At 31.7% G+C, this 71,530-nt stretch overlaps 5 protein-coding genes across 17 annotated transcripts in view; 3 read left to right on the top strand and 2 right to left on the bottom strand.

Moving 5' to 3' along the window:
• The first annotated feature begins 6,906 nt into the window (after positions 1–6,906).
• LOC114195563 (G protein alpha subunit 1) lies at positions 6,907–13,229 on the top strand. 6 transcript variants are annotated; one of them, XM_028086073.2, is made up of 15 exons: positions 6,909–7,483; positions 7,826–7,886; positions 8,504–8,690; positions 8,776–8,848; positions 9,534–9,571; positions 9,659–9,748; positions 9,913–9,990; positions 10,280–10,387; positions 10,491–10,592; positions 11,139–11,194; positions 11,739–11,873; positions 12,024–12,117; positions 12,280–12,339; positions 12,421–12,500; positions 12,752–13,229. In XM_028086073.2, the coding sequence occupies exons 3-15, from the start codon at positions 8,604–8,606 to the stop codon at positions 12,927–12,929; spliced, it is 1,179 nt and encodes a 392-aa protein (XP_027941874.2). In that variant the 5' UTR covers positions 6,909–7,483; positions 7,826–7,886; positions 8,504–8,603; the 3' UTR covers positions 12,930–13,229. The 6 variants fall into 6 exon arrangements, with proteins under 6 accessions (XP_027941879.2, XP_027941874.2, XP_027941873.2 ...); XM_028086072.2 differs by having other exon boundaries at positions 8,516–8,690; XM_028086075.2 differs by lacking the exon at positions 7,826–7,886.
• Positions 13,230–16,906: 3,677 nt separating this feature from the next.
• Positions 16,907–22,226, top strand: FAP2 (Chalcone-flavanone isomerase family protein). The gene is made up of 10 exons (XM_028085772.2): positions 16,907–17,600; positions 17,865–18,087; positions 19,676–19,751; positions 19,848–19,950; positions 20,260–20,328; positions 20,990–21,026; positions 21,106–21,180; positions 21,268–21,319; positions 21,463–21,507; positions 21,616–22,226. Exons 1-10 carry the CDS (start codon positions 17,140–17,142, stop codon positions 21,711–21,713), a joined length of 1,239 nt encoding a protein of 412 aa, XP_027941573.1. The 5' UTR covers positions 16,907–17,139; the 3' UTR covers positions 21,714–22,226.
• A 4,648-nt stretch (positions 22,227–26,874) lies between these two features.
• LOC114194664 (protein OXIDATIVE STRESS 3 LIKE 1-like) lies at positions 26,875–28,526 on the top strand. Its single transcript, XM_028085023.2, has 2 exons — positions 26,875–27,188; positions 27,861–28,526. The coding sequence occupies exons 1-2, from the start codon at positions 26,989–26,991 to the stop codon at positions 28,366–28,368; spliced, it is 708 nt and encodes a 235-aa protein (XP_027940824.1). The 5' UTR covers positions 26,875–26,988; the 3' UTR covers positions 28,369–28,526.
• A 421-nt stretch (positions 28,527–28,947) lies between these two features.
• On the bottom strand, positions 28,948–57,364 carry LOC114194662 (myosin-15-like). Of its 6 annotated transcripts, XM_028085019.2 has the most exons (39): positions 56,916–57,360; positions 56,694–56,840; positions 55,623–55,768; positions 55,361–55,517; positions 55,192–55,250; positions 51,540–51,696; positions 51,223–51,372; positions 50,968–51,104; positions 49,719–49,865; positions 49,526–49,627; positions 48,646–48,703; positions 48,422–48,523; positions 47,903–47,940; positions 47,692–47,818; positions 47,229–47,402; positions 47,000–47,131; positions 46,530–46,639; positions 45,953–46,013; positions 45,676–45,853; positions 43,350–43,555; positions 42,070–42,189; positions 41,882–41,980; positions 41,269–41,490; positions 40,038–40,177; positions 39,811–39,922; positions 39,642–39,689; positions 39,470–39,559; positions 38,511–38,681; positions 38,182–38,334; positions 35,033–35,209; positions 34,195–34,332; positions 32,204–32,274; positions 31,995–32,094; positions 31,869–31,925; positions 31,720–31,776; positions 30,392–30,472; positions 30,229–30,311; positions 29,938–30,000; positions 28,948–29,472 (listed from the first exon to the last, which is right to left on the bottom strand). In XM_028085019.2, exons 1-38 carry the CDS (start codon positions 57,033–57,035, stop codon positions 29,982–29,984), a joined length of 4,446 nt encoding a protein of 1,481 aa, XP_027940820.1. In that variant the 5' UTR covers positions 57,036–57,360; the 3' UTR covers positions 28,948–29,472; positions 29,938–29,981. The 6 variants fall into 6 exon arrangements, 5 of the variants coding, with proteins under 5 accessions (XP_027940820.1, XP_027940819.1, XP_027940821.1 ...); XM_028085018.2 differs by lacking the exon at positions 29,938–30,000 and having other exon boundaries at positions 56,916–57,358; XM_028085020.2 differs by lacking the exons at positions 29,938–30,000; positions 56,694–56,840; positions 56,916–57,360 and having other exon boundaries at positions 55,361–55,500.
• Positions 57,365–64,625: 7,261 nt separating this feature from the next.
• LOC114195362 (LRR receptor-like serine/threonine-protein kinase ERECTA) overlaps positions 64,626–71,530 on the bottom strand; it is an 8,084-nt gene continuing 1,179 nt past the window's right edge. For all 3 annotated transcript variants that reach the window (XM_028085796.2, XM_028085798.2, XM_028085797.2), the window contains exons 2-27: positions 71,221–71,359; positions 71,080–71,151; positions 70,912–70,983; positions 70,751–70,822; positions 70,584–70,655; positions 70,413–70,484; positions 70,255–70,326; positions 70,108–70,179; positions 69,955–70,023; positions 69,779–69,850; positions 69,594–69,665; positions 69,392–69,463; positions 69,143–69,214; positions 68,994–69,065; positions 68,840–68,911; positions 68,559–68,630; positions 68,411–68,482; positions 68,265–68,336; positions 68,119–68,190; positions 67,642–67,710; positions 67,474–67,545; positions 67,302–67,375; positions 67,007–67,132; positions 66,386–66,733; positions 65,864–66,234; positions 64,626–65,605 (exon numbers count right to left, since the gene is read on the bottom strand). In XM_028085796.2, coding sequence (XP_027941597.1) covers positions 65,234–65,605; positions 65,864–66,234; positions 66,386–66,733; positions 67,007–67,132; positions 67,302–67,375; positions 67,474–67,545; positions 67,642–67,710; positions 68,119–68,190; positions 68,265–68,336; positions 68,411–68,482; positions 68,559–68,630; positions 68,840–68,911; positions 68,994–69,065; positions 69,143–69,214; positions 69,392–69,463; positions 69,594–69,665; positions 69,779–69,850; positions 69,955–70,023; positions 70,108–70,179; positions 70,255–70,326; positions 70,413–70,484; positions 70,584–70,655; positions 70,751–70,822; positions 70,912–70,983; positions 71,080–71,151; positions 71,221–71,359 — 2,864 coding nt within the window. In that variant the 3' untranslated portion in view covers positions 64,626–65,233. The remainder of the gene's footprint in view (positions 65,606–65,863; positions 66,235–66,385; positions 66,734–67,006; positions 67,133–67,301; positions 67,376–67,473; positions 67,546–67,641; positions 67,711–68,118; positions 68,191–68,264; positions 68,337–68,410; positions 68,483–68,558; positions 68,631–68,839; positions 68,912–68,993; positions 69,066–69,142; positions 69,215–69,391; positions 69,464–69,593; positions 69,666–69,778; positions 69,851–69,954; positions 70,024–70,107; positions 70,180–70,254; positions 70,327–70,412; positions 70,485–70,583; positions 70,656–70,750; positions 70,823–70,911; positions 70,984–71,079; positions 71,152–71,220; positions 71,360–71,530) is intronic.

Here is a 71,530-nt window from a genome sequence, read left to right on the forward strand (position 1 = left end):
AATGAAGACAAACGACGAAACGAAATAAGGGACCAAACACACAAGCACAACCACAAAACCACCAATTATTGTGGAGAATACAAACCAGATGCCCTATTTTTTCTTTTCATTTGAATCAATTTTCTCTACCAAATAACACAAGCGTTGGCGTTCCTCCGTGAAAACGAAATATTTTGGCTCCAATTACACTCGTGTTACATTTGAAAAGAAAAAATGAAAATTGAAAGTGAGGTGACACATTTGTTGTGTCAAAATTAAGTCAAAAAAAGTGTAGAAATATCATTTTCCTAAAAAAATTCACACATTCATTTATGAAATTGGAATATACATATATGGTTCCTAGTGTTTTTATATTGTAATTATTACTCGTCCATGTCTTCATCACATTAATGCTTTTGAAGTATTTATAAGGGGTTCATATTTAGTGCTTGCATGAAGCAGGTGATTTTAATTACAAAAGTTGGATGTCATTTTATTCTACCTAGTTAATTCACATATTAAGTCCATCATTTAGTCATATAATTCCTAAGTTGGCTTAAACTGTTAAAACTGTATAAGACTTATCTTATCGTAATTGATTAAATTCTTATAAATGTGTGGGACTTTTGTGGTAACCTAATATATATTTGAGCGAATTTAGTTTCATGCACAAGAACACACAATGATATATATATATATATATATATATATATATATATATATATATATATATATATATATATATATATATATATGTTTTTTAGGTTGAATTTTCATGTATGTTCAAGGTAGTGATACTGTTGGTTTATGAAAACATAAAGAGCAATAAACCCTACAGATAATTAAAAAATTCTCAATACCCAAAGGACTAAAAGCGAAAGTGTATCTAGGAACAGTAGATAATGAATATTGGTATGTGGTCTTCCAACTGCAAAGCACCCTAAGTTTCCTTTTAGTTTTCTCTTATGATGAGGAGAAAAATAAAGGAACAAAATAATGATGTATGTGCTCTCATATGGGGACCACAACCCCTTGATGTAATGTTTGTCGGTTACTATTTTCTAAAAGTCAATATTCCTAATTTGTCCCCTTTATCAAATTATAAGAAAACAAATACAAAATGGAAATAGAAATGAGGCACGCCACTTTTAGAGGGGGCGTGATGCCATCCAACTGTAGAGATGAGTGATGAGTGTCACCATTTGAATAACAAGTTAAGGCAAGTGAAAACTCCATTCCTGGAAGGAGGAAAAGCTCACGACAATATGGTTTAACAACAAGTGTATAAACTAAAAATGATCAACCCGTTTACATGTAGTAGAACACCACTTATATAGATAGGCTTATACTAGCAAGAAAAGCTTGAAACCCTAATTTCTAAAAGCATCTCTAAAGTAGCACAAAATAGGATGGTAGTGTGCTCTCTCATGATGATTCTTGGCTAGAGTCCAAAAAGGAGACAAGGTGGTCTTCTAATAAGTCCAAAAGGAGCTTTAGGTCAAATGAGACAAAAGGTACAAAGGTGTTTTTGCTTTTTGCTTTATGCTTTTACTTTCCTCTCTCCTCCACCTAGGCTCCACCTCATCCATTCCCTCCACTCATGTTGTGCCACCTAGCCATGCTCCTTACTCCTAATTACCCTACAAAACAATTAAAGATAGATTAGCATGTTGACTTAAGTCAAGTCAACTTTAATGAACAAGTTAAACCTAGTCAAAGGTCAACTTAGGAAAATCATAATAAGGAGATAGAAAATAAAGATAGGGATGAAGGACAGGAAGTCTCCACTCTAGTCATGCTTCTTGTAATCCTTATTGGGGGAGCTTCCATGGAAACTTGTGTGGTCAAGCCTTTATCATCCTCTCCTTCTTAGAGAGAATTCAACCATAAATTCTTATACCCTACGTCAAAAGGTGAAAGATCACACACATTAAATGAATCACTTATGTTATAGCTTTAGGGTAAGTCTAACTCATAGGCATTGTTATTGATCTTCCTAATGACTTGGAAAGGGTCATCCCCTCTCGGGAGAAGCTTGGACTTCCTTTGAGTAGGGGGAACCTTTCCTTCCTCAAGTGAAGTCAAACTCAATCTCCCTCCTTGAAGATGACTTCCTTTCTCCCTTTATTTCCATCATCTTGATGTTTCTTAACCCTTTTCTCAATAGTTTCTTTAACTTGCGCATGTAAGTCTTGGATCATCTTAACTTTGGTTTCCCCATCTTGGCAAGTCCATGCCTCATGAGTGGGGAGAGGAAGAAGATCTAAGGGGGTTAAGGGATTTAACCCATAAACAACTTCAAAAGGAAAGTGGAAAGTAGTGGAGTGCACTACCCTATTGTATGCAAACTCTATGTGAGGAAGAAGTACCTCCCACTTCCTAATGTTTTGGACTATCATGCACCTCAACATTTGTCCCAAAGTTCTATTCATCACCTCGCTTTGGCCATCATCTTGGGGGTGACAAGTAGGAAAAAATAAGTTTGGTTTCAAGCTTTCCCCACAATGTCCTCCAAAAATGGCTTAAGAACTTTGTGTCTCTATCACTCACAATGGTTCCAAGAATGCTATGTAGTCTTACAACTTTCTTAAAGAAGAGATTTGCAATGTAAGTTGCATCATCAACTTTGTGACATGGTATGAAATGAGCCATTTTTGAAAACCTATCCACAACCACAAAGATGGAATCCCTACCCTTTATTGTCCTCGAGAGCCCTAAAACAAAGTCCAAGGAGATGTCAACCCAAGGCATGGAAGGGATGCGTAAAGGAGTGTAAAGACCATGAGGTTGGACTCCAAACTTTGCTTTCATTGATGCTATGTAATTTTTGCAATGTTAAACTACATGCTTCCTAAGGTGAGTTGACACATAACTCACTAACAACAACTTTTTATTACTTTTTTTACTGTTTTTAAGAAGTTTAGGTAAAATAGTAAACGCTTTGATTGTACTGCTATAAAATAATCAGTTGAGTCAGTCCACTTTAATTGTACTATAATAAAGATATAAAATAATTTGAAAGAACAAAATATCTTTAAGTTGATCAACTAACTAACCTACTAATCTGGCTCAAGTCAGGTTACAAATTTTGTTACCACAAAAATAAATGGTTAGGTTAACTCATTCTTAACTAAGTTCTTAGTGAGTCAATCGATGTGAATTTTGTCGACTCACTTTGACACTCCTAATCATAATTCATTATATTACAATCACATTTAAATAGAAATTAAAAGTAAATACAAATAGTAAGAAAATACAACTAATTAAAGATTGGGTTAAATATGTTTTTGGTTCCTTAACTTTCAATAAATTTTGGAATTAGTCTGTTTCAAAACTTTTGACCAATTTAGTCCTTCATCTTTCGAAATACATGAATTTAATCTTTACAATCAAATTTTGTTAGGTTGATTTGATGTTTCGTATGCATTTTAAGATTGTATTTGAGTTGTTTATATTGTTTGACACATTTTTGCTTTAATGTTAAGTTAAATACTATTATGAAACGCGCTTGAAATGTCAAATAAACTTAATAAAATTTGATTAAAATGACTAAATCTACGTATTTCAAAAAATAAAAGACTAAATTGGTCTAAAATTTTAAAATAGACTGATTCCATAATTCACTAAAAATTAAGAATTAAGGGACCAAAATCATATTTAACACCTAAAAATTTGATTCTTATGAACTATTTTCTATTTTGTACGGGTAGTATCTTAATTTGCTTCTTTAACTATAACCCATTTTGAATAACTTTTAAAATATGAAATCATGTTAATTATCTTTATTTGAATCGTAACATTTGAAAATTTTAAATGACCACAAAAATAGTAGATATTGTATTTAAATATTTTTTAATACACATATTTCTTTTCTAACACGCGATATAATTTTTTTAGCATAATAAAACTATTTTTTTAGAATGTAAGTTAAGATTTTTTTAATCATTTTGATAAAAGAAAAAATCTAATTAATATTATTGAGATATTTATACGTCGATGCCAAAGTTTTTTTTTTTTTTAATTTTTTACCAAGATCAATGAAATATTTTTATGGAGGTTAATAGTATCTGTTTACATGAATTTTATAGTAATAAATTTGTATCATGTTTGTAAAAGAAAAAAAATGTATTTCAATTTACCTTACAAGGAGAATTATTTGATAATAATACCTTAAGCAAATATATCAAGTTAAATTCACTATACTTAAAATATCTTATCTAAATATTTAAAAATATTTAAATCCTTTTAAAAATTAAACAACATGAAATTAAAACAATTCACATTTAATATATTTGAATTCAAGAAAATTACAAATGCATTATACAATATATTTTATAACACTCTAAATCAAAAGTTTATGTCGAATGGTGAATTAAAGTTTTTGTTTGAGTGGGGAATCTCTTTATATTAAAAAGATAAAAAAATTAATATTTTATATATTCATATATATTGGATAAATTTTTGTATAAATATTTTTAAAAAAACTAAGAAAAAATGTTTTTTTTTTCAAAAATAGTTAATGTATAAATTTAATTTGTAAAGTTTTTTATAATATAATTTTTCTTATTTATATATTTTACCATAAAAAACATTTTATAATTTTCTTATTATTTTTATTTTCAAAAATTATTTGTTAGAAATGTAGCTAAACATGTATCGAAAACTTATCAAACATGCACTAGTTACCATTTCATATTACTTTGTGACTTATTCAGTAGTTGTTAATTATCTATGTTTTACTTGAAAGTGAAGAATAAACTCATAATAGTCCTTCATTATATGTATTGGTATAGTTAATAAAAAAAAGTTGGTAGGTGTAAAATAATTTGCACAAAAACATTATGATTATGTACAAGTGATATTCAAATATGATCTAGATTGGTCAAAAGACAAATTTGGTCAACCTTTTAACAAATTGAATATAATATATCAGTCTTCAACATTGAGGAAACATTTGTAAACATGTTATTCAGAAGAGGAACAAGAAAATTTTAAAAATAGATAAAAAGAAAAGAAAATTAAAGCATAACAAGTGAATTTTTTTTTTACTGATTTCTAATTATATAAATAGTTAGTTGAAGTATACAAATTTTCCTTTAGATAAATTAATTAACGGAGTTTATATATTGTTTTTTCTTTGTTTGTGTTATATGGTTACTGTGTTTTTATAATATATCGATTTTGATGTATTAAAAAAATTATTTATTTTAAATTATCAGAATTAATGTATTTAGAAATGGAATACTAAAAATCCAATCCAGTATTTGAATTTTAATTCAGTATCTAAATTTTAATTTCTATACTTGAAAGTGTTGTGGCTATGCAGTATAGAAAAGAATAATATAGAAACAAGTTTAATAAATTTATTACCAAATAAAAAACTTGAATTAATTTCAATTTTGCCTACATGTTAGTAAGGGAATGGAATATTTGTGACAAAAAATGAGTCAAACTTTGACACAAATAATGATTTAATAATTGGCATCAAATAATTTAGAAAGAAGCATGGTCGGTTGAAAGAGTAAGTACAGAAAATATTGAAAATGAAGAAAAAGAAAGTTCAACAAACAAAGACCATTGACCTTTCACTTTGAATTTTCCTTTCCAAAACCCTCTTCAACAAGTTTTAGTCATAAAGTGCAATCAACACACAATTAATTCCAATATCATATCCTTTCACATTTATTTTGTACTTGTTTAAGATAAACTAAACTTCAACATTTTATTTAATTATTATAGTTGTCTAAACATTCTCTTTTATTTCTTGATCACATTTTATCTAAGCATCATGTTGGAAATCTTATCTATATCAAATCATTTTCATTAATTAACACGTATTGGAAACTTCTTTACCAAAAGTATATCTTTTATTTTCTTAACAATGATTAAATATATTTTTCATCTTTTAATTTTAAGTGAAAATTAGAATTAGTTTCTTTTCAAAATTTTAACCTAATTTAGTTTTAAAATTTTAAAAATATCTAGTTATTATAATAAAATTTGTTTAAGTTCATTTAACATTTCAAACATGTCTCAGGATAACATTTGAGTTATTTACACTATGTAATACATTCTCTTTTTGATAAATATGTTTGAAATGTCAAATAAACTTAATAAAATTTATTAAAATGACTAAATCCACACATTTCTAAAATTAAGAGACTACTGGACTAAAATTTTAAATAAAGACTAATTTCAATTTTAACTCTCAATATAAATAACATAACTACATACACAAAGTTCATTAATTATATTTTTCAAAACAAAATATATTTCTATTCATAATCTAATTTTATCTTTATTCATCATCCAGCTTAACTTCTACCGTTGAGTGATATAATTTTCTATTGCTTTTAGTTCATAAAATTGTAATTTTTTTCATCAAAACTTTAATATAGTTTAATCTTCAAATTTTTAAATTAAATGTATATAGTCCACATAATTTAATTACATTAAATTATTTTAACATTCTCAAATGATGTTCCTGCTTATACCGTTTGATATGTTAAAACTCATGTTATATGTAAAAAGAATCCAACATCATTATATTAAAAAAAGTATATTTATTTATTTTTAAAATTTGAAATCAAAATATATATAAAAATTTAAGAGAAACAAAATATAATTTTGGGTTTAATTATAATCGTATCTAACTCTTTAAAATATGTTAACTAATTTTTGAACATACTTGTATCATTATTCTGAAGACTTAATAAAAGAATAAAAAAAACAATCAAAAAATCAGAACTTCTCTTGACATATCTTATATCAAAATACAAAAGAAAAAAAATATTTTTCAATAAAAGGAACTTTTGAAAATCAGTTGTAATTATTTATATATTTATGTGTGTGTATAAAAAACATGTTACTAGTTTACACGGTGAAGGTTATAAGTATGCACAGTGAGGATAGTGTATTTTCCCAAGAAGACACAGAGAAAAGTGTTGTAATCGTTCTGGCCTCGCTGTTTCTGTCTTTGACCGAACTGAACCCAAAGAAGAGGAAGAAACCTTAGCAGCTTTCGGCGCTTTTTTTTTCTTTAATCTCTATGTTTCTTTCCCTTCTTCTTCATCTTCTTCGCTTCACATTTTTTTCATATCATATTCATCCCTGTCTCTCTATGACACACTAGTACTTGTTCTTTTCTGTACCCATTATTACCCACACACCCCAAATACTAATATATATATATTATAATCCACTATTTTATTATTATCACTACTATTATTGTTTTTATTACCTTAAACTAAACAAAAACCAGTTTTTCTTTATTGTTTTGTGATTGTTTTGTTTTTATATACTAGAGTGATGTATCCCTGGTTTCTACACTATGTGCAATGAACAAACCAACTGAAGTTATTGCCTTTTAGCTTCAATCTCTCAACTCAACCAACGCATCACCCAAATCTAGCGGCATATCTCAGCTTGCACTTTCACAACTCTGCGAAAGAGAAAAAGGAAAAAGTAAAAGCGAAAGAAAGAGAAGCCCTTTACTTGTTTTCAGGTAACCCTCTTGTTTTTCTCTGTTGTATTCTCAATCTCTCTCTAAAGATCGTTCCTTTTCCTGGTAAATTGAGATGAACTGGATTTTCTTTTGGCTGAGGAGATTTCTGTAATTGATTCTGCTCTTGCTTATTCAGATCGAGATGTGGGTTTGTTCCTTTTTCTGTTGTTGTTTTTGTTGTTGTGTTGATCTTGCATTTGGTTTGTGTACCATTTTGGAATGCATTTTTCTTTTGTTTGTTTAAGTTTGATGGGTTGATTGGACTTTGCATGCTAATGGTAGCATTTGAGGTGCTGAATTTTCTTGCTAAGTGGGAAGAAATTGACTTGTTTCTGTTTGTAGGTATGACACTGCCTAGCTGACCAATGATAACATTAATAGAAGCAAGGAAGGAGAAATGAGTGTATGCCCAAATGAATTGATTGCTTTCTTCTTGTGTCTATGAATTGGGGAGGCGAAGGTGTTAGCACATCAGAGATTTATGACTTGATTATTTTAGTAAACCCAAAAGGAACACTCTTAAGGCACAGTAAAACAATAGTTCGTGTAAAAGTCTGTCAAAGTCCTAGGTATCTTAGTTATCTTCATAACCCTGTCCTCAACATGGGGGTACTTGTAAAATTATCTGATTTGTGGGATGTATGGTGAAATTCTTGGTACATTGATGTTTACTACTACCTTGGACCTTTGTGTCACTCCTACTTCATTCCTCCTTGATTACTAAATTGTTCCCAATTGTGAAAAGTGGGGAATTTCCTATTGTCCATTCAAAATAGCATTTTGGCCTTTTGGGAAAATAACTTATTCATCATATTCTCATCTTCAAATATAACGTGGCAAATATTTTGGCACATATAGGTTTTAGTTCAACCTGCTATCAAGGGGTGCTTGAGTCTGTTTTACTTCATTCACCTGTCTTATTATGCTGAGTTGAATACCAACTTATGAAGTGACTTGAGATCTTCCTTTGCAGGGATGGTGATTTTTGTTTGTCTTGTTTTGGCTGCTGACACTATCTAGTTTCTTTGTTAGGTGAAACCAACCCTGCTAATGCATGTACCCATTACAGACGGGCATTGAAACTCAGTGATTTCTGGTGGAGCTTGACTAGTCATCTTCTATGCTGTCTTGTGTAACAGAAAATATGGGCTTACTCTGTAGCAGAAACCGGCATTATAATGATGCTGATGCTGAAGAAAATGCGCAGGTCAACAATAGTAAAAAAAAAGTTAAGGTCTTAATCTTAAAGTGTTACACAGCTTTCAATTTGATAAATTTGTGTGAATTTGCAGACTGCAGAGATTGAAAGGAGAATAGAGTTGGAAACAAAGGCTGAAAAGCACATTCAGAAACTTCTACTACTTGGTACAGTTTACTCAGTCAGTTTTCTTATATTTCTTTTGTATATATGCTTCGCTGATACATTTTGAAGCTAAAGTTAGTTAAATGGAGTGATTTATAGACACACTTGGAATCCAGTATTGTATAAGTGTTGATGATGCTACCAAATTTGAAGGAATCACACATATTTTGTACCTAGTATCTGCTGTTGTTCGGAGTGCTTCCAAAAACCACTTGGTTCCCAGATGTGTCACTGTTACAAATGTTATCATTTATTTGTCTCCTATATGTAGAAACCTGCAAACTCTGTGGTTTAAGGTCTTTTACTATTAAAAGAATGAAGGTTGCTTATCTTCTAATTAACATTATTCATAATTTGATATGCTTTTGAGATATAACATCATGCGGGCCTTCAACTAATATCTCAAGCTTTGGGGTAGTTGGTGATTGACATGATGATATACTCATTCTTGTAAATAAAAGTTTGTTGCAAACAGTGTTTTAGTTTCTATTGTTCTGGAAACTATTTGATAGATTTCGAATACTTATTAAACAGAATATCTTGGATGACTTCTTCTGTTAGTTTAGTGGTGTATCCCCTTCCCATTCATTTAATTGAATCATATATGCAATAAGTGCTTAATTTCTTGTTTAGTTGCTTTTTTTTCTTCTAGACTTATTTGTATGTGTCAAATTTTCTGTTGTTTAGGAGCTGGAGAGTCAGGGAAGTCTACAATATTTAAGCAGGTAAGAAAAAAACATTGCTGTCCTTGTTTTAGCTTTGTACACACTTACTTGATTGTTGATATTTATTTGTTTTCCTGTACTATGCAGATAAAACTTTTGTTTCAAACTGGCTTTGACGAGGCAGAACTAAAAAGCTACTTACCAGTCATCCATGCTAATGTGTATCAGACAATAAAAGTACGCAATACTTGAAAGGGTGTGTTAATTATTTTTCTCTTTAAAATACAGAGTTTGCAGTGTCCACTGCTTATAGTTTGAAAAAGTTTTTCTGTGAATTGAGTTTTATTGGAGGTAGTTGAGTATATTGTTTTCCTTAATATGTACTTGATGTGTTTACACAGTTATTGCATGATGGATCAAAGGAGTTTGCCCAGAATGATGCTGATTTTTCAAAGTATGTTTTATCCCATGAAAATAAGGTAGTTTACTGCCACCATCTCTATGATCCTCTTCTACAATATGGCCAAGAATTTTAGGATGTGGTCTTCAAAGTATTGCAACTGTGTAATTTTAGTTCCTCCATCAGTCTTCAATTAAGTATTTAATAGATTTAGTTCATCCATACTTCAAGCCCAAATGGGTTTTGCATGAAGAGGCATGCTAGTAATATAAAACCATTCACCTGTCTTCTTCTTCAGCTTTTGGATAGAGGTTTGTGACAGGATTTTTGTCTAAATTCATATGAAGCTTTCTTCATTTTTCTTTCAGGAAATTGGGGAAAAGTTATCAGATATCGGAAGCAGGCTGGATTACCCATATCTCACCAAGGAACTTGCACAGGAAATTGAAAATCTGTGGAAGGATCCTGCAATTCAGGTGGCTAGATGTCATACTTTGGTTTCTTTTACTTAATTCTTTCTATATAGTTGTTTTTTGGCATAAGCTAATTAGTTTATGGATCACATTTTACTTTCTGTAGGAAACATATGCCCGTGGTAGTGAGCTTCAAATTCCAGATTGTACTGATTATTTCATGGAAAATTTGCAAAGGTTGTCTGATGCAAATTATGTCCCAACAAAGGTAGCAAAAATCTATCATACTTTTACACAGATTTTAAATCTAATTCATAATTTTATTTTTATCTGCCCTTGGTACATTGCGTATCTGATCCATTTTCTTGGTTGATTTAGTATTTTTTTATTTTCTAGATGTTTAGGTTTTGATCAGCCAAATTATTTTTATTTCTTCTCTTACTTTTGTTGGTGTAAGATTAAACAGGTCCGGGTTACAACCCATGACGCATCTATTTTATTACTGATAAAAACTGTGATTAAAATGGGTCTGAAAAATCAATATTTGCTTCATATTTGTAAAAGATCAAGTAATATGGTGTCATTCTTGATCTGAAAAACAATTAGTGGTATGTAATCCTGTTCTGACCGGCCTTATCTTTCTTAACTTATTTTTGTACTTAAATCAACTTGTGTTCTACGTTGCTTCTTGTTGGTATATTATAGTTGCCATACTATTCTACAAAAATAGAGTATCTATCTCAGAAGAAGTTCACCAAAATTTTGTACATTCATAATTTTATTTGTAATTTCTCAATCTGTTTTACAACTGCAGGAGGATGTTTTGTATGCTAGAGTGCGTACCACTGGGGTTGTAGAGATCCAGTTCAGGTAAACATGCTGTTTGGTTTGATACTTCTTACTATACTTGTTGGTGGTGCTTTTTGATGAAGAATGAAGATATATCGCCTGCATTAATTTGCAGCAACATAATTTCTCTATATTTGAACACAAATCAAGATTCGGATAACAAATGCATCAGGGAAATTATGGTAGCACCTAGTAAGGATAGGATGGTAGAATCTTCTATATGATGATTTGGTCTTGTGAGAAGAAGACCAATAGAAGCAATGTAAGAAGAATTTACCAGATGATGGGGGATAATATGTAGAGGTAGAGGAAAACCAATAAAAGGTTTCAATGAAACCATTAAGACAGACTAAGATCTAAATGGTTAAAAATTATCAAAATCTGGTTGCACTATACTTTTGTTTTTGTTTTTCAAATGATCTTTGTTATGCTTGTCTTACTGTGTTTGTGACTGACATATGTATTTGATTTTCACTGTCTCTTTTTATATTTCTTTAACATAATATGGCATACAGTGTAAAAATACTCAACAACATATGTTGTTATATCTTTGCTATTTTGACAGTCCTGTTGGGGAAAATAAGAAAAGCGGTGAAGTCTATCGACTCTTTGATGTTGGTGGCCAGAGAAATGAGAGGAGAAAGTGGATCCATTTGTTTGAAGGAGTTTCAGCTGTAATATTCTGTGCTGCAATTAGCGAGTATGGTCTTCCATCTTTAATTTGACACTGTCAACTCTCAAAAACACTAACAAAAATTCTTGCATTCTTGCAATATTTCTGGCAAGAAGACACTACAATTATTAAACATATAAACTTAAAGGGTATTATTGACGTCAAACTTGCCTTCAGGTATGATCAAACACTTTTTGAGGACGAAAACAGAAACAGAATGATGGAGACTAAGGAGCTTTTTGAGTGGGTCCTGAAGCAACCGTGTTTTGAGGTTTCCTTTTTATAGTCTTTTTTACCTTTAAGTTTCTACTACAATTACAAAAGAAATTTCTTATGTCAACCTTTTTTTTTTTCTGGTTCCTTCATATTTTTTCACGAGTTGACATTTCTACCTATCTTAGAAAATAATGATGTCCTTGTGTTTTGTACACAGAAAACATCCTTCATGTTATTCTTAAACAAGTTTGACATATTTGAGAAGAAGATCTTGAAAGTAAGAATCATCTGAATATATTGCACATTCTTGCTGAAGAGGTTACCACCATTTCAGTCTCTAATGTCTTGCATTGTGCAGGTCCCACTCAGTGTATGTGAATGGTTCAAAGATTACCAACCTGTTTCAACAGGGAAACAAGAGATTGAGCATGCATACGAGTAAGCAACTTCTTTATACACTAAGGCATATAGAATAATGCAAGTTGATCAAAGCAACATGCCAAAATAGTTTATCTCTGGCATCCTAGTTCATCATTCTTTGTTGTGTAACTGCTTTCTACTGCATGATGATGAGCCAAAACAATCTTGGTTGTGCTGTGTTTCCATCAGAACCATAATATGAAAGGGAAAAGAGGAAATTCCAAGCACTTGATGCTTACTTTTTCATGTCCAACACTCTTTGTTTTCAGGTTTGTAAAGAAAAAATTTGAGGAATCATATTTCCAGAACACTGCTCCTGATCGTGTAGATCGTGTGTTCAAGATCTACCGAACCACTGCCCTAGATCAGAAGGTGGTGAAGAAGACTTTCAAGCTTGTTGATGAGACTTTGAGGCGGAGAAATCTCTTTGAGGCTGGCTTATTATGAACAAAAGGGATTACAAACACAATATTTTAACATTGAAGAGAGTTTATCAGATTTTGGGTATACTAGGGGTCAGGTATACTAAATATTAAAAATCGATTTGTTGATTTGTATTTTCAAGTTAATCTTGTTGAATGAATGAATGAATGAGTGAGTGGAGAAGAAGGGCCTTGTAGTTGATCTCCACATCCTTCTTCAAAGGGTAAAATTTGTTACTCAAGTTTCAAGATTTCATGATACCATGATTTGTGATCATGTTTTTACAGATTGAAAGATATATTTCATATATTGTGTCTGTGATCATACTTTGCCTCATACTTGTGTTGTGTTGTGTTCATGTGCATGCATGCTCCATGCACACGTGTAAATAATTTGGAGATGTTGTGCTGCTTTGTGGAGTTCTGAATTCAAACCTATGTTCATTTGTTTTTGAATACTTGTTTCCACCATTGGTCGGCATTGATGTTCTTTTCTACGATGTTAGAGACATGTTTTTAACACATGATTCACGTGTACGCGTTTTCTTTTGCTGTTGCGTATTGTGACTTCTGTTCTGTTTCCGTGCTTCACCCACATCTCTCTTAATACAAACATATTTTTTGTCAATGGCTAAGTAAGACTTTGTTTAATAATTTCATTTGTTACTATTTGTGTAACGCTTTCTAAATTTTTCACACCCTTTAAAAAATTTACTTAAATTAATTGAAAATTTGTATTGTTATTGAAGATGATTCTTATAATATTTAATGTTTTTATTGGAAAGATTTCTTACCATGTTATAAACTTATATAATAGTTTGGATTTTATTTTATTCCTGTTTTGTATTCTTACTCTTGTAATAGTTGTGTATCACACGCAAAAATCAAGGGCTAATTTTAGTTTTATTCCGACGTGGTTTTTTTTTTGTATTCCTGTTTTTCTTATTGAAATATCATTTCCGGTTGTTCCTACGTAATTAAATACAAAAATTGTTAATAAAGTATAAATATTGATATTAATATTAAATAACGCATACGTGATGAGTATATCTTTAATACTTGAAGAGCTGTCTTTCCAAGTTCAACCATTTAAATTAATTGGTTGATCTAAATAGTATCATAAAAAAATAATAAACGTGATAATATTAAAATACAAAAGCAATAAGTAATGATTTTATTAAAAATTATTGTCAACAGATCCTAATTTTTCAATACCACGTTATTTAATAAGCAATAAGTAATATTGAAAAACATTTTTTTCTAAAGTCAAAAGTTAATGAAACGTTGAACACGTAAACAATGTTTCGATACAAACTATGACATAACGTTATTATTAATTAAAACGATTTTATGTATTTTTTTTTCTCAAAGGCAAAGGAAAATAATAATGACGGAACACGAATTCATATAAAAAAAAACATAATGGTGGGAAGATTCCTTTAAGGAAAAGTAATGAAAAAGATGCACACGGACACATCAAGTCAAATAAAGACTACAATAACAATATATGATAAGATTTTTCATTTAATATATAAAAAATTGCTTTCTATTTTATCTTTAGTAATATTTTAAAACCATGGTCCAAAATTTGTCATGAAAACCATCTATCTAAAAAACATAAAATAAGAAAAAACAAAACAAAACAAAACCTCATAATATAATGTATAACAAATAATATATTTAATTATCTTAACTTATATAATAAAAACCACAATAAATATACATATTTATACCAATTTCCATCTATATTGTACAGATATTATAATTAGGATATGTAAGAATGTCAAAACATTTCCTAATTACATATTAGTAAAGGAAAAACAAATAATTATCAATATTATTAATTATTAAAAATAAAGTAAGATGAAACTTTACTAAAAACATCATTAGATCAAGTCACAATGTAAACATGTCATAGTGTGTGCATTTATATATCAAATTTATATTTGCAAAAAACTAACAACCATAGTGATAATTTAATGCAATATAATGAAAAAAAAAAATTCATTTGTATCACAGAAAATAATAAATTAAAAATGAAAAAACAAACTGATTTTAATTTTAGTTATATCAAATATATAATTTAGTGCCTATATTATGGTAAATTCCTAATTTAATTTCTACATTAAGAGCAAAATCAAGATAAAATTACATGTATAAAAATAAAATAAAAATGTAAAAAAAAAAACAATGTGAAATGGAGTAATATTAACATTTAACGTCTATTTGTTTATAATTATTTATTGTAGCATATGATGAAAATGTAGGTAAATCTTGTGTTTGTATAAACTAATTTGAGAGGATTTAAAATGATAGTTTTGGAGGGATGGAAGAGATGGTGATATTTTTTAGAGTGAAAAAATTTGAGTGTAAATTCAGCTCACTTCTAACATAATTATCATTTTGTTTTTAATATTTTTCACTTTTTCACTTTTATCATAATCTATTTTATATTTATTATAATATTTTTTTATTTGAACATCACATAGAAAATGTTATCAATTTTCAAGGTAAACAATTTTCATTTAAATTTTTTTTGTCGATATATAAATCTTTTTAACAAAATTACTCCATTTAATTTATATTAATTTTAAATGATCATGTTTCAATTTAAAATAATTTCATAAAGACAAATTATTACTTAATGTTATTTAAACCAATTCTTTAAATTCTATTTCATCTTAATTTCTAAAAATCATATTTTAATTTAATATATTTTTATCAATATTTTTTTTTCGTTTTAAATTATATTATAATATAATTTACACCATTTACAATTTAATTTAAAATACTTTTATATACAATAAAAAAATATAATATTATGTTTTATCAATTAAATATTTTTTTAATATATTATAACTATCATATTACTTATTAGTTTTCATCAACTTTCCTCCCATGTATTTTTAAATTTCACAATCTTTCATTTAATTTAAACAATCCAATTTTCATCATTTTCGTTTTCCTTCAAATTACTCGAATTTATTCTTGAAAACAAATGTTGTTTTCAATGAATTTAATATTTGTGAGAGAGTGAGTGAGAATGACATACTTTTCATTTTTTTCCCTTGAAGAAATTTGTAGGTAAAGGAGAAAAAATATTTGAGGGAGGGAAATGAAGTTATATCTCTCCTAAAATAAGATGATTTAAGAGGATGAAAAATGCAATTATCAGACTTTTTTGAAATTTACATTCCTTTATCTATAATAAATAATAATAATGGAATATAAAATATAAAAAATAATATCATTGAAGAAAATGATACACCTAAATAAAACATTAATAAAAATTATAATGACAAAAAATTTAATTAATAATAACATTAATTTTTTATAATTTAATATTTAATTAAAAATATTTTTAACCAATTGCATTTTATTTTAAATTAGTTACATCTATTATTTTTTTATTTAAAAAAATCATTCAAATTTCAATTTAAATGAATTTTAACTAATTACATTTAACTTTTTATTAATTTTAACCATAAAAACAAATATACTTAATCTATTAAATTTAATTTTATCGGTTACATTCATTAAATTATTTGTAAATTTTTACAAAATTTTACTCCTAAATATTTTCATCTAAATCTCTTGAATCTCTTGATCCATGATTCTTTCTAAAATCATATATTCAACCCCTCCTCAAATCATTCGGTCAGAGAAGAACACAACCTAAATTTCAAAGCAAATATAAATAAAAACTTATAATTAAAATTAACTCCAAGGAATTAATTACCACCAAAGAGTAACCGACCACAATCGATGCCGTTAATTGCCATTGTCATAGAAAGAGATTCTAAAGGTCATAAACGTCATTCACTCGTTCTCAAAGATCATTTTGTGTGAAAAAAGGTGGGCCATGGAAACTTCACAACCGTCAAATTCACAAAAAGTGCCTCCACAATTTCTACCTTTTCCATTTTTACCCTCAAAAGATCGCTTTTGGGTTGAATCCTCCTTGACTACTCTTCTGTCCAAAGCATATTCCCCTCTCTTATTTAGTTCCCTTTTCCTTTCTCATTCTCTCTTATTTCCTTCAAACATAACAACAACGCCAATCTTCACGTCGCCACTCGCCAAAAGCCCAATCGCTTCGCATTCGATTATTCTCCGATCCCAATCAAACAGAACCTTTTCGTCTCTCTCCCTTTCCGTTTTCTCATTCCCCTCTCAAACGCCGCCGCCAGAACGCGCTTCGCAGGTTCTTCAACTGATCGCCGTCCTGCGTCGCGATGAATAACGATTTCGTTTGGCTGCCGTCGCTGTATTCGGATCCCGAGGTGTTCACCTATTTGGAGCCATTCGTGCTCCGCAATTCTCTGAGCTTGCGCTTCATGCATTCGCTGGCAAACAATCCCGGAAGTTTCGCGATCGGAGAGGCCTTCGGACACGTGTCGCGGTTCGCCGGCGCGTTTGTGGTGTGGCTCTCACGCGCCTCGAGTTTCAATGTCGCGTCTTCCCTGCGCGGTTCTCCTCCTCCTCTTCGGTTTGGTAGTGCGCAGGTTAAGGCCGTGGCGACGAATGTGAGTCTGTTCGGGTTTCCGTTTCGATCGAAGAGGAAATCGTTTGCGTCTGTGAAGTTGGGTAAGATATCGAGTTTGGCGATGAAGATGATTTGGAGTGAAACGAAGAGGCTTCGGTCGTTACCTATTCTGTCGCTGGCTGCTGCGTTGGTTCCACCTTTTCAAAACTTGTATGGAACATTATGAAAACTGAGATATTAATTTTATTGGTTTTCTGGGATATGTTAGATGAAATATGGTTAGAATTTAATTCAAATGCATGCTAATTATATTGCACCTAAATTACACGATCTGATGATGAGTTAAGATATTGTTGGATTTTATAGTAATAATTTTAAAATGATATCTAAGATGATTTGTAATTTATTCTATTCTTCAGTTTTTGAAATGTAAGTTTATTCTTCTTTTTTTTTTTTTTTTTTTTTTTCATTTAGGTCATCGAAAGTTCTAGCCAGCCCATTGCAGAGTCCTGATATGCAAATGTATGGAACCATTGACCAAGTGCCCAAGGAGGTTGAATGCCAAGGGTGTCCGTTCCTATCGTATCTTGAGTTGAACCAAGCAAAACCTGCAGTTGAGCCTAAAACTGGCATTGAATTTCCCTTGGTTCTAGACAGTATATTTGCTGGAGAGAAGGATTTTGGCTTCAACTCTGAGGTTAAATATTTTGTTTGCAAAGTTCTCTTCTGGTTCATTTGGGCCTTCTGCTTTTTTGTATGTAGGGTTTTTTGTGTGCACCATGCAACTGCTTTAGACTTTTAGTCAAGAGTTTTTTGCTAGATTTTTTCATGATTGATGTCTAGTAGTGAAAAAATAAATGCTGGCTATCAAATACATGGGAACTGTTCAGGTAAATCTTTCCATAAAAACTTATAGGAGTAAGAAAGAAAAATAAAATAGACTTCTTTATAAGTAAAAGTTGGTTTATTAAAAATTAACTTCTGGAGAAGCTAATATGAGAAAACTTCCACAAATAAATTATAAATAAGCTAATTTTAGCTTATAGAGAAAACTTCATCATTGAACTAACTAAACTGAACCAATGAACCATGTGACAGTACATCCCAGTTGGAGGATGTGTAGCATTCTAACTTTTGGGATGAACAATGCATCTCATATTAATAAATATAAAGAACACTAATTGAAAAATGCAACTATTTATGCTGTAATCACAATTTGCTAACAAGAATGAAAATCTAAAATTCAATGCTGAATAGATGTTTTAGTAGAACTTTCTTTAGACCTATTCTTATTCCCGTATCCCAATGGTTTATGACCCAAGAAACATGAATCTTGCTAGAACTATAAGTGAAATGGAGCTGAAATTTTTTTATTTGAAATAAGTTTCACTGGATTTATTGTTAGGTCTGTTGCCAGAGTAATCCCTGGTCACTTTACATTGAGGCTATGTAGGCCACCAAACAGCATTTTATTCTGATACTAATCAATCCTTAATGTAAGTCGTGACTCAGAAATAGAACAGGATTTTATAATTTGTTGGAAGAGGCCGAGGGTAAATGAAGGAAAATTTTGGGTTTATTTTCTGTAGAAATGAAAAGATGCAGGAAGAAGAAATGAGAAGGATGAAAATGACACTGCTATGATATCGTTTCTGGACTGACAGAGTGAATTGGAAAAGGATCTGAAACCATAGGTCACCAAACATCATTACATTGTGATACTAAACAATCGCAAATGTAAATCATGAATAAAAAATATAACAAGATTTGAAATAGAATTTTGAGAATGATTGAAATTGATTGGAAAATACTGAGGGAAAATGATGGAAAATTGTGGATATATATTCTGAGGAAAAATAAAGAAAATGCAGAAAGAAGAAAAGAAAAAAGATGAAAATGACAGTGCTATACTACGGTTTATAGAGAGGGAGGGTTAGAAGAAGGATCTGAAATTTATTGAGTCACTGACTGACTTATTATTGTGGAAATAACTGATTATCCACCAACTTCCATCCTGTAAGCCGAAACTCAACCATGAGCCACATGTGGTGATTTACGGAATAGGTTCTTGGGTGTAAGAGAATACATTATCTTTCAATTCCTTGTGTTATAAGTAGTATCCGAGAATTGTTAGTGGTGTGATCTGTTAATTTGTTTTAGTTTCTACTTTCCAGTTCCTTTTGAATTAATTTATTTGCCTATTATAGTATTACCACATGCTTTGGTTGAGATTCCATTTTTACCTAATGTTTTTTAGATAAACTGATCAATTAAATCTGCTTCAGGTCCTGGTTGGAACAGGATCCAGAACCATGAAAATTGTTAAAATCAAGTCACTGAAAGTCTATGCTTTTGGAGTTTGTAAGCTTTCTTGATTACTTGAATATTTTCTACTTCCTTTTGAACAGACAAAGCTTATTATTGGTGCTTCTTGTGTAACTCTTGGTCTTTTAACAGATATTCATCCATACTCCCTCTGTAAGAAATTGGGGCCAAAATATGCATCAATTTCTGCTGATGAACTGAATAACCAGCATGACTTCTACAGGGATCTTCTCAGGTCTCAAACATCATATCTTTGATAAATCTATAACATGTTATTGAGGAAAGATTGTTCTTATCAGTGATGACAACTAGTCATGCATTGATTATTACAAAGTACATAAGAAAGTTTATGAAGGTCTTTATGAACATTGTCGGTAATTTATAAAGCTAAGTTGATTTAATGAATTGGATATCCTGAAGCTGGATTTAGATAAGTATTATCTATTTCTATGCTTTGTTAACTTCAAGAAGCAATTGGTTGGTTTCATGTTTATGGTATTTAATCTTAATTTTGACGGAACTGTTCTGTTTTCTGCTATTGCAGGGAGGATATCAACATGACTGTTAGACTTGTTGTAAATTGCAGGGGTATGAAGATTAACAGTGTGAGAGAGTAAGTAATAGTTTTATCTTCTGAAAAGTGTGATTTGAAATTATATTTTCACAATTAGATTTGGCTTTCCTTCACTTTGTTTTTGAAGAAACATTCTCTTCTGTTTGTTTTCTGTTTCTTCTGTCTCTTATAAAATTGTCCAAATCTCAGTTTTGCATATTGCTATTGTACAAATCTCAGTTTTGCATATTGCTATTGTACAAGTCTCGTCGATGCATCAATACTGAGTAATTTTTTTCCTTTTCTCAGTAAGAATTTGCTGAACCGTGTTTGAATTAGAAATGAATTAGTTAATTTAGATTTGAGTAACTTTTGGGAATACTGGATGAAGTTTATAAAAGAGTCTGGTATGATTCTCTTCTAATTACAAAATTTTCATTTCTTCATAACCCAGATTACAAAAGAACAATAACCCCACAACTAACCTAATCGGATGACGACCATACAATTGTCATTATCAAGCTTTAGGAAATAAAAAGAATATTAAATAATTAAAATAACTTAGTCCATGCGATTTGATCTTTTTGGCCACTTAATTTTGGGCCTGAAGTCCATCCTACCAGGTGCTGCCTTAGTATAGAGATCTTAGGCTATACAGTTGATTACAGAAGTACATGGTAAAGCAACATGCTACTGATTTGTTTGTTATTTTTTATTGCAGTGCTTTTGAAAAATCACTTCGAGCTCGATTAGTAAAGGTACTCTATCTATGTAGGAAAATGATTTTTTTTTTTTTAGTTCTAATTTTAACGCCCTTTGAACCCCTTTTTTTGTCAGACAAATCCTTCCACGGACTTTCATTGCCTAGAGACATTTGGTTCGTACTTCGTAGAGAATATCTCAATACCTTTGGTAAATAATTTATCAGTATGTTTCTTTTCTGCTTTACTAAATTGCTAATGATGTCAGGGTTACATTAAATATATTACAATGTTGCAGGGAACAGTAATTGAGTTCAAACAAACAGTTGATGGGCGTCTGATCACTAAAAGTGAGTTATATATGTCAACACGTATTTGACTTCTGAAAAAATGTTTATTTATGCTGCTTGCCTCTGGGCAGACGGTCATTAAACTCATCTTTTGTGTCTTTTCTCTGTGTTGTGTACTGAAAGTGTTCGTTTTACCTGTGCAGTTGGTGACAATCAGATAGGAAGTGTCCACAGCAAAGATTTGTGCCGTAAGTCATATTCAAATACCTGTGCCTGCAGTCCACCACTTTGAATTTATATTTCTTTTATCTTCAGTATGAATGAAACCGAGCTCATGATCTCATTTTAATTTATAGGGGCTTTCTTTGACATGTACATTGGAGATGTTCCTGTGAGCGAAGAAACTAAAAAAGAGATCGGCACGAACATAGCGAGTATCATTAGGAGGTGCTAAAAAGACTCGTTTTCTACCCAGTTGTTGTCCTACTTTTAGAAAGGACATTTGGACATGGGTAAATGGCATATACCCTTAACTTATAGTAGAAGCAGTGGTTTCTTGAAATTGATTTAAACCCGCTTTAAAAAGTCATTTTGCAGGCATTACTTCTCAAGCTTCGTCCTTCGAATCATAGAATAGAAGTCTTTAGGATAGCTTAAATTGGATTGTCACGGAAAATTCTCTGTTCCAATTGATTTTATCTTTATATTCATCGTCTCGATGCCCTTATCCCACGTGTTAGATGTACAGTCCTTATAGAGAATGAAAGGGAAAAAACGCTGATATAATCTTTTAGCCCCTTTGCTCAATCAAATAAGTGATGTCACCTTGCGTTCAACTAACATTTCCCGTTGATACAGATGACTTAGCACAAGGTTGATTTTATGGCTAGATAATGTCTCTTGTAATGTGTTATTGTTAAGTTATTATTACGTTGTTGAGGTGTAATATTTGGATTATTGTGTTTTACTCGTTTTCCCTATTTGTGGTGATTTGTCATTTTTAAATTAGGGTTTAGATTGGGTTGTGTTTTTTTTTTAATCGAAAGAAAAAATACATTAGAAATCAGCGAAGCCAATCTTGAAATGGAATTGTTTGGAGTGGAGGAGAAGGTCGTTGTCATTGCCAAACAAGGAAAGTATAAATTGTGTTGTCAATGAGTCACTTTATATGAGTTTACCAACATGAATGAATTGTGTTGAGTAGATGAAGAATTTGATATGCAACATGTGAGGTAAAGATGGGGTGCAGGAAGCAAGAAAGCCGATAGAGGGGTTGAGCTGAATTGGGGCTTGATGGAAGAAGAGGCGTTATTCGGCATGAGGACAATTGTGAAGACTTATGCCCAGGTAACATAACAATTTACCATTAGTTGATGAGATGAGCCACTGCTTCTAAGTGTGATTCAATTCCTTACTAATTTAGTCTCCCTTTCTCCTAAACAATGCAAAACCAAAACTTTTACATAGGTAATTTAAATTTATACTATGCCAACATTTTCTGTTAGATAAATAATTAAAATTTTAAATTTCAGTATAGTTGATTTTTGAATATTTAATAATTTAAAAATTCATGTTGGATAACATTTAACAACTAAAAAGTATATATATTTTGGCAAGAGTCTTTACTCATTTTTTGGATGACCTAATTAGAAAATCTAGCTATGCATCTGTGATCGCTTGTCTTTCGAATCATTACCATTCATATATTTAGTGTGCAATGTAATGTATGTGTTTATATTTTAAATAAATTATGTTAAAACCTATTTTAGATCTTTCACCAAACATGAAAATATTATAAATTTTCCAGTATATTTACGTTAAAACAGACACGCACTTTCAAAACATAGCCAAAAGTTGATCAAATTTACTTGCTTAATGCGGATTCAATTTCCACTAACAGCTAACTACATCTATTTATTTTATTTAAATTTTACAGTTATAAATTAAATCTAGGATTACAGATTAATTTTCCAACTTTTAAATTTCATTTCCGTCATTTATTTCAATTTAATTTGACAAGGCTTGTTATTAGTGTTTTGTTTCCTTTCTTTATTATAATTCATAAAATAATTTAAAAATGAATTTGAAAAGCATTTTGTTGACTCGAAACGAAATCCAATAGATGAAAATGCAAGGTTTAGGAATAGAAAAGTGGGTGTAGGTTAACAGCAGCAGTATGCCCTATAAATAAAAGGTGGTAGGTGTTGTGTTGTTGAAAAATACTCATGCTCACTCCACACCTCCAACACGTGTTGGAAACCAAATGAAAATGAAATCACATGAAATGAAGAAATGACGTGTATTCTCTCTCCTTCACCTTCCTAATTTCTTTTATTTTTAACAGTATTTTTTTCTCCACCATTAACTCATTTTAATAAATATATTTTATAACATTCATATTTTAAATTTACCATCTTAATCATGACGCGGCGCATGTTATAATACACAATTAACTTGTAACTCATATTTCAAACTTAATGTATCTTTTATATAAAAACTTTTTATATTATTAATCTACCTGTTTCAAAATTATACTTTAGAAGCAGTTATACCAACGTAAATTATACTAATAGGATAGTTTCAATAATTTTTTATTTACTGTTTTATAATTTGACCGTGTAATTATAATCACATTAAATTAATAGTATACAGATTAAAAGAACAACAATAACATAATAATTAATAATATATAATATATTTAAAATGCATACCCTAAAATGTAAAACTTCTATTCTCTTGAAAGTTCATTTCATTACGTGTCAAAATTTTTCTTTGTCTTAGGAATCATTTAATTTGTAGAAATGTGGACCCCACCTCACTTTTATTGCTGTGGATAAGCTTCAACTCTCACCACCTTATCTCATTCCTACGTCACTACATCCAACGTTGTACTATATTCCACAAATAATAAAAAGAATATAGAATTAAATTTCTAAAATAAATAAAAAAAATTGAAATTTTGGTACGTGCTTTTCAAACAAGAATTTCCTTGTTTTGGAAGGAATAGATTCTTGAGTTTCTTCTTGTTTTGTATATTTATTGAATCTCTGTTTCCTCGTAATGCATGGACCAGACTTGTTCCATGGAGTGAAGTTTCTTCCAACAATAATACTCAAACTATATTTTTTTATGGGTTCAGAGAAAATAAATAAGATACATGAATTTCTTTTCCTAAAAGTAAATAAATAGTTAAAATTTTCTGTTTAAAAATAATAAAAGAATATTTTGAGGTTCGTTATTTTTTAAATATATTTTATTTTCATTTTAATTTCAATTACTTTGACTTATTTCATTCTCTCTATATATACATATATTTATATCCTACCGACCAAAAACTAAATGGTATTTATTCTACACATTATTTGTAATTCCAAATTAGTATGGAGATATGTAATGTGCTTTGATAGCATTTAAGTTTATAAAAATTTCTTATAATAGTAAAAAAACTTCTGTCCCTTTTCCAAACAGTGGAATTTATTTATTTTTTTAACAAAATCCTTTTCAAGGTTTTTTCAAAGTATTTTAAAAAATTATTTCATGAAGTTATATCTTTTCACGCAAATTGCCATGTTTTGAAACTTTCTTCGTTCAAAATGGATGTTATGATACATTAAACAATACATTGTTTGTGATAAAAACACAAATAATTTATCTTCTCCTTTGTATTTTATGTCTATGCACAAAATGTAAAAAAAAAAATCATATTTATGAATATACTCTCCGTTTTCTTACTGCAATTTCTTCATGCCTACTTTTCTTTTCGATAAAGAAATGTTTTTTTTTAGATATAAGAGTTTGAAAATTCTATATTTATGTTTCTTCTAGATAATTTTCAAATTTGCAAAATGTGCTAAATAGTTTATCATGTTTGAATGATATTCTTATATTAAAAACACCCATTGACATGTCAAAATAACATCTAATGAATAATTTGAACTAAATGGCATTAGAAATAACACTAATTAAATTCAATTAGCACTATTATGCATAAGTTACGTACAATTAATAGTATTAATTTTTAGAAAACGTATCAAAAACAGTAATTGACATTTTATTACTACCTTAAATTGTAAGTAAAAGTTACCCAAAATCTTAAACTACAATTTCATAAAATTTATAATTTATTTTATGTTAAGAACACAATTAGTGTACAAGAAAATATTTTATTGATAATAAATCCTAGTGATTAAAAATTATTAGCCATTGTGGTATCAAATTTAGTTACCGATTAAAAAATAAGAAAAAATTATTAGTTATTATCATAAATAAAAAACTATAATCGGTCTCTAGTCAGTAATTAAATAAAGGTTAATTTAGAAAAAAATTCATTTTACAGCAAAAATCAAGTTGATAATATTTAGTGACTAATTTTCTTTAGTATTTAAAATCTTGGTAGGTAAATTTAGTAATCAACTATAATTTTTATTCATAATAATAATTATTTAAGTAATCCATAATTTTTTATTTTGTAATTTGATATCTAAATTAGTCATTATAATAACTAATAATTTTTAGTCACTAAAATTAGTTGTTAATAAAACATTTGTTGCAATAGTATAATACAAATTTCAATAATATATATATATATATATATATATATATATATATATATATATATATATATATTATCCTTATATCGTAGTTAGAGTGAATGGTAAGCATAATTAAACTTTAACTTTGAAATTATTTCACACACTTATTTATCATATATAATCACGCGTTCGAACAATAATAATATCACAAAGTACTTTAAAATCAGTGATATATTTGATTTAAAATTTTAATTTGGTTTTCATGAAGTGAAAAAGAACCTTATTGTTTACAACTAAAAAAAACAAACCGATGACAGAATTTCAAATACAAAATTAGATAATTACTTTTAAATATATTTTTCATCAAAATAAAATCTGGTTACAATTTGATATAATCCTCAGCAATCTGAATCAATTTTTTTATTAATTTTGTTTTAACAATTTCAAATTTTCGATTGAATTTATTAATACACACTGTCTGTAAATAAATCCTTCCATCTTTTAATTTTTAATATGCTATTTTATCTTTCGTATTTTCTTTGCAAAATATGAGTTTCATATTCACAGATCCACATATATTTAAGTATTTTAACAATACTATAAAATGAACGGGTTAAATTTAGAACTTAATTAGTCCAAAACAAACACGATAAAGGCATGAAAAATATAAAATTGGATAAAAAATTATGAAGTTTTTAAAATACGAAAATTAAAGTCAGGTAGTGAATCCTTAACGATTTATGATAAAAAAAAATATTATAAAGAAAAAGGTGTTTGACTTTGTAGATAAGAGGCTTATAAAGCCGTTGAGCTCAAATTCACAGCTCATTTCCAAGTAAGAAAAAAAAAAGAAAAAGAAAAAAGTGAAAACGTTTTGTTTATCTTGAAATGGAAGAAGAGGATAAGGCCAAGTAATCTTAAAAATAAATACGAAAAACCAAAACAATTCATACAACGTTGTTCCAAACCTTATCCACAACATTTTTAACCTTAAAAAAAAAAAAAAAAAGAAACACGTAAGATTCTAGAAGCCAATTACCTTTTCAGTTTTTCTTGCCGAAATTATAAATACGCCAACAAATCTATAAAGATCGCTATGTCGTGTGCTTGTGCCTATCCATTCCATTTCCAACTCATTCTTTCTCTTTCTTTTTGTTGGGTTGGGTTTCTTCTTCTTTGTTTCTCTTTGGGGAGTTCATGATGATCACACGCGCCGTATTGTTGGACGCGCCGGCGGGAGGAGCAGCGGAGGAGGAGTGTAGTACGTCGTCGTCGATCGGGAGGAACAGCGACGAGTCGTCGGAGAGATCTGTGGAGGGAGGAGAAAACGAGGTGGAAAGTTCCTACCGTGGACCTTTGCATGCTATGGAAACCTTGGAAGAGGTTCTTCCAATAAGGTAAAACTACATACCCATGTTCCTTTTTTTCTTTTTTGATCACTGCACGTTTTGCTTCCAATGAACTTAGATTTAGATCCTTCTCTTTTATTTGCATATTATTAGTGTCTTTTTTTTTTTTGTTAAGTAGATTCATTTGTATGGTTATTGCTTTCTTTTCTGAGAGGATAAGCATCCACCCAAATCGGAGTGGGAATATGAGAGATGGGAAGGAAGAAAAAAGAAATAGAGAATAGTGATCTATGTAAGAAAATAAGAAATAAGAGACAAATATATTAAGGTGAAGGTGATTATTTTTCTTTTTCTAGGAGTTGGAAATGTTATTTTTTGTGGGAATGTTTTCTTCTTTGTCCACGGATTTTCTGCCTCTTTGAGTGTTGAATTTGAATCTGTCTTCACGGAAATTCAGTTATAAAGTTGTTGTATATAAGATTTGAAATAGTGTTCTAAGAACACTTTAGATCAGTTGTAGTTGTCCTAAAATTTAGGTATAAAAGGAAAAAGTTATTGGGGATATGTGGTGTGTGGATATGGCTAAATTGACGAAATTATTTATTTGTGGAAAGTCCATTTTCTTAAGATCAAACATTCCCTCAACATAGCTGCTGCTTTGAAACAACTTTTTAATGTGAGTTTGTGTTATTTGTAATGATGTTTGGAATTGATGAGCAGGAGAAGCATCTCAAAGTTTTATAATGGGAAGTCAAAGTCATTCAGCACCCTGGCTGATGCTGCATCTTCGCCCTCAGTGAAAGACATTGCAAAGCCGGAGAATGCTTATAGCAGGAGGCGTAGAAGTTTTATGGCATTGAATCATGTTTTGGAGAAGAATAGAAGCTACCCTCTAAGATTTAGTGGTGCTGGCATTTGCAAGAGACCAATCAGTTTGAGTAGAAGCACTCTGGCTCTTGCTGTTGCCATCAATAACTCTGAGAGCAGTAGTAGTAGCATTACGAGTGAAGACTCCGGTTCTAGCTCAAACTCCATACAATTACTACCCCCTCTTCATCCCAGAAATACAGTGGTTTCTGCTGCATACCCATCTTCTCCTTCGCTACAAAATCTCTCTTCCTGGAGATCATTTTCCGTCGCTGATCTACAGCAGCATTGCGCCATTGCTGCAACCATGAAGATTTCAAGTGCCTCCTCCATCGGAAATAAAACAGCCCATCCATCATAAACATGATAACAGCTGTGTTAATCATTACTATTTAGGTTATTTTTATTTGAATCAATATCGTGCTCTCCTATTTGTTGGCGGAAGCAACTTGTCTTTGCGTACGATATCTTCAAACTAACTTCAGTAGGATATGATATGGATTGCCTTCAGAGCACCAACACTTTGGTAATAATGGTAAATTAACAGCATTGGCAGCGGGGCATAAATATTTAAAAGTAGGTTGTACACCACCACAAATTTGCATCTTTTATTAATAAACCATGCAGCATTTTGGCAAGAACAACTAAAAAAATTGGACAGATATAAAGCACTACAAGATAAAGGATGGATTAACCTTGCATGTTTCTTATACAGGAAGTAAAACTGAGAAAGGAACTAAATAGTTTAACCATAGAAAAAATAATTGTGCTAGTCTGTCACTCGCTGCCATATTACGCAACAATCAAACAAAAACCAAAACAATGATCATGTCCATTCCAATTGGAATGAAATCAAGGTATCACAAAAGGTTTAATTAGTGGCACGAAATGTCCGCACCATGCTTCAAAACACAAAGAAATTGCTCAAGGTGAAGCTAAATTTAGAACTCGAATGGGCAACATTAAATGGTGTTAATATTTACATGAATGAATGAAATTTAATTTTGGCCATGACCTAGTTACAATTGCATACCTACATAGAATACAACATGAAAATCAATAATAAATATACCTTAAGTGGGTGGGCGGCAAAATAATAGAGGCTTGCAGGGGTAATTACAAAAACATTGGTTGAAGTGTGTAATTTAGAGGGGGGGATTTCAATCACTCATCTATCTCTGGCATCATATACAGCAAGCGCACACTGTAACAATAAATCTGATGACAACCAAGATACTGTCCATGTGAGAGAAACTTGTGTTTCCAATGCAGATACCGTATTAGCATTGTCATCAAAATCCAGAGACCATCTATTGAACTAAACTGTCAAGCGTAGACCGCTTACTTCTGATCTGAAATAAGAAACTGAGCACAGGAATATTCGGACACGAATTCTGGAAGATGAATCTCATCAAGATCTATGGCAGGGATAGCCATATCTATGTCTTCGGCAGAGAAAGGAATGCTGCAGCCAAAAAAATAAGATTAAATAAGACAAAGGAATCACAAACGGTCGGTCGCCGTGACTCTTGAGATACAAAATACAGTTCCTTATTACTAATTTGGTGCAATTTTAAATTTCCATTTCACCCGAATATGCACGACCTATATGCAGGTTTACATATTTATGATTTTTTTAGATGAGTGGAGTAGTGCAAATTTATCCATTTATTTTATTTTTTAAGTTGTAGGTGTGGTCAATATTTCCCTCTTTCTGAATAAAGTCCATATTTCCCCTCTTTCTCTCTCCCCAACATGCCACATCTGCATTTTGTTATTAGATTATTCTTCACGAGATCAAACATAGGAAATGTCTAAGAGCCAGTAAGCATTAGATATTGGCATCCATGACTGTCAGTACTCAATCGAAAATTCTAAATACCAGACAAATTTTTTGGGTTATTCAGCACGAAGTAAAAATGCAACCGACCGAACTGCAAAGTACACCGGATAAGAATTATGCTGCTTGAAGCTTCATATCACAATAGAATAGCTGGTAAAAAAAGAAGTATCCATGTTTATAAGAAAAACGTAAAAAAAGACCTTGCTTTTTCGGTATTATAATTTTGATTTAAAAAAACTGGAATAAGACTCAGAAGTCCAATTCAAGTAAGAACAGGCCAGAAAGACAGAAGCATGGAAACCACTCGTATTGATTCATACAAAAATCATATGTTAAAACTACAAGTGAAAAGAACTTCGATGGAAAAAGGTAGTGTACCTCAGATCATCATCCAATAGGAAAGAATTTGAGGTCAGGTTCTGATTGTCCTTGCTGACAATTTCTCTCATTTCACCAACCACCTGTTTACCATATATTGTTCAGAACTCTAAAGAAACTACAATAGTAGTTGTCCTTTGAATCAATTAAGAACAAAACTTGCCTCATTGGACACACTTTGGGTTCTATACTTGTCATCCCAGTACATTGTACTGATTCGATAGATTTGCCTCACTGTCAATGCCTGAAGAAGAAATGCATTAGCTTAATTTCTTATATGCATAGACGAACTGTATATCAAGAATTTTGTATTCAAATCCTTACACATGCAGGACCATGAACATATTCTAATGATCCATAAATAAAAGAAAGAAATAAGGAATGTCTTCATAGCATATGACTCGGTAATATATCCAATTAATTTTAGTCCTACAACAGCAATTACTACATACATCTGAAAGGTTCTAACATATGTATAAGATTCCAACGCTAACAAATGGGATAGTAGGAAGATCTTTGCAATAAATGAAACCAAATATGCTCCCTCAACAGTTGAAGGAAGGCCATTAACTGTTTGTGCCATATTCTTAGAACAGTTAAACCTGACACGTGCTGCTTATGAAGATACTTTCATAATTGTCTCAAAAAGAAAACTTTCAACAAATAAATGTATTACTATTAATGATTGAGAAAATTTAGTTCTTTTCTCCAGTTACTGTATATGTTAGAAGAGAGGAAATTGGTAGGAGAGAGAGGGTGGTAGAGGAAATTGGACAGAGTAAGAAGATAAAAAGGAGTGCACCTTGAAGTGTCAGTAGCACTATCCTCGTTCTTTCATCACTGAGTGATCTCAAGAAATGTGTAAATACATTTGTTTTTGGCATTCTCAACGTGAGTATAACAGGGAAAGAATCTTTGTGCAAATTCACAAAAAGTAATCTATTTTCAGTTTCCTATCATATTAATATAGGTTTCCATATCATCAAATTTCTTTTATCCCAACTCGCATGTAAGGTGTTTCACCTACACATTTAATCATTAGTAATAACTGAGTTAGATATTGGTTTTTTTTAGACTACACTGGGCATCTTTTTATGTTTCGTAAGTTGAATAAGGTTTTCTAGTCAAAGTAAATGTTCCTAGACTTAAGGAAAATGTATCTCAATTAGTTTTTTTGTTACTGCAAGTATTGTAAATATATATATATATTTTAACTGGCAGCCATATTGAGAATAATATTGATCAATTTTATTTCAACTCATACATTCTTTCTCTTTCAGAATTTTATTCCCGCTGATTTGCTACCTGCCTTTATTCTGTAAAACAACAATGTGGCCGAAGAACATCGTGATTGTAACACAATTACGTCTTGAATGATAACTAAAAAAAATTGATACAGGAAAGACGGAAGTCGGATGAATAGCATTGCAACAACAGATTTTAGAGAATATGATAATCATACTGGGCAGTCTGATAAAATAACAATCTTACCGGACAAAGATCTTGCCGAATTTCAATTAAAGATTTCTTTCTTTTCTGATGTATTACCTGCATAATTCAAACAAAGGAAAGTATATATAAGCGATAGCAGCTCCGTTTGACAACATTCAAGTCCAACCAAAGTAGGACAGTTTTTATACCAAGAACCCAACAGCTTGCCGTATGTAATTGAGCTCATGCCAGGATGTCCCTGCATACTGCATTTCACCAGTACTTAGTAACCCATTAAGCTAAAATTTCAAAAGGTATAAACAATCTCAATCTACCTCTTCCTTTGCATTCACTATCCATTTCTCCAGTTCTGCTAGACCAGACTTCACATATTCACCATTTGAGAAAGTGCAACATTCCCGACGCAAAAGAAGACTAAAAAGTGATGGAATTTAAAAAAAAAATGAAAAAGCTGAACAAAGGGAAAAATAAGAAACAAAGTAAATTAGTGACTTTAAGCTACAAGAACAATCATGGTTTTTACCTGTTGAAGAGTGTAATATTGATGAAGGAAAACACCTGGGTAACTAGTTTACGGATGAAGAAGGATGGCACCTGAACAAGTAAATTTTAGGCATAACATGTTAGATATCGTGAATGGTTGAAACTTATTAATATTAATAGAACAGTTATATCCATAACCACATAAATCATCAATTATCTGTACTCCAAAAATTACTACATATGTTCCAAAGCAAAAAATCAACATGTAGAATACATCAAATGCCATAGACTGTAATCAAGCATAAAATGTCACCATGGTAATAAGTACAACTAGATTAAATTAGGTTTAAAGCCCACCTTTTAATATGGTATTAGAGCCATTTAATCATGACAAAATTTGTTATTTGTTGAACCTATAGAGCCATTTAAATAAATATCTAGTCTCAAACTTAATATGTGTACATCTCGGCATGAGGGAGATGTAGATGAATTGGACATCCCATAAATTTACAAGTCAAAATCTCACCTTACAAGCCGGTTTCATAGGATTGAATTAGGCTTAAAATCCACTTCTTAATATTAATGCTTAGAAATCCTTTGTATTTCGATTCAACTACCATGAATTTACTACTTAAAATAAATACTTCAAAGCTTTAGTTGATCAAACAGTTGTAATAACTCTGTTAAGATGTAGTACACTAAGTTATCACAATGTATTCCCAACTTCCCATCATTCCGTTTTCATTTTTCCATTCTCTCTTGATTCACTTTTCTTGGATGTAAGAACTTACTTTATAATCTACATACAAAACCACCAAGCAATCCTATGGTTTATGCATCACTTATTTGCAGTCATGGTGTGGTGAACTCAACAAATAGCTAGTCACTCTGATCATTCTATTGTCATTTTTCCATTCTATTACTAGGAAATAGGAATTTACTCTATTCTCTGTCATGGTATGATGGACCCAAGATGTGACTCGTGATTTTGTAAGGTCTTCAGTTTGCACCCTTAAAAATCAGTACTATTATGGCTCCTGCTAAACTTACATCTTGAACAGCAATATCAGTCTTTTATTCAAATTGCAACATGTAATTTCCTTGTATACTTTCTTCCTCAATAGATATGCAGGAAATGACAAAAAATAAAATATAGATTATAAAACGGCAGTAGAAAACATAAAGGGGGACCACAAGTGAGGTGCAAATAGGGATATCAAAAAAATTTGTACCCACGGATATCTGCAGATAAAACCCGCAACGGTTAGAAAACGGATATCAAAAATGGATACCGGCTACCCGCAAGTACGGATATTTTTGATACCCGCATGTTAACGAAACGGATACGGGTATCATAGTATCCGTACTCATGGATAACCGTACTCGCTAAACTTACACCCCTTGACATTCTTCTCTTTCCTTTCGTTGAAATTGAGCATATACATCAAACCTTAAATAGACAATAACGTTTATGGTATGCTTGTTGTCAAACGATGGAATCAAAATAAGAATACTTGGCACGTGGCAATTGAGGTTTATTATTTGTTTATTTTTCAGGAATCAAAATCGGAGAAAGTTGGTTTGTCGATCAAAACACTAATTAAAGAATTTCCATTCAACGTCATCTTATATTTACTTTTACAATTATTTGGACTTGTATCAACTTGAGTTTATTTGAACTTTATTTCAAATTTATGACTCATGTATTTTATTTTATTTGAATTTATGATTAAATATTTGTTTTTTAAATAATTTTGCAAATACTCGCTGGTACCTGTAGATACCTACGGATATGAAAAAAAATAGGCGGGTACCCGCATAACAGATACCCGACAGATATGGGTACAGGTACGAGGCAGAGCAGGTAGGGCACGGCAGAGTTATAACCCGTATCCTACCCGCCCCATTGACATCTCTAGGTGCAAACCTCACCTTACAAACCGATTTTGTGAGATTGAATTAGGTTTAAAACTCACTTCTAACAAAACACATTAACAAAGTCAAAAAACATTGAAACAATATAAAACGTACATGATTTCCACATAGTTTGCTCATGAGAGAATCCAAAAATTTGACAATGTTATCCCACTGACCACCAGATGATTGTTGAATCCCACCAGGAGACCTAGACGATTTTGCCCCTTGCACTCCTCGTCCTGTTTTGGGTGACTAACCAAAAATAAATAAATTATAAAATTAAACATAAACAAGCATCAACAAAGGTAGAATAGTTAAATAAAAAAGATTTGATAATTAAAAAATGTAAAATGGTGCAAGATTTTAAGGCTAAACTATGTTCGAAGTTTGTTAATGTCTTGTAGAATACTTTGTAAAGTTGTTATTTTGTTTTAACATGTCAAACATACAGGGCACGTACGACTTAAATACTTTGCAGTGTTATAATTATTGTAAAAAAGTAATTGATCGCATATAATCAAGAATATATATATATGGTATTTTTGTTTTTGTATCTTTGTTATTAGAGAATATCAAATCTCCTCTATTTATGGTATTGATTCATTCTTCTCCATATAAATATTAAAGCAACAAAGTTTGTTGAACAAACTTAGTTAGAAACATTAAAGCAACAAAATCTGGATCAATGCAGCAGTCTCAAACATTAAAGCAATTCAAACTGACTCCAGAAACAACAAAGTTTGTTTAACAAACTTAGTTAGAAACTTTGATAGCTCCCTCTTTCTCATACAAAGAAAAAGGTGTTTGAGAAACTGCCATGGAATTATATTCACTTCATGATATGACCACAAGAACCCAGAATAAAGCACAAATTCAACAACCGACAAGGTAGTTTAGCCAGAAATAACATCTCCAAAGCTAATGACTATAAGCAAAGAGTAAGAAATGTCACCTGAATACATGATCCCAGCAGTGGAGAGAGTTCTTTTTTCAAATTGTCACGCAACAGACCAAAAATCTTCTCTACACAAGCAGTTAGCTGTTGTTTAAAAAGTATAGCAGGATATCTTGCCTCCACATGTGACACACCATCATCATACCCAATAAACTGCAACGGAGATTTTGATCCCTAGAAATACCACCAAAACTAAAATCAGGGGAAGATACAAAAACAAACAGGGAACTAATGAAAACCAACGTAAAATGACAACCAATAAGCTTCCCAGATTTTAGTTTCAATTTTCTCCCATTATCGAAATAAGAAAAAGACCAATGTAAAAGCTTCCTTTCATTATTTATATCTACATTTATGTCCAGCTTAGTAACAAAGCACTTGAGAAATGAGAGGGAATAAAGAAATATCTTTTTAATTACATGCTGATTACATTCTCAACTCCTTTTTTTACAACAATCACATTCTCGTAAAAAAGAACATAAAATGTACCAGAATAAATATATAGATTCTAGGAATACTTTTATTCTAATAATCCCTTGTTTATAACACTATCCCTCAAGTTGGAATATTAATCATTCCCCAACTTACCTACAAGATCTGGGAATGTGCCATGAGAAAGACCCTTAGTGAAGATGTATGCTAATTGAAGTTCAACAGGGATATAGATTGTAACCACTAGACCACGGTTAAAATTATCTTTTATGAAACGTCTATCAATTTCAATATATTTGGTCCTTTCAAATTTTTCCTGCACTATGAGTAATACTCATGATGGACTTGTTATTATAGTACAATTGTGAAGGGATGTCAACCTTTATTTTAAGGTCATTTAATTTGGTCTTCATCTAAAGTCCTTCCAACACACCTTAAGCAAGGGCTGGAAATTTAGCTCCTGCACTCGAACGAAATACCTTATATTTTTTTTGCCCAAAAATATAAAATACCTAAAGGTATCAGTAACAAAACCTTGATGGCTTGCACTGGTATACATCTTCAAGGTCAAAGTATCTTCTTTCCTCCTAAGGAGTAATTGCTTCCGAGAGCTTGACTTCAAGTACTAAAATTTGTCAATTCCTTACATACATCATACTCTTGAATAATGAATAAACTAGCTTAAACTGAGCAGTATTGAGTGATGATTCAGTTCTTTAAGCAACTGTTTGAGCCAATTGAACTCACATTTGGCAAAGGCCATAACCCTATATTCTACTTATGCACTAGATCTTGCTACTATTGTATCTCTCTTGCTTTACCAGGAAATCAAATTGTCACAATAAAGACATAATATTCAGAGGTGGATCTCTTGTCAGATAAAGATCCAGCTCAATCTACATCTGAATAGCCCACAACATTAGTGTGATTATTGTGACCATATATCAAACCTTCTCCAGGGGCACCTTTAATACACTTCAGAATGCAAAAAATTGCATTCTTGTACAAGGAGAATTTAAAAATTGGCTTACCATACTGACGGTAAAGTAAATGTCAATACGTGTAATTGCGAGATATTCAATTTTCCAACCAGTCTTTTGCATTTCTCAGGATCCACCAATGGCTCCCCTTGACTAGATAGAAGCTTGGAATTGGGATCCATGGGTGAGTCAATGGGTTTGGAATTCATTAGTCCAATTTCCATTAAAATATTTTATGCATACTTCCTTTGAAAGGAGAATTCCATTGTTGGATTGTACCACCTCAATTCCTAAGAAACTTCAGTTTGCCAAGGTATTTCATTTGAAAATGATGACACTGATGTTGTTTTATCTAAAGTATGCTACTATGATCACTACTGTAAGAATGTTATCAACATATTTTACCAAGTAAATACATCCAACAAGTGTGCTAATAAAACACCGAATGATCAACTTCACATTTGGTCATACCAATTATTAGACAATGTTCCTAATTGCAGTGGATTACAATGTTATCAACATATTTTACCAAGTAAATACATCCAACAAGTGTGCTAATAAAACACCGAATGATCAACTTCACATTTGGTCATACCAATTATTAGACAATGTTCCTAATCGCAGTGGACACCGGAGGAAAAAGGAGCTCGGAGATAGAGCAAAGGGGCACAGAGTGGATCGGAACCTTAAACTATTGATACTATATAGAATTGTATATGTTCTGAATTATTGTGTGTATAATGCAGACCACACAATATTTATTTATACTATTTAATATATAATCAATTACAATAAAGACACGTAATAATTAGGAATCAATCACCCTAATTTACGAGATTATGAATTGGTTGATTTTCTAAAAATCTATAACCTATGATTATATTCTAACAGACAACAAATAGAAAACCTTAGGTTTGACCTTCAACCACGTTAGAAATGGAGAACCAGTGGTTAGAAGAAAGACAAGGATGTCTGATGCTGCGTGACATCCACGCATTGAGCAGCAGAGAATGAATAGTGCGCACATGGAGCAGAATCTGATTTTGGGACCGGTGAGGGAGGTCATCGTCTAGAGAGACGCTCAAGATTCAAGAAATTTGTGACGGCAGCCGACAACCAACAGCAAAAAGATGGTGGATACTATGCTAGAAAATACTGAGATCAACAAAGCGGAATTAACCCCCTCAAATATCAACTTCAAGTAAATAAAAGAGACAACATTTTAGAGGGCTCGATCATGCCTCTCTTTTGTCTTATATGTATATTGATAGAAGTCTGATACAATGAGGGAATAGCAAAGATAAAAAGCCAGAACTAGCATCCTAGATGTAGAGCTAGGTATAGCTCATAGGTACATCATGAAACGGTTTTCCAATACAACTACTTTCTACCTATATTTAATACCTATTCTAACAATCTGCAACTTTATCTTTAAGCATTTATACATATATATAAGCTGCAAATTAATCCTTGTAAAGTATCCATAATCCTTGTAAAGCTACATTCCTGCTACATCAGCCACTTTGCACCGTCAAATCTAGTTACACTGCTCGAAGTTAAATCTCAAGTCGCAGGTCGCCTACCTTTTCTATACAATTTTAATCCACTGCAGTCCACAATTTAGTCAAAACGAAATGCAACTTAAACTAAGTGGATCAACACCCACGTAGTCACAGAAAATTACATATAGTGGAAGTAATACACAAAATTCAAATTTTCAGCAAGATAACTCACATGTCCAGTCCGGCTGATTAAACCAGATGATCCAGGATAACGCTGAGCAGTGGCAGTTAAAAAACCATTTGACCGTAAGTTCCTCTGTAAAAGGCATAGAAGCGCAGAGGTATTGGACAGCCAATATGGCAGGATAATGTCATCCTCCCTAACCTGATGCAGAATGCACTCGGATAAGTTTCATAAAATAATTACACATCCTACATATTGAATACAGGACTATAAATGAAAAAATACGCAATAGAAATATGACCAAATTCTAAGTATGATGAGACAAGCAACACAACATAATAGACAGCAAGTTTTAAGAATAAAAGCACAAAATTTACCTTTAGAATCTCATTTATGCCTTCGATGATTGAATCAAAAATGGTTGTGCGCTCATTTTCAAATGAATGCCAATGAAGCAGACATTTATATATAATACGAGCAGCAATAGGTTTACCATTTTTAAATCCCAAATTTTCTTTTATACACTTGGAGAGGAATTCATAGTTATCCTGCAAAACATAAAGTATCTATCAGCTTAAGGTGCACAATTATATAGTGAGAAACATGTTGCAGACACTAGTTTATTACGGAGATTAGTAAAGACTTTTTCACCTTCATTGTGGATAATTTTTTATTCTGTTTCTGTATTTTCATCCAAGTCAATTGACTTATTACATTTTTCAAACATAGGTAATATGACTCTGCCTTGTCACTGAACTTCTCTGTCAAAAGGATGGCAAAAACACTGAATTTACCAGGACCAATAGTAATTTTTCCAACAACAAAAATCAAATCCACAATAACCAGTAAAGTAGGATTGGAGCAGGCACTTCTTAATGAAATTTTTGGAAGTGATATCCATTTTCCACATCATAATCAAATTTTGCTTCCGTTCAATTGCAACAACTAAAAAATGACCTTTAAGTAGAAATTTCTACAACTACAATACCCCAATACTAAACTGATCCCGCCCAAGAAATATTTTTTACCCCTTTCTCACACCTGCATGTTCAGCTATTTGTTCTCACAACTCTAACGCTAGCTCTCCATTAAAGTTTTCTTGTTTCAATAAAATGGTAGTGTAAAAGGATTCCAATGTTAATTGTCATCCCAACTATGTTTGCACAACAATTGACAACAATCATATGTAGTACCCCAATCAATAAATAAAGGAGAGAAAAAAAAAAGTGGGGGACTTTTCCTTCTTTTCTTTTAGATTGAGCATAGACTGAAATAGAAGGATGCCAAATCTAAAGGTGTAAAATTTACGCCAGAACAGAAATTAAACAAGATCTACCTGGTGTTTCTCTGCTGTTAGCTTAGATCGACGAGAGTCTGACAAGCCTAGTGTAAAAGGAGCAATAAGTTTTGTGGGTGTGGGTGACTCCTGAATAAGAGCATATTAAAATAATTATGACTCTGGTTAGTGATTATTTCTGAAAGAGGGAGATGAGAAAGTAGGAGCTTACAAATATGGTCTTTCGATCAGTGCGAGAGGTAATCGCACTTGAGTATTTCTGTACCAGAAATAAAATAAGTAAATAAATTCTAAGACAGTTATTAAAGAAGATATTTACCGAAAAATGAAACATGGTCATAAGAAATGAATAACAAAAGTAAAAGACAAAACAAACTTACTTCTGACACTGACTTGGCAAAACCTGGGCGGTTACTCTTAAGAGGGGTACTTAAGGCTTTCTGACGAAGCACATGATTTTCATTTTCTAAACTCTTTAACTTTTCCTCAAGCCTACATTGAATACAGTCAGAAAAATAATTATCAACTAGGATTACAGGAATACGTGTAATATCATGCATTAACTAAATCATATTGCAGAATCAAAAACAGGGAAAAGAAAAGGCACTTTTTTTCATTTTGCTCGAGTTGAGAACACTTATGTTCAAACTCCCTCAGTTTCTCCATGGTTTCATCCCGGCCTTTCTGAGCATTCATAAGCTCAAGCTCTAAGGTCCTGTACTTCCTTTCAAATGCATCCAATGAAACCTAGAAATCCAAGAAAGGGAAATGAATCATACTATATAACTAAATTTACAAGAGAAAATAAGCAAACGCACAAGTTCATGAAAGAAGATATTTCTCATTATTAAATATTGATTTTTTTCCTTATTATGTATACCTTCTTCCTTACAAATAACAATATAATGTGTACACAACACACAATTACAAGCAATCCTTTCAATATAGATAGAAGTTAAATTCCACAACAAGGATAAAGGGTGGGCCTTTGCATTGTCCATGTTTCATGCCCAAAGGGTTATTGGAATTAACGGGCATGTTAGATGAAAAACAAAGATTAAGTATTCACCAAACAGCTTAAGATATACGGATAAGTTGTTCATAATGACCGCCATAACCATGGAAATGTTACTTTAAAAAAAATAACAGACAAAAGGTAAGATTCTATTTTATATAATATTAGAAGAAAATCCTAAGAACCAAAAACACCCTCAACCCTCATCTACAAGCAAAAGCTTAGAATCTGGAGAAGGTACTTCTCTCATTTTTCTAACCTTAAACAAAAAATAAATTAATGGGAAATTTTAAATTACCCGTATCATTCTGTTTAACTTCGGAAACTCAACAAGAAAAATGAAAGTCTTACACTATTCTACCATAGGTTAATCCCCCATCCAAAAACCAGTGTTCTATGCTTCTACCATTTTCTTTGATAGTAATGATGATTAAACATCTTGCAAACTTGTCTCCATCTTTAACTCTTCTTTTGACATTTAAATCCAGATTTTCTAATACAGCCGTCAATAAACTTATCTCCAATTAGTAACTTACTCATAACATTCACAGTTCATAATACGAACTTCCTTGATTTATCATAATACCTATCTCATAAACCATGTCAGTGGTCTATAAAATATAACATGCCTCAGTAAATAATAAAAAGATGGACAACTTTATAACAAAAAACAATCAAGAATGTGAAACAAACTTGAATTTATCCCACAAAGAGAAGTTCCAAAATCCTGCCAAGGATTTATATGGTAAGGGTAACCAATATTTATTATCCATCACAATCAAACAGAATTAATGGAACATATCATTCAGCATTAATGAAGAACCTTTAATAAAGCATTTTCCTTTCGCAATTCATCCACTGCTACTAGGTCCCGTTTCAAAGCAGACTTTTCCTTTACTGACAATTCTAATTGATTTTGCAGAACAGCATTCTTGTTGCACTCATTAATGTTTGCCAATTTAGCAGCATCTAATTCAAGATTCAAAGCTTCTAACATCTTTTGAAGTTTGGAAATCTCTATTTTTTTAGCCTCTTCATTAGAAACCTGCACAATGAAGCAGAATCTTGATAAGTTCAATAATTTTGTTTTCAAAGCCTCTGTGCCTGATAAACGACAGATCACAGATAGGACATCCAGTCCAAATTTCAGATAAAAGTCGAAAGGTAAAACAAAAGGAATATAAACAGCAAAGAAACAAGCAAAAAAAAGATAACTAATGGTTTATTTATGGGGGAGAAAACACTAGCTAAAATTTTCAGCTTATAATAACCAAATAAATAAATACATATATATAGAATGTTGGCATCAACAACACATAAATATGTAACAGAATGAAGTAGGAAAAAAACCTTCATATCAAAAAGACATATATCAAAAGGATTCGGTTAATAATATACAACAATTAAATACAATCATCAATTTCCAAAGCAAATACCCTTATTTTCTTTTCAAGATGCAAACGCCATGTGAGATCCTCCATTTGCTTCTCCAGTTTATTCTTTGCTAAACGAAGAGCACCAGCTTCATTTGCCTCCTGATAAAGACATTTAAAAACGACAATAAGAATAAGTTTTCTACTTTGAATGGGATTTTTCAAGTACCCACTAAAGGTAAAAATGTTACTTGTTTAAGTCTCCGCAACTCTCTTTTTGCTTGTCTGCACCGCCAAAGGCATTGTATTGCAACAATTGAAGTTTGATATCGTAAGAAAGATGACCTAACCTTGGACATCCTCCAATAGGCCTACAATGTTATGTATGATCAACAAAGCAATATAACAAAAGAATGTCATCCAAAATTAACCAGACATAAAAAGCAAGCGTGAAAGTGAATGCAGCAACAACTGAAACCAAAGCAAATAAGTCATTCTCCCATTCCATTGTAAACTATTAGACTGAGAAAAGATGGAAATCGTATGTTCTCCAATGGAGAATTCTCCACTAAATAGGAATGATACAATATTTTGCAAGAATGCTATCTGAGAAACAAAATGAACAAGAGAGAAACTTAACTTTATTGAATGCATTTCATTAACTTGTGAAATAAGATAGGCACAAGAGTAATTATAGCTAATCTCCGATAGAGGAGATAGGTATTAGCAGTACCGAACAGCTTCACTTAATTGATACAAGAGATATCTGTTAGCAGTAGCTTAACAGCACAAGGAAAAGATTTTTCAGAAGAAAAATTCTTTACATTGAGTTTGCCTATGAGAAGAAAAATTAGCAGAAGAAAGGGGGTTAGTCAACACATCTGCCCACTGATCCAGAGCTGCAATGTGATGAGAAAAAAAAAAAAAAACTGTTTGACCAGAACCTTTTCCCACACAAGGAAAACGTTAATCTCTATTAGATATAACAGGCTTAGACTCATCTCTTTGTTTTTTTCTTATTTATAAATGCATAAGCCTACGTGTAAAAGAGATGGAATTTAAAATCAAACAGAATATTATCTTGGTTCACAACAAAGTACTACTCACCCTCGTCTCATAAATATAAGACATTTATATTTAATTCACACCTGTTAAGCAAGTTTAGTTAGTGATAAGAACTCGGGTGTTATGGGTTGCCTACTTAGCATCCCATAATAATCAAGTCCTTATCAATTAGAATCATTATATTTATAATTGTAATATTTTTCAAAAGTCACCCTTAAATAATTAATGGATGGGGAGAAAAATAATAGCAACAGTTGTTAAGGGTATTTATCAAAATAATTAATGCAAGAGAAACAGAAAAGAGTCTTATAAAAGGGGGCAAGGAATTTTCAAAACAATGTCTTGTACCTAGGGACAGAGGCTGTATTCGTAAACTAGGATGATAAACACCCAACGAAGTCAATTTTATAAAAGTGATGAAGACAGAGGCTATGAATTCACATATCACACATCTTGAAAAAGTTACCTGAACAAGAGTAGCAGCTCTATGTTCTTTTACATGTAAGAATCTTTGGCGAGTCACAAAACCTCGAACATGAGATTGAATGATAATAGCAGAAAAATACAATTTTAGGTGAGCATGCCTTGTAAACCACATCCGAATATATTTCTGAATGGAGATAGCCGCTGCTGTCTCCCTTTTAGCAGCATATATCTTTCTGGCAATGCGACCTACAATATAAGTACAAAAAGCTGATGACAGTCAAGCTAATGTCATATTACCGTGATCCCCATATATAATACATTTTCAATTGTTAAATTTAGGGGACGACAGAGAAATCAAGAAAGAGAAGAGAGAAGGAGTGTGCTACTGTAGCTGCTACAGAGAGAAAAATAGAGGCACTTTGAACAGAAATCAGCGTTAGAATATACTGTGAATGCATGATTATATAGGCCTATTGAATTCATTACACAGGATTAGAGGATACTATGTTTCCCCTAAATGAGATATTCAAGCACACCTATAAACCAAATTTATAAGATTCAGAATATTATGATTTGATTTTCAACACAAATTAGGCCTTTGCGAGAGAATCGCTTAACATACTTGAGAATCCAAATATTTGCATCACATTGCACCTAAAAGGTGAATTCAAGAATCGAGTCCCCATGGTAAATGCAAAAGCAATATTTGGACCAATGACATCAAGATAATTGAGTTTGCCAACTAGCATTTCCCTACTGATACTATTCCTAGTTCCCAAGTTGTTGAAGCACTACAACTCTCCCTGTTTTTTAACAGTTCATATAGTCCTTCCCATGGTGAAATCCTTGAAAACACAATGAGTGGGTAAAAAGGTTAGAAAACAATTTAGATCATGGATAAGTTTTTGAACAAAATAAGGTGATTAAAAAGTTTTCAAACATAAAGGACATCTTTAAAGCTAAGGGATGACAAAAGAGAAACATTACTGTGTCCGGTTATTGGGATGAGTCTCATTGGTTGTTACTAGAAAGAGAAACATACAATGTTAAAAAAGATGAATGAGGGGTCATATGGTCTGCCACACCAAAGTCTAAAATCCAAGAGTCATTACATAAAGATTTAGAAACATTAAAAAGGAAATGGAGTTCCTACCAATCATGACTAGAAAGCAAGTATCAGAAGGTGGCTTATTGATAAACTCCATGAGAGATTTTAGACATTCACTTTTAGCATGAAATATAGGCATTACTTTTTCAGTTGAAGATGACAAAAAAGTCTTACTAACTCGAAGTATAGGAATTCCTTACCCACCTCTCCTAGATTAAACAGATAAGAAAGACAAAAAGCTCAACGATGACAACAACAGCTCCGACAACGACAGTGGCTCCCACAAGCTAGGGCGGCTGGGGCAGCAACAGTGATGGCAGAAACAACAGTGACAGACCCACAAGTTCAGTGCACTTCAAGCAATCCCAATAGTCAAAGGAAATGGGTGCACTTTATGCAACCCTAAAAAGAACCGTAGCTAAGACAATAAAGAAGAAATGTCAAAGCAGAGCTCTCAGGAGTTCTAATACTAACTCCAAAGGATTGATCAAGGAAGAATATTTGTATTCAATTGATTGGTTTGAAAAAGTACATTAGTCTCTCTATATAGAGAACTCAAATCCTATAGTAATGATTACAAAGAGAATTTGGGAATTCAGAGGCATTTCTTTTAGGAAAGTTCTTAGGTGAAATTGATTGTGTACGATATGCTCAATATTTGCACAAACAACGGAGATTATTTACTAGGCAAACAATTATCGGGTGCTACTTTATATACTAGTTCCTAGGAAAACAAAATGCATATAACATGCATTGCATGTTATTCTAACAACAACTTGGAATGAGTTGACTTGAAACAGAAGCCAGCCAATGAAAGCACAAATGTCTTGACCGTTTGGAAACAAGAAATAAGTTAAGGATTGACTTCTGACTGGTTTAACGAATATGGAAAATTAGACAATTAAATTCAACCCATCCTATACAATTCAGAACCACTTTATAACAATTTGTAAATTCACACAAATACAATTCAGAACCACTTTATAACAATTTGTAAATTCACACAAGACCATCTCATAGTGAAAATGTGGCCCGGTGCACTTGCATCTAACCTCGTAGGATATAGGAGGGTAGATGTATGCAACCTTTGCCCCACACAATTGAATAGACTGTTCCAGGATTTGAACCCATGTCCAACAAGTCACACAGCAGCAACTTTTACAATTGCACCAAGGCTCAACCTCAAGTGCAAAAGTAAAGGCAACATGTTAACAAGAGTAGTATACAGTTTTAACTGCGTAAGGAAAGATGAACTAACCCCTGCAGCATGCCTGAAGAGAAATCGCAGCAGATCTTAAAAATATAAAATCCTGATGTGCAATAAATGTCCTCATGCGGCGCTGGATACACTTTGCAGCATTGTCTAAAACTTCAGCACGTCTTTGGTCTAAAATACCTATTTGGCCAGCCCTGAGAAATACTTTGGTCCTACCCAACTGAACAACAATAAAATAAAAACATTACTAACACACTTTTTTACATCCATGCTTTGTTGGTGAACAATATCTGCAAACACATTTCTTAGGGAAGCGTACCTGAAAATTCTCAAGCTTAAGCTTTTGCAAAATTTTTTCAGTTGCAGCTTTATCATCATAACTATTAACACAAGAATACAGTTTCTATTAAATAAGCACAAATTGTTGCACATGCATTCATAATAATCCATGCCAGGAATAAATAAAACCTTTCATTGACCACAAGTTTTCCTCAATTCCTTACCAAATGTGATGATAATGACAATCTTCAAATGAGCAGCAGATCTAAAGCAAAGTTTTAACTATTTCTTTCTCTTTCTTCTGAGTTTCAGTTCAGCATATATATATATATATATATATATATATATTATTCCTTAGATAGCTTGATCATTAGGGACTGAATCAGACTTTGTATGTATAAACAGGAGTACAAATTGCTAAGCAATATACAAGAAAAATAAGCTAAACAAATATATGAAGTGCACAACAGAGAACAGAAATACTCAATCAGATGGATGATATTGATATCATTTAATGATGTTAAAGAAGGTGTTATACAACTCTGAAAATGTTAAAGAAGTTATGGAGTCATTTAATACTTAACAAGTAACCCTGAAAATTAATTTAATGAACTCACCTTCCATCCATAAATTCAGGGGCTATCAACCCAAAACGATCCACAAACTCTGAGTAAGTTCTTCGAGTGGGATAACCTGCCAGACTTATCCGAACAGCCTCAAGGACACCCTAAATAGAGATATGCCAAAAAAGACATTATAATGGGTGGTAAATCTGGCAGGAAAGCATGTGAAAAAGTGTCATCTTATTTCAAACAATATTTTAATCAAGTCCACAACTTCTTTTACACACATGTAGTTAAGAAATGACAAACTATTACAAGTTATACCTTACCATCAACACAACAGCCCAAAAACCCCAATTATAAGTTATACCCTACTGTGTACTGCTGTAAGAAATTGGCTAACAAGCCAATGTTCATAACAATGATTAGATAACACTCAAGATAACATTTTACAAATAGACAAGTTAGCAACCTGTATCTCTTTCAACATCCTGAATTAAAGGGTTTAGAGCTAAAATACTAACCCCACAGCGTAACTGGTGTATGACACTTGCATTTTCAAATAGTTGAGGTCGATTCAAAGAATTTGGTTTCACACATCGTATGTAGTGAGGCTCTGTTGAGTTTAGGGTCTCCATGAGTGCTTGAAGTTGTTGCTGAGAACACAGAAACGAAAACCAGGCCCCAAAATTGGTCATATTATGCCCTCCCTAGCTCCAAAAAAACAATAGCTAGAAGATGGAATCTACACACCTTAAATCTAGCAGCTACTGAAGAAAACTTGTATGATGATCTTGAAGATTCTTCAGATAGCAAAGGAAATAGACCAGAAACGAAAAGGCATTTTGAAGAAGATAAGAGATTGCAATGTTCTACTACAACATAATCACGATTTTTGTCTAAAAAGGTGTCTGTATGATACGTGACCTACATAGAAACAGTGGAAGATCTCCTTAAACATTGGAAATGTTGAGAATAAAGAAGATAGGGATTGAGATTAATCTCCCTTGTGTATAAACCACACATAGGGTAATCTATTTATAATAGAGAGAGGTACAAGTAAAAAGAGTAACTGAAAATAAAAAGATTAAATAGAAGATATTGTTTGATATTGTGGTTATCAATATCTAACAATATCTTAATAATATCAAACTATATCTAACAGGAAATGTCACTTGTGTCTGAATCAGGAGAAAGTCCAGTAACGTGTACTCACCTTTCCAGCATAATGAGAAATAGTAAAATCTGTTTGCGAAAACTTTTCCTTTCCCAACCTAGGGTGAGATCGGAAATGCTGAAACAACTTGGTTGAGAATGTTTCATGAGTCGACTTTGGAAACATACTGCAATAAGAAGCAATTCAGGACGAAGGCTGAAATTACATAAATGAATATACACAAATTCATATTGAAGAACTAAAACTGTACCAAGCTTCATCCAACAGAGCAATGATACCAATAGGTTTCTGCAAAAGAATGCAATAATGAATCCACAAGAAACTGAAACTAAAGGCAAACATATCAAGTGAAATCAAGAGAAAGAAATGTATATATAAATAATATGCATACATTAGCGTTGCACAACGACATGAAACTATATTACTTTATTTTGACATAATCATGATTATCTGTACCCCATATAAGATAGTCTTAGAGAGACCCAAACATGAGACTTAGAGAGCATAGGATCAGAAAAAATGGTTTAAGTTTTGACAAATTTCTGAATAGCTGAGTAGCATCCTTCCTAAATATAGATTTTCTTCCAATTTTCGTATCTCTAACCTCATGTTCTTCATAATTTCTCATATACCATTATTTCTGACATCTATGCCACACATTATTCATGAAACAAGCAATCATGTATGAAAATGTATAATAATACTACACAGCAATGTCAATGCATCTAAAAAGACAATAAAAATATTAAAAGATAAAAAAAATACAAACCTTTTCAATTAAATCTAAAACATCTTGGTTATCTACAAATTCAATGTAACTCCAGTTAATTTCTTCTTTGCCATACTCCTCCTGTTCCATCTTGAACACATGCTGGAAACAATCACAAGACAGTAAGCAAAAAGAGAAGGAAAAACAACAAGATTCAAATTAAGACAACAAAACATTTGATAAACTTAGTGAATGCAAATTAAAATACAATAATATATGGATACCTCATTAAAATGTTGCTGAAGCTTTTCATTTGCAAAATTAATGCAAAATTGCTCAAAACTGTTGGAAGTGAATGTTATTGAGATGAGCAAAACAATCATATAGAAAAGGTCACTAAATCAACAAACAACTGCAGCAAGCAAATTAAATCAAATCAAACAATGGGAATACAAAGAAAAACAATTCATGCATACCTTTTATTGAAATGTAATGTTATTTTATTATTATCTCTTTTATACGAACCCAACTTTAGGGTGAGGGTTTAAGGTAAGTGTCTTGCCTCCTTTTGTAACTAATACATATACATATGCAAATATATATATATATATATATATATATATATATATATATATACACACACACACACACACATGGAAAAACTATTTATCTTGGACCGCATCAGTGGAGTTATGGTTCCTAGGCTATTTTGAACAAGAAAACCGCAGACGAAGAAACTAGATTTCCAGTTGTGTTGTTTTATGGTAATCAGTTGAACAAGATGACTTAGAAATTCTAAGATCGTATAAGACATGCTCTTCCTTCTGGAAAAAGACACAAGATATGTCATTTAACGTCTCCCACTCCATTTTTTCACTAAAGAAGATCGCACAATTGATTGTCTTAATCCTTATCACAATGGGTGGGAAGTTCATGATCAACTGTGACTTGTTTAGCTTCAAACTACTCTTTCTAAATCAGTTCTCTCGTGTTCTCGGATTGACTCACTCCTGTGAAGTTTGGGAGAAAACTCACAAATATTGTGGTCTTCAAGTTAAGTCATTTATCTTGTGTTGTGTTCATCTAACACTCCACTATCCATATATACACAAAAAAAGGGGGAAAGAGCTCCTATAAATGACAAACAATTGAAAACCAACATACCTGTTATCCTTAAAGCACTCAAAACCATAAATATCCAAAACTCCAATTTGTATCTTCGAATTGATGTCTTGCCCAACAGACATATTGATCTTATCAACAAGCCTGTTAAAACAGCATAAACAAAAAGAATTTGTCACCCTAAACAATGCATAACAAAACCTACATCCCAATTTTGCATTCACCACATGTCTACCAATCAAATAAACGGGCATAAACAGTTTTCGCCAAAGCATCACGCCCAGCAACAGCAGCATTGCAATCAAGGGCCTTGACAATACTTCCTTCACGAGTTTGTATTGAACGAGTACACAATGTTGCCAGCAGTAGGTCTACATCACACCTATTAAAAGAAAAACAGAAATGTAAATTAAAATGAAAACTTTGTATTTTCTTATCAAAAGAAGGAAGTGTTAAAGTATCACTGTTATTTGCATCCTAAATATGTTGGTACACCAACTAAAAACAATCATTTGCAGCACCCCAAGTGATTACAGTGAGTTTGTAGAAGTGATGAGCTCCTGTTTACAACGACTAGTTACATACTACAGAAGCGCATCTAACTGACAGAATCAGATATAACAATCAGACAATGAGAGCGGTAACAAATTGACTAACAGAAATCAACACAAAGCAAAGTCAAAAAATATTAATCCATTCAGTTCAGAAATTAAAAAAAAAAAACAAAAACTACAATATGGGGCAAGTTTATTTAGTTAAGAAGTAAATAAGACTTGCTTATTTAAGTATGCAGAAAACTGCTTGTATTTAAAAAGATTAGACAAACACAAAAAAAAATAAAACTGAATTTCTTTATTTTATTAAATAAATACTTATTTAAAAAAAAATAAAGCACAAAGAATCCAGCCATTATGACCATCAATATCAATTACATATTAAAAGAGAAACATAAATAATCCAATATTTTTGGTATAACTGCTGACAGTGACAGCTGTAAGCTAACTGACTTAAAGAAATCAACTGGTAATTACAGCTCTAGCAAACTAACAGAATACAACAGATAAAGGAGTTAACTCACTCATGACACACAGCAAAGTAAAAAAAATTAAGCCATTCAGCTAGAAATGCAAAACAAGAAAATCTAAAACATTATGACCATAATACAACTTAAAAGAAAAACAACAATCCAATTCATTTGGTATTCCTGTTGTTTCTCCAATACTGCCCAGAACAATAGTATAAAATGTTAACAATTTTTTTTCCATTCACCTATTGTTCTACCAGACTTCAGTATCATAAATTGTCGATATATTATACATGATCATACTACCAGAAATTAATAAATCAGCATCATAAAATGTTTGCAGGTTTAAAACTTGTGCATTTAAGTTGTGGCGCAAATGCTTGAATCAAATGAAATTCAACCTAGTTATGACTAATTTTATGACCACAAGATTATTATAGACAAAATATAAATCACCTACATGAAAAGATCAGCAGCCATCTGCATATGAAATCTTGATTTGTCGTTCTTTACTGCCGATGAGTCATGCTCTTTTCCAGGTGAAAATTCGACGTTTCCCAAATGTAAAATTGCTGCTAAGACACGAAATATGGCTTCCTGATAATAGGAAGAAGGGATGACTATTTGTAAAGCACTGGCCAGCGATAAAACTGTCCATTGAACCACAAAAGCATGCAGTAAAGAAAGAAATACACTGAAAGAAACAGTATTACACCTGATCCTCGTGACTAATGCCAACAATATCCATTGCCCTCCTTGTCTTCAGGTATTCTTCTGAGTTGCTTACACCATCTAATTCATAGATTTTACTTTGATTTAGATAGTGGAAGTGACTCGGATGTCCTAACTTATACTTCTCTGCATCCTAAAATGAGGCATCCCCATTATAAACTATAACACTTAATGCTCTGACCATGATATCATGAAAATCATAGCCTGCACACGCACAACGCAAGCAATTGCACTATGTGCAGTACTAACCCGACTCCAACTCAACAAAAAAATATAATATGCCTCAAAGAAATTAAATACCCTTTCAAATGAACACAACTGATAAAAGCAGTGATAATTTCTCTCTGGATCCGTTATCTGCACTACTCTTGACCTTTCCAGTAAGTAAGTTCTAATTGCAGCACCAGATATTCTACCATTTGAATCAAACTGAATTTCAACAAACTTCCCAAAACGACTGCAACCAAATAACATAGAGATAATGAGAGGCTATAAGCAATAATATAAATGGAAGAGTACATTACAAACTCCACCCCTTGACTTTAGTATGTTTAGCACAAAAAACATAAAATGAAGTCAAAACAACCAAAAATGATAGTCCACTAAATATGTTTGTATACAAAAGTCTATTTCATTGTTATAAAGCTCAACCACTTCTTTTAGCATTCCCATATCAATACCGCCCCAATATAACACGTGCAAAACAATTTTAAAAAATTTATAAACTTGGATATATAACCTGACACTTTCATATGGCTGAGAAACCAACATCTCCGAATGAATGGACATTTCAAAACATTAGTATTATAAATGTAAATAAATATATTCATATTTCTTTAACAATTAAGAAAAACCAAATTAAAAAGAATATAAAATGTTAAAAAAGGGTGAAAATGGTATTCCTCTATTTTTTCAATGCCGGACTCTTAAATGATAGAAAAAAATACAAAACTAAGAAAACCATTTCAAGATAGGTGAACATATAAAGTGCTTATATGGTAATTTGGGGAAGTCCCATTAGTAATTGGTGCTCTCATAGAAGGAGGAAGACCCAGCACTGATAAACATATACAGGATTCAAAAGCAGTGTTATCAATGGCACACTATGGCGGTGAGACAAAAGTCCTCCATTCACATATGGAGGATGGCATGGCAGCATATGGTAGACAAAGTAAAAATTACATTCACCCACAAAAAAAATATATAAATAAATAAAAATAACAGAAATGAATAAAAAATAAAAGTACGAACTAAATATGGATTAATTCCAAGAAAATATCATGTCTCCTAAGAGAAATGTCATAAACTACTACTAACAACCTCATTTTCATCAACTTCAAGAGTTCAAAGGAATTAAAACGCAGCAAAGCAAGTAAAAAATAGAAATAAACGGAATAGAAAATAATTAAAAAATAGAAGAAAATAGAACTGAAAAAAGTTGGAATTCTAAATATTAACTAGAAATATAATAATTATAATTTAGCATAAATATTAGAAAAAGTATAATTGTTAAAAATATATTAAGAAAACCAGAAGAAATAAATAATTAAAGAAAACAAAAAATAATAATTCAATACAGCAGAAAAATAACTAACAGAATTAAAGAAAACCAAAAATAATAATTAGAAAGTAAAAAAAAAAAGAAACTTCATAAAAATAAATAAGAAACAACAAACCGAAAGAGGAAGAAAAATTTGTTCGACGGAGAAAGTAGGACCGTGGTTATAGAAGGTTGGAAATCACCAGAGTGTGGGAGGTTGGATGCGTGGAGGAGGCGCAGGTCATCATGGCTCATGAGGGAGAAGTGTATCGTGACTTTGTGCATCTTTTAGGGTTTTAAACCCTTTTGTCGAACCACATGGTCTAATTCCTTCTGTCTAGTTTTGACCATTTGAAAAAGCATGACCCACATTCCTCATGTTACCAACATAGCCACCATTAAATAATACTGCAGAGAGGAGGATCTTCTGGAATATTATTATATGAGGCAACTCTGGTGAATGATACTGAATAGGAATAGGATGGAGGGGTAAAGACTTGGACACAACTAAAAAGATAAGGAAATGGAGACAAAGAAGGGAACAAACTCGAGGAAAGAAATATCAACAAAAATTAGATAATGATGAAGAGTCAACAGCATTTATGACCCCTTTGACATATAGTATAACCTAGGAAAACACATTCATGAGTGCAGGCTGAAAGTAAGCACAGCCAAGAACTAGATTATGGATAAACACGGACCCAAAGACGTGAAGGGGTAAAAAATGAAAACATTGAGAGGACAAGATTGAATGAGGTAATTGGTTGACGGAAGGCACCCAATTGATAAGATAACAAGACAGAAGTACAAACCCCAGAACTAAAGAGGAAAACTACCATGAAGTAGGAGAGTTGAGTGATTTCAACAAATGTTGTCAAAAAACTGTTATGGTGATGTCATACCAGTATGGCATGGAAGTTTTGACTTCCATTGTCATCTGCTATTTGAAGCTTTTTGGCATTGTTAATCACAGTGCCTGGCATGGCCACTGCAGTTTACAGCACCCATGGCAGAAATTCACAGGGTTTTATGTTTTGTTTTAAAAAGTCCTATTTAGGGTTAGATCTTGGCCCATTTTAGAGAACATTATTTAGAACTCCCTTTCTGACAATATTCAAAGTCCACACTTCCTATCTCTCATAACTCGGGTAAACCTTGAGAAAGAGAAGAAACCTAGAATTTATACTTTCCTCTCACCTGCAAACTACTAAATCTGCTGCCAAGCAAGTCCAGCTAGACTTCTCCACTCACCACCCACGCCAGAAACCTTAACCACAGCGGCTTGATCTCTAACAAGCTTTTCCAAAAACATTTTGCAGCAACCCATAAATATTGTTTTTTGTTCATCCTTAAACTTCTTTATTTTCTTTGCTAATCTTTGTCTGTTCTTAATTTCTTCAGGTTTCTTCTTCTCCATCACTTGTTCTTTTTCTCCCCTTCTTTTCTGTCTATTCATTACACTATGTTGCCGTTCTTATTCTTCTTCTATTAAAATTTTATGTGTGCTCTTTTTTAAAAGTTTCATAATTAATTATAGTTGCCTTTAAAAAAAAAAAAAACTATTCTTATAGTTCTATCTTTTTGTAGGTGTTTTTTTCTGAACTGTTATGTTTATGGCTTTATGTGATGACATTATGAAACTTCAATGAATGTTATGACATTGTTCATTGGAGATTTGTGATATTTTCTTCAATTTTAGTTTATTAAAGCTGTTGTTGTATATTTATGTTATTCTTAATTTATTTTTTTCTGTTTTTGAACATATTCCGTTTTGTCCACCAGGGCTTCTGCCACAGGTTGCCACGCCATAGTGTGTGTTGAATTTTTTACTTATTACCAAAGACCATTATCTTCTACTGATAACCTTAGTTTCAATAAGGTGTGTATTTTTATGAGTTTTAACATAAGACATCCATCCACCAATTGATAAGACAACATGTGTGCCTTTTCACGGGCATTGGCTCCAATACCATAAAATAAAAATATTGTGTGTTTCCTTACATTAAATTGTACAAGACTACAAGCTGTTGGTCCCTATTATGTAATACATTCGGTGCATGTTGAGTTAACTTATTTTTGAGAAATAATCACCTTTTACAAAGGGGTTCTAAAAAAGGCAATTCTTTCCAACAAAATAATTTTCCCCAAACAAGCACTCAGAGGAATAAAACCAAAAGATATACCCTAAAAAACAAATCTCCCCTTAAGCCTAAGAGCTACGTACAGAAAAAAAAAATAGAAATAAAGAATTCCTTTCAAAACACTCCGCACCTGATTGGGTACTGATTAAAAAAATGTCACGTAGTCTTATTTGTTAAATAACCTAGACTATTGCATAGGATTAAAAGAAGACAAAATGCAAGAAATAGAGTAGAAAAAAATTATAAACACAAAAGAGCGAACAAAATTCACCTTGAATTGTCATTCCTAACAGTCCTTGCATTACCAAACGCCTCTAAAAGTGGATTGGACTGAATCAAGTAAAAACGAAATTAGCATCCCATATTGATTTAAAAAGCAAATGAAACTTAGAAATAAATATCTCTGAATTCATAATTCATTGAGTTCAACAATTGTTTACTTCAAGAACTTGTTGTTCAACTGTTCTATCATCACCACCAGCACGTCCACCAACAAAGGTAAGATACTGCATGATCAATTTTGTTGTCTCAGTTTTTCCAGCACCACTTTCGCCGCTAACCAAGATAGATTGACTTTTACCTTCATTCATCATTGCTCTAAATCATGACCAACAAAATCTCACGAATTTACAACATAAATTGGCAAGTAGCAAATAGGGTAAAATTTGCAAATATAATAAAACACACCAAATGCACCCTCACCTGTATGATGCATCAGCGACAGCAAAAACATGTGGGCTAAGCTCACCCAATGGAGCTCCCTTATATTGCTCCATCATATGGGAATCATATAAATGTGGAAGCTTTGTGAACGGATTAACGGCTATTAAAATGCTCCCGGTATATGTCTAACAAAGAAAAACAAGTGAAAAATGCATAAAATGACAGTCCACAAACATAAAAAATGGTTCACAGTTAATATTAGCAACTGTGAAAGCATTAAAATCCAAAAAATTCCATTCACTGAAATCCTTAAAAGGACAACGGAAGTTTCAAAACCTGCAGTTTATTTATATTAGTTAATAGATTTGAAATTGATTATTCTAGTATGTGATTATTTAACAGTGCACTCGTCAAAATCATCAATGCAACTCCTCATAAACAAACGTAACAATGTAATATGAAAAATATCAAAACAGCATATACTATGGGTATGTTTATGTATCCTTCTTATTCTTTGGCAAGAAGAACATTATTAATACAATTGTACACTACTCTCAGTAATCAGTTTCTCAACCAAAATATCTAATAAATGTTGGAAATTGTTTTCAAAACAAGTATTTTTAAAACTGAAAAACCAAAAATTTTGGAGATGTTTTATTGTTCAATTCTTCTGTTTTGCTGTCCTAGTTTAAGGGTGTGTATCATCTGGGGCGGACTTGGTGAGGCTGGAACCTAGTTCCAGAGTTAGGTTGTGCTGTGCTGGATTTGCATATATTTATTCGTAATTTCAAATACTAAAAAAACGCTTGAAAATCAGCCACCTTACATGCTATCACTTGTCATGCAATTCAGTGTCATGGAATATGTTTAATTAACCTCAACTAAGCGTTTTACCCTAATACACACGTCAAGTAGCCCGGAATTGATTTTACGTGTAAGCCAAACAATCAAGTAACCATACTCGAGAAATTCAAAGCTACTAAAACCTAAAAACAATACTTCCGTATGAGTACTTCACTTTCCAATAATAAGAATATCTATCAGTCAAAGCCTAAACGTCTAGTCAACGGCAATTCAACATCTACCGACTATCCAAAAGCAAACACTCACATAGATATCATTGAGCGCGTATCTTCTTCGAAGATTGAACAACACTCCCGGCTCGTTCAAGTACGCCAACCGGGTCATGTCTTCGAATCCGCCATGCTCCTCTTCGTCAGCATCCCTCGGGAACAGTTTCTCCTTGGAAGCAAACACCTGCACAGAAAATCTTCTTAAATCACCAAAATCATCACCAAATTCAAATTCGCAACATCGCGTGAACTCGCTCACCTTCTTGCCGGAATCAGTTAGTAGCAGAATATTGCTACCTTCGGAATCGAGCACTTCAGCTGGCAGCCAAGCAGCATCCCGGTCCTCGACCCAAACCTTGGAGCCGGGGAGCAGATTCATGGCGTTGGTCACCGCGAATTGCAAAAGGAAGAGCAAATTGAAAACCCTAGGAGCAGAGAGACATGCAGCGAAATGAGATAGGGCGAGAGAAATGCAAGAGGTAAAAATGTCGTGTTCCCGCTCGAAGGAGAGCGGAGGCTATCGAAGTCAAAAATCAAAAATCAAAAATGGAAAACGGCAGATTGTGCGTTTATATAGCGGTAGGTACGACACGTCATCCAGTGTGCGTTGGTGTGTGAGAGAGTTGGTTTTCGACTATTCACTCTCTTTCAACTTTCCTTGCCTGTCTCTAACATTACCATTCAAAATTTGTTGCAGTCGCATTCCAAACCAAGAAGATTTCAAAAAGGAGCAAACACAGATTGTTACAAATTATAGCTTAAATTTCATACGGACGTTACTAAATATTCTTAAAAACATTAAGTAAATACTTTGGCTTAATTATATATATGAACCCCGTAAATTTGAGAATTTTTAATTAAATTCTTTCTAAATTTTTTGTCAATTCGATAAATTTAATTTTTTGGATTGAGTATTATATTAAGCTTTTATGTTAACTAAATGATGTGACGTAGTTGTTAGGTGGTTGACATATTTATTAATATGCCATTTTATTTTAATTTATTATCGTCTCATATTATTTTATTGTTTTATTTATCTAACTTTTTAATTGTGAAATTTTATATTTTTACAATTTTATAATTTTAAATCAAAATTATAAAATTATAATTTTATGAAATATAAAATGATATTTTTAATTTTATTCAAATCTTAAAATTATAATTTTATAATTATTAAATTATACAATTATAAATTATAAAATTGTAAACTATGAAATTATAAATTTTAAATAATAAATTGACATGTGATATTAAGGTAAGATGACAAGATAATAATTAGGTTATCATCTTAACAAACACGTCACTCGATTAAAAAAAAAATTACTCGATTAACAAAAAAAAGTTAATCGTGAAGACTTAAATACAAAAATTAAATTTATTAATTATTTAATAGACCCCAAAAATTCATCATAAATTTATTCAAAAGTTATCAAATTTATCAAACAAATTGAAACATAATTAAGCTTATTTCTATAAAATTGGTAATAAATATTTTTTGAAACATATAGTATAATATTAAAAAGTAAACATCACTTTATAAGCATAATATTAAAACTTTTAAAATATAGTATACTACAACAATTTATCCTTCGTCATTAATTCAAAGTGAACATTGATTATGCAACCAAAGTTGTTAAGGTTTGGTGGCCTGAGTAGAGGTAACAAAGAGGAACATATAAGTAGTTTTTATGCTTTTTTTTTTAACCTACAATTTTTTCTTTATGCAAAAACTTATAAGATTTATATATAGAGTATGCTTGAAATATTAGAATGTGATTTAGCTTTGGTATGCAAATATTTTTCTTCTAAAAATATAGTTTCTTGGATTATTTGAGATAAATGGAAAAAGTGTTTATGTCTTTATAGAGATATAGAGTTTAGAGTTTTATATTTTAAAAAATATGTGTTGTGCTAATAAATTGACTAATGTGGGTTTGATAAATAAGAAAGGTTTTAAATGTTATTATGTTTTATCATCTAGTATTAATTTGGATTTTTTTTTTTTCATAATAGATATCAACTATAGATGCATAGGAGGGTTTAATTTTAGTTCAAAACTTGTCATGTATTTTTTGTTCATAGGTTAGGTTTGGCCTATAATGGTGGAAGTAAATGTAAAGAATAAAAATAATTAAAAACAAAAAAAAAATTATTTTAAACACCTTTAGATTCAATGAAGAAATTACTAAAAAACAAAATCAAATAAAACTCAAAACTTTGAATTTAATAATAAAAATTAAAATTTACAATTCACTAATTTTTAATGAATTAATTCATGAATAATTAGAAAGAACAATTATAAGCTAGCTTAAATAAAATATATGGTGTCGTATTTAGCTCCCATGCGCATCTCATCCTTCCAACCAACACCATATTTATACAGAATCACCCCAACCAAAGCCATCATATATTATCAAACATAACCCTAAAATGAACTTGAAACACAAATATAATCTCCTACCATTAATTATCATGAGTTTCTCACTAACTACAACAAGAAACCACTTACCATATTAATTATCCTAAACATACAACATTATATGACCAAGAACTTTCAGACATATACATATTAAGTGTGGACTAAATATTAATTGTTGGTCGATAATGTTCCACCAATAGCAACGTGATAGCGGGTAGAATATTAGACCCAACAAACAAAAAAAACCTAAGTCAACCATACAAAATTAGTTTGTAAGGTAAGAGTGTACATACTTATATACTTGAAACTTGTATTATTTCTAGTTAATGTCGGACTTCCAACACAAGTTCACCCTTTACCCCTCATAAATTTATTCTAACCTTTCACTTTATGATGCAGTGATACTTCAAATTGTGTCCAACACATATATGTACCTGATACTTTACCATGGAAACAATTTATAAATTTTTATGTTGAAAACCTTTAATACATTTCATTTTATTTTGAATTCATACAATTGTAATCATATACTTATCATGTGATTTAAAAGTTTTTGTATGTTTTTCAATATGCATATATCATTTATTGTATCCTATTATTTTCAAGATAATTGTATATTTGTATAAAATACATGTCGAATCAGATATGTGTTTCATTCGATACATGTACCGTATTTACAAACTTACCTCCAAGCACACCTCTCTTTAATGTGCCTTAGAGAGACATATAAGAAAGGATTGACAACATATTTTTCCAACAATTCCTGAAGAATCAAGCAATCATTATGCTACCCTTCTATGCATATATCAGACAAGACAATTTGCAACGTATTTGTTGACCATGTTTTCCATTGTTTCCCTCGAATCAACCTCAATAAGTTAGATACAATTGACGAAGAAGAATTTATGTTGTTATGCCGCAGTGGCGGATCTTGACCAAGAGTTTTGGAGGGGCCAAAGTAATATGATTATTTTATTTTGATTGAATCATTAGTATAATGTTTTCAAAAAATAACTTCTCTAACTGAACAATTGAATCATTAGATTGGATCATTAGTATAATGTTTCAAAATATGTGAAAAAATAGAATCTATCTTGTTTTTCATCTTCACATAGTTTTTCTTTTATCACCTTTAAAAAAACATTAATTATTTTATTCTTCATCAATATATTTTTCTTTAAATATATTAAAAAGTAATTTATTATAATCTAATAAAAAATTGAGAGACGTAATTATTAAAAGAGAAATATATTGTAGTCAAGTCACAATTAAAAATCGGTTATGAAAAAAATATATAATACATTATTTTTTACTTTTATAATAATAAAAAATGGATATACAAGATACTCATGAGATAAAAAAAATTAATTTTAATAACTATTAAACTAATATTTCATTATCAAGTAAGACAAGAAAGTTATATCTTGTTATTCAAAAAAGGAAGGAAACAAATAAGAAATAAGAACAAAAATAATGAGTATATGTCTAACTTTATTTTTTCTTCAAAAAAAAAAGTACGAGAGTGAAAAACTAAAAAGACAATGAAAAAGAAAATAAAAAATATGTTAATAAATATTTTATTTAATTATTCTTTTTGTTACTATTTCTAAAAATATCAAGGTCCTCCAATTTTGTTTAGCCTCAATTTGATCCCAATTGTTTAGGCACAATTTGATATTTTTAGAAAAAAACATAAATAAAAAAAGTTTTTGTTATATTTAATTTTATGTTTTATTATTTATTAACATTAAATATTATATTTTATAAAAAAAATAGAAAAACATAATTTAATTTTCATTAATTTCTAAAATATACTACCTATAATTTAAAATTTTTAAATTTTTTTTAAAATTCTTAAAAATTTTAAATATATATATATATATATATATATATACATATATATAAATAAAAAATATTTGGAGGGGCCATGGCCCCTCCCAGCTTCATAGAAGTTCCGCCACTAGTTATGCCTAAACTAATATGTCATACAATAGAGCATATTCCATACAACTGTACGTGTTTGATTGAGAAAGCTTCAGACAACCCTTTAAAAATGTGAAGCACTTCATTCTTGGGACCAAAAGATCTATGCTAACTCCACCAAGCAAATTTCATCTTCCAAGTTCTCTACAAAACTACAAGACCGCCTCTAAGTACCTCTATATCCTACATGCACCACTGTGACATTATTTCTTTAATAACTAAATGTCTACCTCTAGAAGGAGTTATAGAAGATTCTAAAAGGTGTCCAAGGTTACTACAACACTTTTGAACCCTTTTTAAAATGTTGTAATACTTGGACTCCAACAAAAGATAAAAATATATTTAAATCATAAAATTTATATCATTTATTTATGAATTCTCTCAGTAATTATCGACAACATATGTTTCGTCGTTAAGTTCATATTACCAACGAAAGTTAGGCCATCAATAATGACTTTTTGTAGTGACTAAATTATCGGGGCATTGTTCCATCAATATAATTGTATTATATATCGTCAATGCAGATATATTTATTCTTTACATTCAAACAAAACCTACAAATAAGATACACAATATCAAATACAAAAGAATAGATTAAAAAAATACTCAACTACTAATATTATGTAAGGAAAACTCCCACACAATGAAAACATATACAATGAAAAGTCCTACACAGTGAAAACTCTTAATATCCATTCCACAATGAAAGCTTTTAACAATTGAAACTTTTATCAATGAAAACTCTAAACAATTAAAAATTCTAACAATGAAAACTCTTAATTCTCATGAAAACTCCTAACATTGAGGGACTTAAATACTACTACCTAAGACTTTAATACTATGACCTTAAATGTGTTTGAGAATAGTAGTGTACCCTCCTTACATTGTGATTGTCGAGATTGTTATAGTTTAAATGAAAAAGTCAATTGCATCTTAATAATGAAAATTCCTAACCTTGATTATTACATCTTAACATTTTAAACCCAATAAGAATGATATATCAAGTTCACAATGTGTGTACTTCATTCAATATTTTTCCATCTCTCCATAACACCTTTGACATTCACTTATGAGTATGTACTACATGCACTTTGAACTCAAGTTGCACAAATTGTCATTGGACAATGAGTGTTTGCAACGTGAGTTCAAAGTGCATATAATGCATGCTCATATGTGGGTATTGAAAGCATTGCAGAGAGAGGGAAAAACATTTAATCAATTACACACACTATGAACTTGATATGTCATTCTTATCGAGTTTAAGATGTTAAGATGTCCAATTCTTTCATTATTATGAGTTTTCATTGTTTAAATGCAATTGATTTTTTATATTTTAAACTAAAACAATATCATACACAAATATCATGCAAGAAGGGTACTCCAATCTCGAACACATTTATGGTCTTACTTTCTCTAATCTTAACTACTAAGAACTCGATATCAGCATGAAAGTATGAAGACATGCAAGTTACTATCACAAAATGAAGAAAAGAAACTAAGACCTCTTAAGAAAATGGCACAATAAGAAAAAGAGAACGTGACAAATTATTTTAAAAAAACTAACATAGTAAAAACACACACACGCACACACGCACAAACACACACACACACACACATATAATATGAATAAAATAAAATAACAAGTTTTTCTTTTTGTAACATATATCTTATATCTATTATATATCTTATATCTTTCATATTTTCATAATTTTTAAAAATTTTCAACACTCATAAATTTTATACTATAATTATATTATATGACTCATAATATTTTATATTATAATATGACTCTTAAAATTTCATAAGTCTATATCCCAATTAACTCTGCATCAAACTCTCAATATCAAAATGTGAACTTAAGTAATATTTATGTTAAGCCAACGTACACATACTAAAACAATTAAGATCCTACGATGGTGAAACTAATTTGCAATATTCATCCTGAAACATCAATGGCTCAACATTAGAAGCAAAATAACATGAAAATTTGACAGTTTCTTCTCTAAATAAATTATATAACTCTCAGCCAAGCAATTTTTTAGGCTTCAAAAGTGTTTAGAAGCTTATGACCAAACATATGTTAGGCACCAAAATCATTGAATGTAACCAATGTAATAAAGAAATCAAAAACTCATTTTTAACTTGAGTGAAATTAATTTCAATGAAATTATTTAAATTCATATATAACGTATTTGTAAGAAAAATAAAACACAAGACATTGTTTTGGCTATTACTTTTTATATTTCTATATATTCTTCACACACCATCAAAACATAAATTATGAGAAATGTCATAAATATTTTTCTATATGGTCGGTTTGGTTGGCAATATTAAGGATTGAGCTATTTAAGAAATCCCTAAATATAATTGAAAGTTAAAAAATTAAATGTTAATGTTTTATATTGTATAATTTAAAATTATTCTTTTAACATTGTTTAATAATCTAGATTGTGTAATCATTAAGTGAAAAAAAAAATCTAGATTACGTAATTTAGATTTCTAAACAATACTAAAAATATAATTTTAAATTATAAAATCCAAAATACAATATTTAACTTTTAAAATTTTAAATTGTATAATTTAAAAAACTTTCTAACAATCACAAAGGAAGGAAGGATGTTTTTGACATCTCTCACAATCGTAAAGGTGTGCAAGCAAACATAGAGGTTCGGAAAGTAAAATCCCTTTGTGTTTTCTCCATTGAATAGAGTTAATCACAACGACAAAGCCCACGCCGTTTGGAATTTATAAAGTACATGTATCAATTGTGTTTAAGACTTTGAAAATTTGCAGAATTAGTTTTAACTTAGTTTCTTTTTCAAATATTTATACTTCGGGAAATTAAAATTCAAAAAATTGATAGACAAATTTAAAAACTATCAACTAATAAAATTTTAACACTATCAGCGAAATTTAAACTCCTTTCTGTGCAAAAATTGTCTCATTCTTACTAACCAGATCACTCTTTATAGACAAATTATTATTTAATTTAAACCAAGTTAGTTAAAATCATTTCAACTTAAACCCAATTTTTAAACAGAACAAATTATATCAAAATGATCACAATTAACCAATTGGTGTCAAGTTACTTGAGATAAGAAAATTAGAATTAATTCAAAACATGAGTACAGAATATATTAATACCATTTTTAAAAAATAAATTTTAACCTAATTTAAACTCATAAAACTGCCCATAAAATAATGTTTGCATTCAAACTCAGAAAACTATTATCTGAAATATCTGTACTAAATGTAACTTCTATCTTTTACCATAATTTTATATAAATTATATGTATATCCAAACAAATCCCAACACTTCAAAGTCAAAACATCTGAGAAACAAACAGTTCAACTTCCTAAAGTTTTCAAACTACCTAAAAACTCAGGTTAATTAATATTCTTAACTATTCTCTACAAAACCAATTGTGCCTCCCAAGATTTTAATTTTTCAGGTAAACCAATCACAGATCTTCATCAATGAAGAGTTGAATATTCCAGAGACCATGTTATTTATTTTAGTCCTGTAATTTTTTTACCACCAAGAAAAAGTTTGAGAGCTTGCATTCATGTTTGAAGCGGTGATAATTGTTGAATTGATGACACTGAACGCATTAAACATTTTTGAGTCAACATGGCACAGAAACCAATGGCATATCTGAGCCCTGGCAGAGGAAGCCAATGACCCAAAATTTGATGAAATAATTTCATGGCACTTTACTGAAGAAATGGCCTGAGGTAATAAAAGAGGTAATGGATGCAGTCTGCAGAAAACTGGCAGCACTCAGACAGATAACTGATACCAGGCCAGCTAAGAAAGAATCAGTGCATTATTGATGTTCACACATTATGCAATGCTTCTTCTCCCTACCATTAACACCTTTGCTACCCCACCCTCTGCACATTGGCCCCAGAACCTTAACTTTTACTTCTGCAACCTTGTGTGCTACCAAACAAGTACAAGAATTTGGTTACCACTTCACCTTTCAAATTGTGGTGCTCATAGAGACATCCATATCTTTTTTTCCTGTTCAAATCAACAACGCTAAAGCTAGTACTAAAACTTTTATAAACATTTTCATTAACTTGTACCTACCCTTCATCCCATTTTTTTTTCTCTTTTTCGGGTTTTGATATACATGATCAATTGTTGGACTTGATTTTCATGACTCACTCACTCACTCACTGTTCTGAGAGATTACTTCTCCAAACTTGAGGAAGAGCTGTGCATCTGAGGTGCTCATTGAGGGGCAATTCACCAAGTGTGGAGTCTTGAGGTTTGCATACTCATCCATGTAGCATGGCACTTTTGCAGATGGGTTTGAAGCAGGTGGTGGTGCAACTGCTTGTTTTTGAGGGGTGTTTGATGGCACAAGGCTTCCAAGAACTCTTGTCACTTCGTGCATTGTAGGTCTGTCAGCTGGTTGCCTCTTTGTGCATAATAGAGCGAGCTGGTAAACCTTTTTCACTGCTCCAAGGTCCTTGCATGTGGCAGTAATGTCTGGATCAACTGTTTCCATTACAGCATTCGTTGCTGCTTTGGACAAAATCTGCACAAACATGAGCCATTAATATGTATGTGAACAAAAAAACAGACAAGAATCAAGTGTTAACAATAAGTTGACAGTGATGCTATAGCAACTAGATTCTGCAATCTTGAATCATAAGTGCAGTTTCATTGATTTGTATCCGGTGTTCTCAATCAAAATTGATTTTTTATCTCAGTAATCTGCTTAATAAAATGTTATCATTGATTACCAAGGAGAAACTATTTGGAGAAAAACACCAGTGAAAATTAGTAAACTCACCAGATGGTGGAGGTTGGATTCATTGTCAACTGCTTTCCTTCCAGTTAGCAACTCCAGTAAAACGATGCCATAACTGTACACATCAGATTTCTCAGTGAGACGGGAAGTTCTAGCATATTCAGGGTCTATGTAGCCAATTGTGCCCATTATGTAAGTAGAAGTATGAGACTTTGTGGGGCAGAGGCTTTTGGCAATGCCAAAATCAGTGAGATGGGGCTCAAAGTCTGCGTCCAATAAAATGTTTGATGATTTCACATCCCTGTGGATTATTCTAGGACTGCAATCATGGTGTAGATATGCAAGTCCTTGTGCTGCTCCAAGTGCTACTTTTAGACGCAGATCCCAGTCAAGCTTTTTCTTCTTAGTAGGTCCTGAAAAAATATACACAATGGATGTATCAGTATGCTCATTATACAGTAATTTGCTATTTAACAGGAGATTGTGATAGATACTACTTCTTTCTTAATGAAGGGTTCTATGAATGTCTACAAAAGACCAGAAAAAGAAATAGCTTGGATTTACCATGAAGAAGATCCCACAGACTGCCATTTTCCATGTAGTCATAAAACAGAAGGTGGCCATAAGGGGACAAAGAGTAGCCCTGGAGACTGACCAGATTCCGGTGCTTAATGCTGCCAACAGTCTCAAGTTCAGTTTCAAATTCTTTAATGCATTGGGGGTATTGAGAATAGATCCTCTTGATAGCCACTGGCTTGCAATTCTTGAGAACACATTTATAAACTGTACTTGACGCACCATATCCAATTATATACTTTTCACTAAGATTTTCTGTCATCCTCATGATATCTTCATACACATGAAGTGCCATATTCATATGAAGAATCACCAGTTTTGGAGGTGAGTAATTAACTGTCAATTCCATAGTTCATGAAGTCAGTAACTTGTTGAATTATGTTTCATAAAATACTGCCAGATTTTAAACCTTACAAAATCCAATAATGTTGAAAGTTGGCATGTAAACTTTAATGCATATAATTACACAATCCAATCAATTTCTGATTTTCTAACACTTCTGGCTTAAGGTTAGGTACACTAAAGTATCTAAAGACAGCTCAAATCTACAAAAACACAGCTGATTGAAGGCTACATCTTACAATATGAGGATGAAACAAAGATAAGTACCTGGTTTGTCAAGTGATCCATCAGGAAAAGGAGGACTGTGTGGCCGGCAAGCTGCCAGCAATACCATTAGAAGAATCACAAGGGCACCAAGAGTAATTCCAAGAATGGCTGCCTTAGATAATGTAACTGCACAGTCAATAAAATAGATTAGCTTATTCTGCATAATTTAAACTCAAAACCCTTCTATCTATCGAATAAGAGAATATCAAAGATAACACAGCAGCTCCATTTGATCTCATTTCAATGAATTGTGAAAGATAAAAGCAACAGGAAATTCCTGCAAAGTGCAGCTCACCTCGCTCTGCAGGCCGAGAACCATGACACGGCAAATTTAGCCAATTACCACAAAGACCAGGGTTTCCGATGAAACTGCAAGATAAAAGGTTGTACTCATGAATCCAGAACATGTCTATGAACTTAAAAGGTGATAGGTGATAAAGACAATGCAAACAGTGAATGACCCTCACCTGTCAGGGGGAAACCTGGTAAAGTTGTTACTAGTGGGGATAACGCCAAATAGTTTGTTATAGGACACATTACTAAAAAAATCACAAGAAAACTTCAACTTATTAGGCCAGACAGACATTGTCTATTAGAAATGTCAACAAAATCATTAAATTGAAAGCTAAACTTACAGCACAGAGAGAGTAAGACAATTCGAAAGTGATGCCACATCCCCAGTTAATTTGTTGTTTTCAAGTCTCCTGCATATCATTTTAAACCAAAATAATTATAAATATCAATTGAATAGTACAATTACCAAAGTCAATAATCATCCACCATATTGACATGTGAAAAACAACACAGTTAATTTGAAGCCAATAAGTTCTATTGCACAAAAAAGTCTATACTTAAGTTCGATGAACATGAATAACTACTTATTATTTGGCAATTTATCAACTAATCAATATAACCCAAAAGAGAGAGAATTCCAAACTCACATTTGCAGCATCCAAACCTTGATATCTTTATGAGCAATTAAATACAAGGCAGATTTAATTACAGCACGAGATTACACATAAGAATAAAGCTACCGTCAAGAATACATAATTTATTAATAAAAGCATTTGAGAATATGAAACGAAATTGGAAAAGATGCAAATGAAGCTTACAATGATATCATGTTCTGAAGCTGGCTAAGTTCTTCAGGAATCAGGCCAGAGAGTTCATTATTTGAAAGATCACTGTGACATAGAATCATGTAGAACAGTCACAAAAAAACATGGAAATAATATTTACTTTATAAGAGATGGCTTACATTTCCATGACACTTCTAAGATTTCCAAATTCTGCTGGAATAACTCCTGTCAAATTGTTTCTGCTTAGATTCCTAACAAAATGAATATCAGCTATCAGTAAGAAGAAATAGCCCACATTCCAAACATGACTACGCAGATAACTCACAACTTCAGAAGATGTTCCAAGTCACCAAGGGAAGAAGGAATGGATCCAACTAGATGATTGTTTGAAATATCCCTGTGGAGGAAATCATTTTTTAGTACAAATTTAAAAATGTCGGTGCAAAGAGATAATTTGAATAGTTCATACTCACAACGTATCCAAATTACCGATCCGTGACAGTTCAATTGGAATTGCACCCTGAAGATTGTTGGAAGAAAGATTCCTAAGGATGACCATAACAGTGTCATGAAAGTCATAAGAACCAATTAAACAAAAGGATAATTGGTTAAGGCATGGAAGAAATCAAGACGTGCTTGAAGGAATTCGTGTGTGCATTGACGTGTTTATGGGAAAGACAGCAATAAAAGCAAAAACAACAGAAGAGCAAGTCCATTAAGGCGAATGTTCCTCATGTATCAAGGTGAAACTTACAAAGAGGTCATGCTCTCCAAGCTTTGCAAAGCAGGGGGAATTGTTCCATTCAACTTGTTTCCATGCACATTGCTAAAAGGGTAGAAAAGTGTCACCTTAACGTATTACATAAACTACATTGTAACAAAGTACTAGCGCAAGTTTAGTTGCTTACAGGCTGTTTAGATTTTTACACGAGCTAATATTGCTAGGAATTGTTCCTTCGAGATTGTTATTAGCAACATTTCTGCAAGAATGATGAGTGACTCATAAAACTTACAACAACAGCTAACAAAATTGACACTTCAAGGTAACCACTCTTACAAATCAAACAAATCAGTAAGCTTTCCAAGCTCAGGGGGAATATGTCCACTTAAATGATTGTCATTCAGTTCCCTGCAATAGGAAAAACGTTAACGGTTAACATGGACTGCCTCAAGGCAGTATGTCATTTTTCAAAGAAAACTTAGGCAAAACATAATGTCACGTGTAATAGATTATAGAATCAATTCCATATAAGTTCAAAATCAACTGAAATGATTTCAGAGGCAACTACTTGCTGAAGCAACTTACAAATAGTGAAGTTTTGTCATATTTCCAAGCTCCGGGGGGATGAAGCCAGTCAGCTTGTTTCCATGCAAGTATCTACAAACAATTCAAAAATTGTGCTCAACACATAAATGAGTCTAGAAGCTTTCTCTTAGTTGTTGATATGAACAATTTACATCAAAGTCATCTATTAGATGTAAATGCAAAACCACTAGCTTATGCATACAGTTTCTCTGTGTAGGTCAAATTTCCCAAGATAGGAGGTATCGGTCCACTTAACATGTTACAGCTCAAGTCTCTGCATAGGAAATTTGAAAAAATCCAATGTTAAAGGAGCATCACTGAGAAAACATAGTCAATGATCAAATTTCCCAAGTCACGTTTTAGAAATTGCTATCAAACAATGCTTACAAGACAGCAAGTGCTTGCATGAGACCAATCACCGATGGAATATGTCCAGAGAGTTTATTGCCTTGCAATGACCTACCAAAGTCAAGAAAATCTATCAAGAAATTCCTAGACAAGGAAAGTAAAAGGCCAAATCTCATGCCTGTAAGAATAACTTAAGAAAATCATGCAACACATACAAAGTAGCTATTTGTAGGAATCCAATATTGAATGGTATCTCTCCAGTTAGCTGGTTGTAGGATAAATCCCTGGCATCAACGGAAGACATAAGAAAGGTAAAAAGAAAACAAGACCAAGTATGGCAGAGACTTTCATGGAATTGGATTACATACAAAACCTGGAAGGTAGTACAATTGCCAATATTTTCTGGAATACTTCCTGTCAGGCTATTGTTTCTGACATCACTGCAGAATAGGAGAAACACAAGTATAAACATTTTTGAAGCTTTGATTATAAAAGACAGTGATTGTGCAACTTACAAATACCACAGCCCAGTTAACTGGCACATATCTGGTGATAGTGAACCAATCAAATTGTTCCCTCTTAAGCCCCTGTCAAATGGATAAGGAAGGAAGGAAAAAGAGTCAACACTAAGCTTATGAAATAACAGTTTGATTTGAAAATTGTTTATACTCACAGATACTGCAAAACTTCGTTCCAGTATAGAAGCCTTGGTATTTCACCACTTAGATTATTTAGAGCCAGGTCTCTAGAAAACATTTTCCAGTAGTCCAGAAAGTCAGTTATAGAATCTAAAATAGTGTCGTGAGGAGAGGAATGGGGAGTGAGAAATACAAGAACGACTTACAGAATCTTCAAATTAGGAATCTGAGACAAAGTTGAAGGAATTGGTCCAATCAACTGGTTGTTCTTCAAAATCCTGAGATACAATTTACATAAAATCGAAAAGCCGTCATAACCTCCTCCCAGGATTAAAAAATTTCATTTGTAAGGAAATGTCATAAAAATACTCACAGATTCTCCAGTTGTTTCAACTTAGAAATAGAAAATGGGATATCCCCTCTAATTTCGTTAAATGACAAGTCCCTGAAAACACAATAAATATCAAAGTTCCAAGTAAGTCGCATTGTGGTATAAATATAAATTGAATTCAGTTCTTCAAGGGAGAAACATACAAGTTCTTCAATGATGAACAGTCACCAATCTCATCTGGCATCTGCCCCGATAACCTGTTTTCTCTCAGGTCACTGTATAAAAAAAGAGGAAAAAGGCATAAGAAAGACAACACAAATGCCTAAACTACATCACTATAACAAAAAATGGGGAAGGAGAGTAACAATTACATAGAGACCAAACTCTGAAGTTTCCCTATTGCAGGTGAAATTTCCCCATCAAGGTTCAACCCAGAAAGATTGCTGCAAAAGATAAAAGCGTAAGAGAAAAGAAAACTGGTATATACAATGTCCAAGGACAAAGTAACTCACAGTGCAACAACATTAAATGTGACATTGTCGCATGTTATCCCTCTCCAGGCACAATAATCTGATGATGGTGAGTCTGTCCAATCATATAGAACATTATCCACATCCCTGAATGACTTCTTTATCTCCAACAGCGTTGCTCCTGCCATGGAAATATCCAAATTTCAAACATTAAACCATGGAGAACATAGTTAGAAGCTTGAAGCCAAGGAAAACCAAGTCCTTCCTTATAACATTAGTAAACTCGTTGTCTAGACACCATGTTATACACAATATGCTATACAAAACCTCATTTTTAGCGAAAATTCATTTT

Source organism: Vigna unguiculata, chromosome 8 (genome assembly GCF_037176805.1).
Source record: "Vigna unguiculata cultivar grain cowpea cultivar isolate G323 ecotype 2 chromosome 8, ASM3717680v1, whole genome shotgun sequence".
In the NCBI taxonomy this organism is placed as follows: Eukaryota; Viridiplantae; Streptophyta; class Magnoliopsida; order Fabales; family Fabaceae; genus Vigna; species Vigna unguiculata.

Bases quoted from the DNA above. Each gene is read 5' to 3' on its own strand.
- LOC114195563 (XM_028086073.2), top strand. From the start codon at position 8,604: ATGCTGTCTTGTGTAACAGAAAATATGGGCTTACTCTGTAGCAGAAAC. The intron at 8,691-8,775 runs GTCAACAATAGT...GTGAATTTGCAG, and splicing joins ATGCTGAAGAAAATGCGCAG to ACTGCAGAGATTGAAAGGAG. The intron at 12,340-12,420 runs GTAAGAATCATC...TGCATTGTGCAG, and splicing joins TTGAGAAGAAGATCTTGAAA to GTCCCACTCAGTGTATGTGA.
- FAP2 (XM_028085772.2), top strand. From the start codon at position 17,140: ATGAATAACGATTTCGTTTGGCTGCCGTCGCTGTATTCGGATCCCGAG. The intron at 18,088-19,675 runs GTTAAATATTTT...AATCTGCTTCAG, and splicing joins ATTTTGGCTTCAACTCTGAG to GTCCTGGTTGGAACAGGATC. The intron at 21,027-21,105 runs GTACTCTATCTA...TTTTTTTGTCAG, and splicing joins TTCGAGCTCGATTAGTAAAG to ACAAATCCTTCCACGGACTT.
- LOC114194664 (XM_028085023.2), top strand. From the start codon at position 26,989: ATGATGATCACACGCGCCGTATTGTTGGACGCGCCGGCGGGAGGAGCA. The intron at 27,189-27,860 runs GTAAAACTACAT...ATTGATGAGCAG, and splicing joins GAAGAGGTTCTTCCAATAAG to GAGAAGCATCTCAAAGTTTT.
- LOC114194662 (XM_028085018.2), bottom strand. From the start codon at position 57,035: ATGAATCTGCTCCCCGGCTCCAAGGTTTGGGTCGAGGACCGGGATGCT. The intron at 55,251-55,360 runs GTAAACAATTGT...TACTTGATTCAG, and splicing joins TTGAACAACAAGTTCTTGAA to TCCAATCCACTTTTAGAGGC. The intron at 39,690-39,810 runs GTAAGTTTGTTT...TTTCTGGTACAG, and splicing joins TTGCCAAGTCAGTGTCAGAA to AAATACTCAAGTGCGATTAC.